The sequence below is a fragment of the Hyperoodon ampullatus genome (genome assembly GCF_949752795.1).
Source record: "Hyperoodon ampullatus genome assembly, chromosome: 2".
In the NCBI taxonomy this organism is placed as follows: domain Eukaryota; kingdom Metazoa; phylum Chordata; class Mammalia; order Artiodactyla; family Ziphiidae; genus Hyperoodon; species Hyperoodon ampullatus.
Genome location: NC_136915.1, coordinates 153,903,923 through 153,976,011, shown reverse-complemented (window position 1 = coordinate 153,976,011; position 72,089 = coordinate 153,903,923). Strand labels below are relative to the sequence as shown.

General features: G+C 39.5%; 1 protein-coding gene across 1 annotated transcript; it reads right to left on the bottom strand.

The window, feature by feature from the left end:
* Nucleotides 1–14,309: 14,309 nt before the first annotated feature.
* Nucleotides 14,310–71,080, bottom strand: CENPF (centromere protein F; the record flags this gene model as incomplete). Its single annotated transcript, XM_079697392.1, has 19 exons — nt 14,310–14,513; nt 19,400–19,578; nt 21,016–21,492; nt 22,696–22,858; nt 25,157–25,318; nt 25,663–25,839; nt 29,201–29,353; nt 30,585–33,323; nt 34,615–37,994; nt 39,947–40,082; nt 45,906–46,028; nt 50,011–50,139; nt 51,088–51,213; nt 59,507–59,709; nt 60,834–61,125; nt 63,136–63,227; nt 63,647–63,768; nt 69,731–69,927; nt 70,919–71,080. 19 exons carry the CDS (start codon nt 71,078–71,080, stop codon nt 14,310–14,312), a joined length of 9,216 nt encoding a protein of 3,071 aa, XP_079553518.1.
* Nucleotides 71,081–72,089: the final 1,009 nt, after the last annotated feature.

Below are 72,089 nucleotides of genomic sequence, written 5' to 3'. Positions count from 1 at the left end.
ACTCCCTGAGGATCCTTCAGATCTCCCCAAGATCCAGGAAATAAAGGAGAAAGGCCAGCTGTCACAAGGAACCTACTGCACCCTGCTCCACCTCTGTGGCCAATGTCTGTCCTGATTGGTAAATGTTGGTACTGTATCAGTGAAACGTTATTAATAGCATCCCTACATGTAGGTCACCTGCCTACCCCCTGCAGACATTCGTTTGCCACCTCTCTCCAACCTTAGTCACCTCTCCGTCTCATCAACAGGTGCTCATTTGAAGTTCCTGTCTTTCTTCTGCTGCCGAATATATCTTAATATATCCGGCTTGTTGACATCCTTATGTAACCTTTAGAACATGGCTTTTTTAATAGCCTCATTCCCATGGAAAGCCCTAAATAACTTCTATGCTCAACCTCTCAGCTTAATCACTCTTCTAATCCTCTGCATTGCTCGTTGTCAATTTCTATGATATCTTCCCAGAAAACTCTGCCTTTATTCCTTTCTCTGGGGCTCCACCCACCCCATGGTTGCTGTTTATTACTGGATTTGAATACTAAATGTTTGGGTACTCTTTGTTTACCTAAAATATAGACAAAATAAAACAAGAAGAGGAAGCTTTTATTACAGAAAACTATTCCATAGATTAAAAAGTTACTGTCACTATCCTAATGAAACTCGAATAATCAGCAGCTAAGAGAGAAAATCAGAAACATAACTTTTCAGTCCAATTTTCTAAGTGTTTCTGCATAAGTCAAGAAAATATCTAAAGTACTAGGAGCTCCATCTTAACACTGGACTCCTGTGGTGGCCAGAATTTGGCTGCATTTCAAAATAATAAGCATTTGGTTCAGAAAGCTGTTTAAAGGAAATAAAAAGGCATAAAATCTCAATCATCCAATATGGTTTGTATTAGAATAAATTGATTACCCAAAACCTAACGTGGTTAGCGCTTTGCCAAGTGGCTGGCAAGCAACCACTGTTGACATAGTCCAAATTCTAATCAGTTACTTGTAACAAGTGATTATTTAATAACCATTCACATTCATCTTTGCTCCTTCAGCCAAATGGAGGAGGAGAAGAAAGAGAAGAACCCTCAGAGGGAATAAAAAGTGTTCCAAGCTTTTTTTTTTCTCTCTCTTTGTAAGTACAAGAAAATGTATCCATATGCAAGGAAAAATTCAGTGTTGTCAGTCAGACCCCGCACAGTGACAAATCAAGTCACTCTTTCCATCCCTTTAAGTCTTAAAGAGAAGTTGACTTACTCAGTGGTCCTTTGAGTGGAAATATTGGATGAGGAGATTTGGTGTCATGACGCTTCTCCTAAAGAGAAAACTTTTTTTCTCTTGTAACATGTATAAAAGTATAAAATTACAAACCAAAAATTCAGTTAAAAAATGTTCCATTCTTTCTTAGTTGTACTTTATTGAGTGATGAATCCATTTCATCAAGCTTCTGAAATTCCAAAGATGTACTTTTAATCAAGTATTCTGAATAATGATAAGCATGGCAAATTTAAAGAGAAAATTCGGAACATGTTTAAGACAGTAATGGTTTACTAATAGACAATAAACTTTAAAAAAGGTTTTTGTTAACCACAGAGCAGCAGTTTTTACTCTGAGGTATCATGATAAAGAATATCTCTCCTCATTTTTTCCTTGACCAGTTTTGGTAAAAACATTTGAAGTTAGTTTTTGACTTTCTAATCTTTTATATACTTCGCAAGACACCCATCAACTATCCAAGTTACTATCCTGACATCCTATAGGAAAACAGTGTCTTTTGTAACTGCCTAAAAATGTGATAGAATTGTCAAAGGCATTTGGAATTCGTTATATAAATCTTGAAAGTCAGTATTATTTGTTCTCTGATAGCATATGTTTTCAGCCAAAAAGTTAATACAAACAAAGAAAAGTTATAAATGCCATTTGATGGAGAGACCAGACACAACCATGCCCGTTTACAGGCACAAGCACCAGTGAGAGCATCAGTGATATTATTATAGCAGTTCCACAGCCACTTGCTTTTGAATTGAACTGAGTGAGGTATCGAGGCCAACGTTTCCCACCCACCGTACACACTGGAGAGCTCTGAGAGCAGAGTCAGCTACATCTCACCCTTTTTCCACGTTTTCCTGGAAGAGCTGGGCTGGGCTGGGCATCTCCAGCTTGGGCCAAGAGAGATCCTCTGAAAAGGACCCTGAGATTACTTTCTCCAGGTAATCTCTGGTGCTCCCTGAGAAGAGCCCACATCTGAGAAAATTGCTTCCACATCTTAGGTACCTCAGGTTCCTAATCTACCAGTATTTGCTTTTTTATGCAAATAGAAGAAGGCCTTGCTGGGATGTTAAATCCATTCAGCCCCTACCCTCTTAGCCTCTGTTAATTGGCAAGCAAAGGTCACAGTGGCCACTTGTCAAGACTGCTGTCAGGACCTTCTGGTGCACACTCCTGCACTGGCAAGCTTCTCAGCCAAGATATGGAATTTGGAAGGGAGAAGAACTCCTTTTTTTCTTACCTTTTAATTGAGGCTCCCTTCCTTCAAAGTCCTACTGAGAATCATTCTAACCCATGAAGCCTTCTCCTGGCATCTAATTAATTCCCTTGACTCAATTAGTTCATCTTATTTAGAGATTATAGTCTTAAAATGTTGCAACGAAAAGAAAAAAATATCCCTGTAGTCTCAAAGGCCATATCTGCCACTACAGGGGTAAGAAATCTTCTAAAGTTTTGTGCCTCAGTGTTCTCAACTGTAAATGGTTATTTGAGTATATTGTTCTTCATTCATTCGTTTATTCAGCACTTGTTTCATGCTTAGGCACTGAGAATCAATGATGGCTTTTATAAGCTCCTCTTTACTTGAGAAGCTGATAGTTTACTGGGATTACCCCCAGTGTCCCTATTTTTATTCACGCTTTTATTCCTCCTTTCCATTAAATATTTTATGAGTTCATACTATATTCCAAGCATTATTCTAGGCACCACAGGGGAAAAAAGAGGAAGAGGAGAAGGAAGGGAGAGAAGGAGAGAGAATATTCCATAACCTCATGGAACTTACTGGGGAGACGGATAACTTTTTTGAAAAAGAAGAGCTAAAATATTGAGCAGGTAATAGATACTGATAGCATAGATTGTATCAAGAGCTAAAAGAATTGGGGGAGGGGCACGTATGGATATCTGGCAAGATTTTCCCCGGCAGAGAGCATAGCAAATGCCAGTCCTAAAACAAGAGCACCTGGCACTTTAACAGAATAGCAAGGAGGCCAGAGAGGCCAGAACAAAACAAGGGTGTGAGAAGAGATGAGGGCAGGAACATGATGGGATCCCGCTCATGAAGGCCATGGAGAGGACGTTGACTTTTACTCTAAGGTAGAAGGGAGTCCACTGGAGTCTGTGAGCAGAGCAATGACATAATTCCACTTTCTTTTAAAGGAAAGGCAAGACCAGTATCAGAGAATCTAGTTAGAAGGCAACTTAAAAAATCCAGGTGAAAAATAGTAGTGCCTTGGGCCCAAATGGAAACAGTCACGACAGAGGTGGGAAGAAATAGTTGGATGCCTTATATGTTTGTGTTCTGGGAACTCTTAGTACTTCCACTGTATTCTTTACTAAGCTCTACTGTGAATGATTACTTTATCAGGACAGAGCTGCTGGAAGCAGTGGCTTTGTCTTTTCCCTTTGTACCTAAGCAGAATTCTCTTACTTTTATTTGTTAATTGCTTAATAAACATTATCTGAAATTTGAATGAACCTGGATCAGAATAGCAAGCTCAGGATTAGACCCACATGAATATAGTCAACTGATCCTTGAAAAAGGAGCAAAGGTAATTCAATATAGAAGAGATAGTCTTTTCAACAAATGGTGCTGGAACAATGGATGTTCATATGGGGAAAAACCCAAAAGCTAGACACCTTATACCTTTCACAAAAATTAACTCAGAATGATCATAGACTTAAAGATAAAACATAACACTATAAAACTTCTAGAAGAAAGCATAGGAGAAAATTTATGTGCCTTTGGATTTGATGATAAGTTTTTAGACACAACACCAAAACACCCATGAAAGAAAAAATTGTTAAATTAGACTTCGCTGAAGTTAAAAACTTCTGCCCTGCAAAAGATACCGTTCCGTAATGATTAAAAAAAAACCTGATAGAGAAGCAAAAGTAACTAGCAAATGAGTAATGGCACATGAGCACTGCTCTGAGCACAGAAGTTCTCAAGGGAGAAACTTTCCTCTGACCTCAGAATAGCCAACTTCAAGCCAAAGTCTCTGTCCCTAAAACCCATTCGTGCTCATGCTGAGCAATGTTGAAAGGAATATTTAAATCAATTCTGTTGCTCCCACTGGGGCTTCTCCTCCCCTGCCAAGAGCAAGAAAGACCCAGGATCACTGCTTCCTGGGGGAGATGATGACTATAGTGTCCTGTGTTGCCCCCTCCTGTGATTTGGAAGGTGTCACAAGAGGGGGCTGACTTGGATACTCCTGTTCCAAGTCATCCCCTCTTTCTGGGGTGCGGGGGGACAGGGAAACAGAACAATATCAACTCTCACTTGCTGGAAATGGAGATTTGTGGATTTTTTTTTTGTCTTAAAGTATTAGCATCAAGCCTGGTAAACAGATTACTGTTGAAGGAAAAATATGATTTCTAGAACATGTTACTAATTCGGACACATTTGGTGGAAATTTTAAAAGGTAAAAAACGTATATTAAAGAATTTACAATATTTCTATTACCTCCAAATACACAAGAGAATATGTGTGCTCTATATCAGTCACGGTCCAACCAAGACGTAGAAATGACACCAGCTATTTAAACAGTGAATTTAACAAAGAATTGTTAACTACATATTGCAGAACTGAAAAAGCAAACCAAAGAATGCAAAGGATTTACAGAGGTTGCAAGTGCAATCAGCAGTAACCACTCCTAAGACCAAAGGAACAAAGGGAAGAGGTGAAAATTATTAAAATAAAAATACCTGGAGGAAGGGCCTTGCAGGTGCTGGTTCTCTAAGGACGGGCAGTGAGGCTGATGAGCGTTGGGAGCATTGTAAATTGAACCCATTTGGAAAGCCTGTTCTCCCCAGATAATGCAGACAAATAGCAATCTAGAGCATGTAAGACATTTTCACAAATTCCAAATTGATAAGGAATGGATACATCAGGTTCTACCATACCTGCAAAGTGATATAAGGTCATCTCATTAAAAGAAAAAAGATAAAGCAGGTACAAACCTTCCGGGCTTCAGTTTCTTGACCTTTCTGTGATTAGATCCTTGAAAGGATCTAACATCAAAGAAAAGATTGAAATTAGCTATACTGGAGGTAAATAGTTAACAAACTAGTGGGAAGAAAGTGTTTGTCGTGTGCCATTCTCCTAGATAATGGGAATAGTTCTGTGGATTCTGGGACAGAGATTAATCACATCAGAACTTTCAGTAAGATGCTCACCCAATCCATTAGTTGAAACAGATGTCAGCAAAGATTTGATTACGTATTAAGAAGGATTTGGTTGGGCTTCCCTGGTGGCGTAGTGGTTGAGAGTCCGCCTGCCGATGCAGAGGATACGGGTTCATGCCCCGGTCCGGGAGGATCCCACATGCCGCGGAGCGGCTGGGCCCGTGAGCCATGGCCGCTGAGCCTGCGTGTCCAGAGCCTGTGCTCTGCAACGGGAGAGGCCACAGCAGTGAGAGTCCCGCGTACTGCAAAAAAAAAAAAAAAGGATTTGGTCTAGTTATATCAAAAACAAGTGCGAGAAGATGGCTTTCAGTACCAGCCAGGGTTAAGGCTGAGAAATCAGTACATCTCTGTCAGTTTCTCACCCTTCTATGTCCTGATAAAAAAGAGAAGGCAACTGTCATCCAAGCAATAATCATCAATAAGTATTTACAGGCTGGACCCTGTGCTTGAACTGGGAGTATAAAAATGTATATAGGACATTCTACTGTCCCCAAAGAGTCCTGGAATTCAGATGAGGAAATAGGAATATACGTTAAAAATATAGCATATGTAACGGTGTGATGGAAATGCTAACCAAATGAGGTCATGAACTCACTCCCAGCAGGTGATAATAGAGGGTAATAGAGGTACTTCTTTTAAAAGATTAAGTAGGACTAGGGTAGAGGAACACAAACCAGTCCAAGTCAATAGAGGATAGTATCGCTTGTCAGAAATGTGGGGGCGGAAGCTAAAACTATTAGTTAAATCAGAGTTGGAGTTGAAATAACCTGATTTTAGTTCTATACTAGCTTCTTTAAATAAGCAGAGGCTTTTTGACTATGACTGAAAAATTGTGTGTGTGGGGGGGGAGGGGGTGTTTAAACAGCAGATAGAGCATTGAAGTGGCTTCCATGAGTTCGTGGTTGTAAAATAAGGACATTGGCAGGCAATAGCTGTGAGATGGAGTTCCAAGGTCTGCCCAGACCTGGAATTAGCAGTCCTCACAAGACAATCGAACTTCCAATTCTTGAATTGTGACTGTAAAACATCTGATGTTCTCTGGGTTGTTCTGATCCCCAAACTTCATTCCTTTCCCACCCATATCTCTTCCCAGCTGCTCAATGTTCCTCCTTCCCATCTTTTTTCTCTTCCCTTACTGTCCATCTCTCAGCATTTCCTGATCATCACCATCAATAATATATTATCAATTACTGTGAGATGATTATGGTATCTTAGCCAACCAATCTTAAGCCCCAGGGCTCATTTACCTCAATCATTTAAAGAATTATTTTGGAGACTAGAAACCAGTTAAAGTGGACACTTAATGTATGAAACCAGAAAACAAAAGACTTTTAAGTGTTTATCCTTTTGAACTTAAAACATATATAACAATAAACACAGACTTGAGAGGAAACCCTAATGGATAGCTATCTAACTAGGATGAGTGTGGTTAATAACCCTTCTCTGTTGATGTGTCATGAAAAGTTACATGAGAAAAAAATATCTTCTCAATATCTCTATTATTTCTGATAAAAATAATTTTTGAGTTAGGGTGAGTTTATAGATGGTATTTCCTTCTATTCTTGAAATTCTCTTTTACTAATACATTGACTTAAAAGACATTTTGCTTTTGCAGTGACCACTGCAGATTCTTCATCGGTATTCCTCCTACTTGATCTTTGGTGGGTGTGACCCTCTAACAAACCTCACTATTAAATTTCTCTCTAAAACTCAGTCTTTCTGTCAAGTGGTTAATTTTCCCCAAAGCAACATGGTAGGGCTCCCATCCACTGTCATTTAAAGGGAATGCTTGGGAATTATTTGGAAAGTATAATATTCATACTCTGATTTTGTTCTGGTTTTCATAAATTGAATCAAATATGGATGTAGTTTGTACATATGAAGAGAAGGAGTATGGGAGAAGGAGAAGGTCTTAAAATTCTGACAGGTTCTATCCAAGGATTTTTTTTTAAATGTAAAGCCCTAATTGTGTGAAAGGTACCCACAGCCATGTTTGGGAGCTACTAAGAGAGAAGTCCTAGAGCACACAGAAGCAGCTCGAGTGTGGGTGTTGGCTTGGGGGAAAAGCCTGGTGAGGAAAGTAGAGAGCTTCTGTGAGCCTGTCACCAGAAACACTGAGTTCATGCTCTGTGTGTCTGTCCCCATAACTATTCCATTAACATGTACACACGTATATCTCTCTGCAGCTGGCACCCTAATCATGGCTTCCCTACTGGGTTTTCCTAGTGAAATCCCCTGGTCTTTAAGGCTGGGACAGAATGAAGGGATATTTGACCCTCGTAGAACTCAAGATCCGATTTTCTTGATGTGGTTCAAACTTGCTATTCCTTCCAGTGCTGTGAATGATCATTTCTAGAAAAAAAAAAAAAAAGTGTAAATATTATTCACATTGGCCACATGCTCTATTTTTTAGAAGCACCAGTCTGAGTAGCTGGAATGTAGATTTTAGGACAAAGTGTGGGATGCAGAGAAAACTATTGCTTATTCAGGATCTCAATTTCTTCATCTTCAAAATGGTAAAGAAAACCTAGATAATTAAACCATATTATTATAATAGAAGTTATGGATGGCCCAAAAGTCATTTTATTTTTGGACTTGTAGCTATTTAAATTACCTGATGTTAAGAAAAATCACAATAGGCAGAATAATGAATGACTTTCAAGGTGGGCATTAATAGGCATTAGGACATTATGTACTTTCTTCACATCCTCCCCTGTGTAATTTAGGTTTCAGACAGGTGCCCTGTGCCAATCCAAGCAGAATTGCTTTTCATGACAGACCTGGAGAAAGTAAGATTGTTAAGCATATGGGTTTCAAAGAGCTCTCTTGCTCAGGTAGCAGGCCAGACTCAAAGAAATGATAAAGAGCATAGGGATGGACTAACAAAAAATCAGAACACGGGCTTTGCAATTATATCAGGAAGCTTGTGGGTGAAGTAAAAGAATTTCCTACTGGAAGTTGCTTTAAAAAATAATAGCTTAGGGCTTCCCTGGTGGCGCAGTGGTTGAGAGTCTGCCTGCCGATGCAGGGGACACGGGTTCATGCCCCAGTCCAGGAGGATCCCACATGCCGCGGAGCGGCTGGGCCCGTGAGCCATGGCCGCTGAGCCTGCGCGTCCGGAGCCTGGACGGGACTCCAGGCTCATTTACCTCATTTACCAACGGGAGAGGCCACAACAGTGAGAGGCCTGCTTACCGCAAAAAATAAAAAAGAAAAAAAAAAGTATAATAATAGCTTATTTTTGACAAGAAACCCAAGGTTTGTTCAGAGGCTTAACGCAGTTATCAGTGACCCACCTTTCTGACCTGGCATCTGTGTTTTGGAAATGTTTTATTTCTGGTCTCAGAATTGGTTACTGCAGGGTGGTCATCATAACCAATCACTGGCAAAAGAGAATGGAATGACCCAAACTGGCTTATCCTAATTTCATTCCTTCCTTGTGGGCGGGGCCACATTTCCTGAGCAAATGCTGCCCAGCATCTGAACAAAAGCTAGTTCTACTGGCAGGAAAGAAAGTGGCAGTGACAGTTGAGTAGACATCTTTTCTGTCTGGGGATAATTTTATTTTTAACTGGCTGAATTTGGTTTAAAAAATAATTCTTCATTGACTACAACGCATGCCACATTTGGAAGATCAGTGTGAGACTCTTTGCAAACCAATATATTCTTTTCTTCAATGAGTTTATGACAACCTCATGGAGGAAAAAATTCTAAAAATTCTAATTTTGTTATACATGTTGGAATGAGATTTAGGATGCTAATTTGGGCTTCTGGTTTTTATAACAGCATATTGGTAAGTGGAATCTGCAGTAAATCTTCTCAGTGAGAACTTGTTTTAACTTCTGGGAATGATGGGTATCTTCCATTCATTAGCTCTGCCATTAAAATCTGTTACATGCAAGTCCATGAACGTCTGGTATTTCAACTTGTCTCATAAGCTAAATACCCAAACCTCTGAAAGAACCTAACTGGGCAGAGCCAAGATGTAACTCACTTAACCTGCTCCAAGTCGTGGCTATTTTCAAAGGAAAATAGTCACCTGTTTACAAATCAGCAGTAGCACTTCTTTCCTTCCCCACATGGCTATGATTTGGAGGAAAATGACCAGCAGCCTGCTGTGAAGGCATAAGCTATGGGCTGACCATAAATAGCATAGGGGAGACAAAGCATTGTGGGCTGACACAGGGCGCCCTCATGACCCTCTGCTGGCCCACGTCCAAGAAGATGACCATTAAAACAACAGGCAGATGGCATCCAGGACAAGTTAAGCCCTCATGTGGACTGCCCAAGGTCTAGCAGGAAGGAGTGTGCTCTCAGCCAGCACACGTTCTGTTAGATAACACAGCTGTGATTTCAACACCCAGAGGATCGGCTCACATTTAAAACTCAGAAATATCTCAATGTTTCCCTAAAAAGTCTGTAACTGTGGAAAGCTGCCATTTTCCTGCCTCCTTGAGGAAGGAAGCAGCATTGGGGAAAAATTTGAAGCGGGAAGAAGTGAAATTCCCTATGATTACAACATGTAACTTTTGCTGGAAACCATCTCTAACTAAGGGTTAAATAAAGCACATTTTCCTTAGGTGCGGAGTTGTCCTAAGCCCTAAAAAAAGGAAACTCCCCCCACTGGGTTCAGAATAGGAACCTAAAAAGAACTTATCAGGCTGGTAGTTAGCTTCTTGGCCTCTTTCCTCTGTACTAGGGGGCATAAGGTAATATATGAGGAGCCTTGGACTAGAGATCAAGTCTAGAACCTCAGTTTTGTTTTGCCACAAACTTATAATAACCTTTTTGGGTGTCTTCTTGAGTGGCAAAATAGGACCCACTTCACAAGATTATTAAATATCAAATAAAATAAAGCATTTGAAACTGCAAGGATTCGGCTTGACAAATCTGGTGTTTTTATGCATGTAAACATTACCCTGTGATCATCCTCAAGGCGTCCTAGAGGAGAGGAACAACAAAGAACTGTCATCTTATTCACCTCCCACATTCTTTACTTTGAGGGGATATGGGCTGGTGGGATTTTTGTGCTGGAACTCAATCTGCAAGTCAACAAAAATGTATGAACTTTGGGGATATGCATGTTTCCTCGTGATTTTCTAAAACATCAATAGAACATACCACTTACATTTACACACATAAATACATCAGCATTACACAGGACAGACCTTACCTGCAGCATCAGAACCAACATAAAAGCCGTCCCTTTCCCTTTCATACCGGGACAGGCTGCTGCTAGAAATGTGGCAGACAGGAGTCTGCGCACCTATTACTCTCCAGAAACCACTAGAGAATTCCTGTCCAACACCACAGGATGGGAAGGGTGGAACACACTAGAAAAAATGGTTGAGGGGTAGAAAAATGAGTTTCTGGTAACTCAATGCTTAAAATATATTTTTCCAGTAAAACAATGCTATAAGTGGAGGTTCTGATAGTTGAAACAAAAGTAATTCCCATTTTTAATATATTATGTGTGAACTCAGTTAAATTCCTAAGCTTGAATTAGGCACAATTTGCAATGTTGTTTCTATAAAGAAATGTATTTTGAGTTCCAAATGGTCAGTTTATATGAACTTCAGCAACACAACTCATTTGTAATTAAAATTGCAGCAATTGTTTTCCTTGGGTATTTTTAATGAGCCAACCAAAGAAAAACCAAAACCAGTGGACAGTACATTTGCAAGATCAGTAATTGAATGATATGAGCAAATCTACAGTGATTAAACTCATTTGCAAAATAAGCATTAGTGGTTTTGAGAATGGTGAGAATTTTGTAGGACAGCAGTTCATCTGAAATTAATGTGTCGTGTTGGATGAAGATTTATCTAACAATTGTAAACTGCAGTTTAAAAAATTATCTACTTCTCTGTATACAGAATAACCAACATTTTGAGTGCAAAATCCTATGTATTGTTAAACAGTAACCGATTAATTTAATTATCATGACAACGTCAGGAGTATTATTATTATTCCCAATTCTACCAGAAGAAACTGGGGCATAGTGAAGGTCAAACTTGGCCCAAGGTCACTTGGGGAGCCCAGGCATTCTGACACCTGACTTTTAATGTCTACATTATACTAAACTTGCATATTCAAAGCCTTACAAATTTTTAGATTTTTCAAGTTTTCCAAAACAGACTCTTTAAAAAGATTTGCTTTTATTTAAATAAATAGTGCTTATGCACTGAGTTAGTAGTTACATTTTTAGAAGTTGAAATTTATAGCCCGTCTCATTTTATGGTTTTGAAAATTCAATAGAAGGTAACACAAGTCAGATGCCATCATCCTAGACTGAAGGACATCTCCATTGCACAGAAAGGAAAAGCTACTTCTATCACAGGAATATTTGTGCTATCAGAATTATTCTGGAACAGACTGCTCCTAGAGAGGAACAACATAAACAAGAAATAGAGTGGGCTCTATGTTCACGAACACCATGGTTGAAATACTTGAACTCTCTGAGCCTACATCATCTTTTATCCAATAAGGATAATCCCCGTTTTGCAAGCTTGTTTTGAGACACATTGTTATTATTAACAAGCTGTCTCCAGACATGAGTCAGAAGCTCCGTGTCTCTTACTTAATCTTAGCCTATGAAATGGAGATCCTAATGTCTACCTCACAAAGGTGTAAGGTTTGAGCAAACATGTGAAATGACTATAATTTTCCACTGTGTTTTAAGTAGCTGAGCCATAGCTCAAGTGAATAGTGCCATTAGATACATAGCTCTAGCTGGAGGTAGGATGCTAGTTTCAGGTCCTCAGTCTTTTCTAATTAGAACGAACGGCCTGGTTCTTCTGAAGCTACCCAAGTTCTATTCCCTCAGTGTTCTCTCTAGTCAGTGAACTTCGCGTAAAGCCCCTTCCTCTAAAGGGAAGGCAGCTTATGTGAGCAGAAGTGGGAGGAGAGCATAGTCCCTTTGGACTCCTGATAACCCCCAGTAACACAAAGGGCCATCTCAGTTCCTACAGAGTATTCAAGAGGGAAAAATCATCTCAACCAAGCCCCTCTTTGAACAGATGAGAATCAAATCCCTAGATCTCTGGACTTGGTTATTTCCCCATATGATTTGTCAGCGGGATCTTATTTGTGACTCACCTGGCTTATTAGGTACTTCAGAGTTGGGACTGTAGTGTATTTAGTTTTCATCCTATATGCAGCTCAGCTCCTAGTGTAACAAGTATTATTAGCTCAAGTAAAAGAATATTTAATGTCCTTGCTGTCCATTTATAAGACTGTGAACAAATTCTCTACAATTATGAAAATGGAAGGCATGCTGAGTACTTCCTATAACAAGGAACAGCAACTACAGTCCACCTAGGAAAAGATGAAGATGCTTTCAAGGACCCACCAAACCACCCAGCCAGACCTATTAAGTGGAATCTTCCAAAAACTGGAGACAGCCAATAAAGCTGATGGCCTGATCCCAGCAATGTCTACTCTGGGCCATGCCCTTGAGCACATGGCAGCCTTGGGATGATTTATGATAAGGATATTGCACCAGACCACAACCTCGAGCAACAGAAAAAACAGGAGGAAAGTCAGGATACCACTTTCAGTGGATGAATACTAAGTAGCTTAATACTATTGAAGCATTATCCAACAATAGAGGCCATCTGGCAAAGGACAATTTTAAAATATAAATGATAGTATTTGTCAAGGTTTACATATCAATCTGAACTGAAAGTCAAGAGCAAATTATCTTTTACTAGCTCATGTCCTGGAAAACATCTTTACCCTGATTCAAGGACACAAGACTTGTTCCAAAGTTTTTAGAATTGATATGGCTCATAATGCCTGCATATTTTCAAAACCCTGTCATCCGTAAATGAGCTGGAAAATACCACATACTTGTATCCTTGCTGATGGGATTTAATGGGTACACACAATGTGCTAAGCGCTGGCTGGACATACTATATGCCTACATAATCTTCATGACCCATATTCCAAATCACGTCTTTTAATATAACTGAATACGTTCACTAAATATAGTAGTATCATTTGTTAAAACATTTTTACTTTTATAAGAGGCTGGCGAAGTTAGCAAGAAATGGTACCAATGTTCATAGTACATTTATATTTAGGAATTATTTTTACAGAAAACAAAGGTGAATTTTTTAATAGAAAAAATGCCATATTTTAATAGAAGATCACCATTTATCAGAATGCATACCAAAATACTGCAACAAATTGGCCTTCAACAGAAACAGCACAATGACAGAAAACTCGATATGCTACACCTCTGAGGAGTCTGCAACCAGGCTAATTAGAAATCAACACACAATTCCCACTACCCCACACACAGATATGTGCAGGTTATATAAGCCAAGATTTAGAAAACACATTGGAAGAGGAGGGACACACCCACATGTGTATTTGTGTGCATGTTTTCCTTGAACACATATAACATTGTTTTCTTTTGTTTTACTCAACTCAAAGAAAATCTTGATCTAAAATTATTTCACGCTTAACACTATACAAAGGAAATACCATAAAGCAAGTTTACATTTTCCTGGGAGCTGTTTGTTGCAAGTAAAAAATATTTTGCATTTTTTAGTGTAAAAATCCGCATAAAAACAGGAGTTGTTATATGGTGCTTGCCATTTGTGTTAACATTACCAAAAAGCTTTATACAGGACTATTACACATTACAGAAGAGGAATATCAATGAAGAGGTAATCAGTGAGTGCTTCCAAACTTTTCTAACTGTTATACAGGGGAGATCTAACGGGTCCAACATATTTAGATTTATAAGGAATTGTTTTCTTCCCTCTGATAATGTGCTCCCTGAATAAAGAAAAACCCCACAGACACACTGCCTTCTATTCAACTACAGCCACCTTCCAGGGGTGCTGACACACAAGGGCTCTTCTACTGGACCCTACAGTTCTCACTGCCCTTGGACTCGGGGCCAGCTTCTGGGCTGGGAGCCAGCCGGCCTTTCTTGGCCCTCAGGCCCTCCCTGGGGCTGTCAGCTGAACTTCTCTCAGGAAGGTTACTGATGGAGAGAGATCTGGTGGTGGGTTCTCGGAGGGCAGTGCCTGAATCCACTGGGCTCTGTTGAGTAACCTTGACCTGCAACACAAGCGTCATTGTTAGAGGTTTAAATCACATTCACATTTCTACAACATGAAAAATCAAGCACTTAGATCACCAAAAATGAAGTTAAATTCTTCTTCTAGGAGTTGTACAGTTTTACCATTTCTTCTTCCCTGAAAACAGGCCCCCATCTAACAGAGAAGCTAGTGAAAAGAGTCGGACACAACCTCTGACCAGCCAGCCGCCTCGCAAGCTTCCCTTGACACCTCTGACGGCCGCAAACTCACTCCCAAGGCCAGTGTGACACTCTCAGGTCAGAAGGTACGCTCTTTGAGGGCAAAGACTATGTCCTCTTTACCTTTGCACGCATAGTGCCCAGAATATGCCTACCTGGCAAACATTCAATATTTGCCTAAATAAGAACCCAAAGCAGCTTCCGTTTATCTTAACTGAGCCCCTGCTGTCATTCAAATGAACGTATTCCAAATGAGTAATACCACCTTCATAGAGTGGAAGCTTTACTTACAACATTTAAAAGACCTAGAACCTCCTCCTCACATACCAGCATTTTAATCATTCCCCTTACATTGTTGTTTTATTCCCGTATCTGGTTTATGGCAGAAGGGCAGCTATTTAATAATAAAGTCCAGAAAAAAGTAGATTCCCTTTCTGACGTCCTGCCTTTTAAGAGAAAGAGGGAATCTCAAAAATGCGAGACTTTAAGAAGTAGATGAAAGGGCAGGGTAGCTGGTAAAGTCGAGATTTTTTTGAGGTTTCCATGGTAGCGAAAAATGATATGGGGTCGGGAAAGAAAAAGAAGAGCAAGACAGAGGAAGCACAGAAACACGTCACTTAACCAAAGTGAAAGGCAAGAGCAGACAATTCAGGTAGGAAGGTTTGTAAAAGAGAGCGAGGAAGGACTCTTAACAAGGGTGCTCAGTACCAAGCCTGAGAAGCAGCTATGGGACACATCACTCCCTGCCGGTGGACTGCCGGTGACCTCCTTCTGAAGCAGTAAGAAGAAAGAATGGAAATTATTTCCCCGTTTATATTCTTTCCATAGGAAGTACGTGGTCTTAAAAGGCAGCTAAATACTCTTCATTACAGAAAACATAGTAAATCTGGCCGACAGATCAGATCCCTGGAAGGCTTGCCTCTACCTCAGAGGATGTGCAGGACGTTTAAAAAGGGAAGCCTTGAAGGATCAGGACTTAATGGAAAATTACTGTCCATGGAAAGTTGAAGGAAAAAAAAACAGAGTTTTACTGGCATTCCTTTTTCTTTTCTTTCCTCTCTTTTTTTTAAAAGTAGAAAGTGATACAAAAACAGACTTCCCTTGAACCCAACAGATGCAGGAGAATCAAACCTTTAGATTCACCATTAAAAGCAGGGGGAAGAGGAAGTGAGGGATGGAGAGATCACGCTGGGGAAAGAGAATTTAAGCTACTCAATTCCTGAAACCCAATTAAATAGCCAAAGCCCACCCTTTGGCCTCCCCCTCTAGACTCAATTTCTTTGATTCTGAATTGAGGAGAAACTATAGCCGGTGATCAGAGTTTACACTCTGGATTTGATCCTCATGTTGGTTAGTTAGCCTCAGACTTATCCATAACTAGGTGAGGTTGGACTTACCAGGTACTTAAGCTATTAAGTGCACCCATACCCTGACTGTCTTACAAACTGTGTCTGCAGCCACAGTGGGGAGAGGGCAGGTATGCAAATGGCTCATTGGAAATGAACCTCATTAGTAGGAAAAATGGCTAAGACCCCACGAAACTGCTGACCGACTCTGTGGTGACGGCCTCACCATCATCTTCTATAATTAGTGGACGGTCCTCTGGAGCTGACTACCAACCCCAGATTCAGATCAAGTCTACACACAATCACGACTCCCTTGTTTCCAGCAAACTGGGAGCTCTGGGCTTATTCATCCCAGAGACATAACAGAGAATGGTCCTCACCTAATCCGCATTTTACCCATGTTCCCCTTTGAACCTGTCGGATGTCACTAAAGGTTCCGTTAAACGATCTAGGAAATCTCTCAACACTCAGCCAGTGACTTCAGGCGAAGGTTCATAATCCCAAGTTTCTAAGCAACTGCTTTAGGAAACGACACCTTGCTCTCTCTTTTTTCAAACTGAATGATGAAATATGCTCAAACAGATGAGGCAAGCATTTTATAAGGTGATTCAGAAAATGCTGAATTAAATTAAAAATCAATAGGCTGGGGCTTCTCTGGTGGCGCAGTGGTTGAGAATCCGCCTGCCAACGCCAGGGGCACGGGTTCGATCCCTGGTCCAGGAAGATCCCACACGCCACAGAGCAACGAAGCCTGTGCACCACAACTACTGAGCCTGTGCTCTAGAGCCCGTGAGCCACAACTACTGAGCCCGCGTGCCGCAACTACTGAAGCCCATGCGCCTAGAGCCCGTGCTCCACAGCAAGAGAAGCCACCGCAATGAGAAGCCTGCGCACCGCAACGAAGAGTAGCCCCCACTCGCCGCAACTAGAGAAAACCCGCGCGCAGCAACGAAGACCCAACACAGCCAAAAATAAATAAATTTATATATATATAAAAAAATCAATAGGCCGGGTTTCAAAGGCTTGCATCTAATCATGAAGTCCCCTATAACCTTCTTTCAAGAGGAACCACCCTCCATTCATGTGCACAAGTGCACAAAATTGCTTAGCAGTTCATAACCACTGTTGCCTACTGCAGCCTGTAGCTAAGGCAAACACACAAGTCTGCAGGCAACCAGGTTATTGCTCTGTCCTCAGCAGATGCGACAGCAGCGTGGAGAGCAGGCCCCCTAGCGTGCAAAGCTCTCTTTCTTAGTAAGTCTAAACTCCACATGGAAACTGCTTTAACATCAATTCCTCATAAAAGAAGGGAAAAATGACCCATGATGATTTCATGAGGTGATTTCCTAACACACCTTTAAACATCTATTATTGCAATCACTTCAGGACATTCACAGCTGCATTCATTCAACAAATATCTGTATTAGACATGAGGACACAGGTAAACTGTAAACATAACCAGGAACATCACAGAAGTCATACTGGAACTCAGAAGGCAGATATTTAGGTGAGTAATTACAGTAAAGTGAGCTGCCGTGAAATAGCAGGAGGTACAGGGTACTACCTATGTCATGATTTCCTGTTTTAAAAGAGCCAAATACTTCATTTCAGGAATTAGCTTGTGGTTAATAGCTTTAGTCAAACCTGGAAGCTTCACTCTTTAAAGGTGCTAGTTGCTTTATGGAAAAGAAGCTGTTCTTATGGTCCCTTGGAAAGTCAGGACCTACTCCAGTGTACTCTTCAGTGTTCTATTGCTACCAGCATCCAAGAGTTAAATCCAAATGTGAGTGAGTGAGTGAGGAAAAAAAAAAAAAGAGAGAGAGAAAGGTAGGTGGAGGGGTGAGGATGGGGAAGAAATTTGCACAAAATAGTAGAATATTTCTAATATAAGTCATGAATGGGCCCATTTTAATAAGTGAAAGAAAACCTCAGACCCCTCTTCCTCACTCCTGAGTTAATCAAATTTTTATTATAATGTAAGTTATGAGCAAACTTAATAGTAGGCATAAATTCCTTAATCCTTAAAGCCCTTATACATCCACATAGCAAACATGTGCATATATGTTCTTGCTTTGATGCAACTAGTCACCAGTGTCTTTGGTATCTAAAATCCTACTGAGGAGCATGCCTGCCCACTTAAGAATTACTACATTACACAAATAGGGTTACTACACTTTCAAAGCTTTGTTGGCTGGTTCAAGGTAATCATATTGAATACTTAAACTCTGACAAGTAAGCAATCAAAGTAAAATCACGACATTTAAAAAAAAAAATCTGTGAGCCATTCTAGAAACTTCCAACAAGATTCCTGCAATCCCTAGTTTGAGAAACAATGGGAAAAGAGCAAGACTGGAGCTGAGAGAGAGTAGGTGTTAAGTCTGGGCAGGTTCAATCTTTGTAAGTCTTACTTTCTTCCTCCTTTTATAATACTACTTACTAGGAGAGTACAATAAAATAAGAAAATAAAACTTGAGTTCCATAAAATACATATACTTTGCATACATAATTGGTAGATGCTGGTATGGATTATTGTAATGGGACAAAGATCTGTGAAGCAAATATCCTCTATGCTTTTTTTTTTTTTTTTTTTTGTGGTATGTGGGCCTCTCACTGTTGTGGCCTTTCCCGTTGCGGAGCACAGGCTCCGGACGCGCAGGCTCAGCGGCCATAGCTCACGGGCCCAGCCGCTCCGCGGCACGTGGGATCCTCCCAGACCGGGGCACGAACCCGCGTCCCCTGCATCGGCAGGCGGACTCTCAACCTCTGCGCCACCAGGGAAGCCCTCCTCTATGCTTTAAATAACGTGACTGGGCTGTTTGCAAGGTGCAGAGAGGTCCCTAAGATCCCAGCCCTCCCTACCCTCAACAATCAAAATAGAGACATCCATAAACAGAGCTACTTTCTCCAGACATCTACTGAAATATGTGCTTTTTGTAGAAAGTAAAGGAATAATAAAACACAAAGAGTCAGCAGCTGGGGGGCAGACAGGTGAGAGGGAAAATTGTGAAGCAAGCAATGACCAGTACCCGTGCCAAATCTTTCGATGGTACTGCCCGAAACTTTCTTACAGACCCTTTGAGTTCTAATCTAACAACGCCAATTCCGTCAAACGATTTATAAGTGGCCTGCTGGGTCAAGGACAGGATTGTGCGGCAGGGTAATGTGATGTTTATCCTCGCATCTGCTCGTTACTTTCCTCACTACTGACTTCTTTATACCCCAGGGAGAAGGTCAGACTTTAAAGAGCTCTTGAGTCAGACAGCGCAGTGTCAAACCCTCGCCCAGATAATGCTGTCATTTCCTGGATTTCGAACGGTAGATACATGTTCACAGTAGTTTACCTTTTGTGATCTGCTGCCACCAGCTGTTGGTTTGGAGGTCTCAGCGAGATTTTCTTTGTTGAGACTTAGGGGGGATGGTGCTAACTTCTGCGCAGCAAGGCGGGGGCTGGTCCTTGTCAACATGGTTGTTCTCCGCAGGATGTATGGGCTAGTCTTTCCTGTTGGGATGTCGGCAAACCCTAAAGGCAAAAAGCTGACTGTCAACACTGCTGGCTCCAATTCTATCTACGGTGGGAGTACTATTCACTAGGTGAAGTTTGAACAAGGATAAGGGTGACTCCGAAAACACTTTCTCCTAGCTACAGTGGACAATGGACACACTTTATTCATAGTTACCCTGGAGTCATCAAATTGAATACATCACTAACAGGTTTTTTTCTTATTAGAAACATAAGAAACCACATGGGGAAAATAACATTAAACAGAAAAAATTTTTCCTGCTTCTTTTATGTGGATATCTTAACTCACACTTCTCTAAGAAGAACACACCAGCAGGCCTTCCTGTAAGATCTGGATCAGAGGAGGAAAACATGGGTGAAATGGAAAGGAAAGAGATAAAAGAAAAGGTCTGCTCTTGTTGAAAGGGGGAAAATGTGAAATGGTAGCAGCTACTTGAGGTAACTACTCTCAGGTAGAAAAACTAGGTGGGAGGAGAGATTTGACCTTGCCCTACACTCATCATCTCCTTCCAAAGAGAGAACTGACAGGACCTGTGATGACCAAGAGGAGAAGGGCAATGCCAAGGATACTTAAAAAAAGCATGTTACACACAGCATTAAAGTAACTACAGTAACTACAGCAGCATGTGGTTTTGCTTTGTTTTTAACCCTTTAACTACAAATAAAAAACAGAAACGAGAAAGAGATAGCTAACTATTTAGGGGTTAGATTTCCTAAGGGCTAGAGTTACTCAGAGCAGAGCTTCTCAAACTATCTATGGCAAAAAATCGGTTTTGATATTTTGCAGGGGAGGGGTGGGAAGTAATTTCCCATCTGCTGTGGCATGATACTTTTGTATAGTACAATAAGAATGAATCTAATAGAGAACTGATTATGTGCTTGAATGTTGCAACAATAGCAAAGGGCTATGAAAATTTCAAACTCTTACTCTTGATTTCTATACATTGTTTTGATCATGGAGCAGTAACAAACATTCCTAGACTGGCCCCAATCTCTGGGCCGCACTTGGAGTACCAGTGGGTTTCAAAGAAAAAAATTGGTAAGTGGCTTCAGCCAGGGGTCCAGCCTCATCAGGCCCATCCTCTAGCTCACCCACTACCTGGGTCACACACGACTAAAGGTGGGAAAGCTCGAAGGGTGTCTTTGATTTGGGGATTTTTCAACACAGAAATACCAATTTCTAAACAGGTTTTTGACAGCCATTTTTCAAATCTCCTAGTACTTTTGGTACTGTGACATGAGTAACTAGATCTTAGCCATTCTCTCATGACAGAAAAGAAAGTATATATCTTACCAATTTAACAGTGGACTATTGCTTCTGAAGGTCAATGAGTACTGTTACACAATAACCTAAAAAATAAATGCTTCTGTCTTTTTGTATGTGAATTTTTATGAGCACTTTCAAAAGAACACAAATACTTTTTGAATTATGAGTACCTTTCTTTACAACTTCTGGAAGTCCCTCTGGCTCAAGCTCAGCATCTTCTGCATCCTCTGCAGGGTGAATACCACTTTTGACTGCTTTCCTGCTTTTTTTAGAAAATTTCTCTGGTGTAGAAGATGTGGTTTCTCCCCCATCCTCCCGAATCCCACCAGACCTTTGCCTCTTGCCTGAAGCTTTATTCTGGCCAGATGATAACTTATTTTCAGTAGCAGAAGGGACTGGGGATGGTCCTGGAACAACTGAATTCAGCGAAGGAGAACTTCGAAGATTAAGTTTAGATTGTTGTGAACTCAGACGGGCAACCTGTGTTTCTAACATCTCTTTGGCTTTCTCTAATTTCTCATGGTTTATAAGCAGGGAACAGTATTTATCCAGGTATTCGTCTGCCTCCTTGGTTTTTTCTTCAAGGGTTTCTTTCAGTTCTTTCATCTCGGTCATTAATTCATCAACATTAGCATCCACAACAGTACCTGTCAAAAATAAAGCGACACATCATTTGTAACTTGACGCTTCTCTGATTAACACTGGCCATCAGCAAGCAGATAACCTTAGACTTGCTTCTTGATTTTTATTTTTGGGAAGAGTGGCGGAAGGTCTATCTATATATGTTCTTATAGTTCCTGTTTGGGAGGGATGATATCAACATACATATTCTAGTGAGTTACATACTTATTGGGATAGCTTAAACATAACCCACCAAAATCTCAAACTCATATTTCAGCTAATCCATCAAACCTTCTTGTAGTTATCATATGACATCAAATGAATTAATTTATTACATCCCCGATTTCCCCCTGTCCATCCTTTCTATTGTAAGGGAATGAACAGTAAAAGTCGACAGAGAATATAAAGTCACTGCTGTAATGGCTTTGGGAGATAGGAAGGGGCCAGTGATAAGACAAGGCCAAAGTTCTGAAAACCATTTGGAGGCAATGGAGGATCTGATGGACAAGGGCTTGAGGGATACTATAAGGGAAGAGGTCTCAGTAACTTATAGCTGCCTGGTTGGCACTGATTCCATTAGAGACACTCCCTGGAGCCCCAATCCATTCTGAGTACTCTCCTCAGCAGGCAAGACTGTTGACCTCCCACCCGTGCCAATTTATGTATGGTCCAGAGAGCCACTTATACTATGCTTGCCATCATCTATCCACACAGAAAAAGCATTCCACTCTGCGGGCATACGTGGAGAAAAGTGACAGGAAGAGTTGTCCTTTCTTTTTTATTTCACCTCCACACCCAAAAATATAGCCGCCAACCCTTCCATTTAGTTGACCCACCAGGATGGGCCAAGGACAAGCAGCTGTTTATAAATTACCAATGCCAGCTCAGATGCCGGTCTTCCTTTACATTAGAACTACATCATGGACATCCACATGAAAAACTCTTCTTGGAAAGGCTCATTAGCAGAAAGGGCTACCAGTTTTTTGTATGTTTTATAGAACAGAAGATGCAATAATTCTATTTTTAAAATGCAGGCTTCATTCTGAATCCTATTAATGACCCCAAGCTAAGCACAAAATTCTGAAATTGGAAAACGGCTAACGGCTGACAATCAGCGTGCAGCCACAGAATAGAGCACTAGCGACACTTCCCACGCAGGCACACCGTCAGTGTGTGATCCACTGGTGGAAAACAGTTTGGGCTCACTGACGGACCCAGTAAACACCGACCTGCTTTCTGCTTCTCTTGTGCAGCTTCAAGATGAGACACCTCTTTCTGCAACATCTCCTTTTCTTCTTCCAGCTGTTTACAGGATTTGATCAACAACTTTATTTTCCCCCGGGCACGATCGTTTTCCTTCTTCAACTTATCTGCATATTTTAGATTTTCCGTCTACAAAACAGAAGTAATTCCACTTAAAACCTTGAATTGCTTTTCATAAGCATATGGAAAAATAATACGATATAATTAAGAATCATATGCTGTAAATTTAAGAGCTATTATCTTCAAAACAATTCATCTTCTCTGCTCAGTGTCCTAAGTCCCCCCAGTAGACACTGTGGTTTTGTCACTCCCTTTCTTAGTATCAGCAAGCATCAGTCACAGTTCTTAATATAATGTCCTATTAAGTAGCCCACTATGTCTGTGTTTATTCAATAGGAATCACACCGGGAGGTAGGGGCCAAGGGTCCATGCACATATTCTTGGTAGGCCAAACACTCTAGATGACAGAATTGTTCCCTTTTGTGACCTGTACTGTTGAACAATTTCAATACCTAAGGTGGCATTTGTTTAGTCACACCAAGTGATACTATGGCTCACAACACAAATTTAAGACCAAATGATATTATGGTTTACAATACAGATTTAAATTTTATAGCAGCTCAAACAAAAAGTGAATAGAATGGTGGCAGAATTATGTCATCAAGCACTTTTCAGTAGCACATGTTCACAGTTCCTTAAGCACAATTGCAAAATCAAAAAAAAAGCTCTGAAAATGATTTCTAGGCAAAACTTGACTTGAACAGATATGAAGGAATTTATTCCTTTATTTATCCCACCTTGTAAAAATATTCATACATTTTGCTGTAGAAATATGAATTTGATTATGAAGTATTACCCCAAGATTCTGATGGGACATTATGTAATATGTGGCATATGCATTGCATTATGCAATATCTAAGAAATGCAGAATTGTAAAACAATCTAGCTCTAAGAGTTTTTGATAAGAGACCATGAACATATAAAGGCAGACCAAACTATTAAAAAAAAAAAAAAAAAAGAACCTGAGCATCGCATTCATGTTACAAGTAGATTTCATTCTTCGCACATTTCACCTTGAAATAATTTATTAGCAATGTTGCAGTAAATCTGCACTTTCAGAACTTTCTATTTCTGATTCCAACAGTAATTGGATTAGAGATAGATTTAATTCAATTTCAACAATGCTGGGACTTCCCTGTGGTCCAGTGGGTAGCCCTCCACACTCCCAATGCAGGGGGCCTGGGTTCGATCCCTGGTCAGGGAACTAGATTCCACATGCATGCCTCAACTAAGAAGCCCACATGCCGCAACTAAGAAGTCCACATGCCGCAACTAAAGATCTTGCATGCTGCCACAAAGATCCCACACGCCATAACTAAGACCCAGTGCAGCCAAAATAAATAAATAAATAAATAAATAAGTAAAACAATGCTTATCAACTTCTACTTCATTAAAATTATATAAGATTTGCATAGACTCAACTAACAATGTACCATTTTGTACACGGCATATATATAAATAGACATTCCCCACAGTACAACTGTCGAAGATTAAAAAAAACGAGAAAGTGAGTAAATTAAAACTTAGACCTGAAGCTACTTCTGTCTTGTTATTAAACCTAACATCTCTGATTTTGTAGCAACAGAACATTATTGATCATTAATGTTATTTTGCACTTAGTTTGTATTTTACTGGTATATTTCCTTCACCTTGATAATTGTATAAGAGCCATAAACATAAGAAATCTATACCTAGTTTTCTGACCTTTACTGAAAAATATTTATTTTCCACGTTCATATTTTACATTCTGGATGGTATTCATTTTATGAAAAGAATTTTGTGGGTATCAAAACAGCCTCCCTTTCCAGGTAGAATTGCTGTAGCACCTTCTACAGTCTAACAATCCTGAGATTAGGGCTCACCTCCTTTTTTTTATAAAGAAAAAAGTTTTATGGTCTTTGCATGGAAAAGAAAAGGAGAACATACACATACGTGTACCTGACCAAGTGCTTGGCTCACCCTGATCTCCCCATAAGCCATGGTAAAGTGGGTTTGGTGACAGCAGTGAACCTGAAGACCAGTCATGCAAGACTTTCACCACCAAATTATTATTATCCACACCTGGAGGGGCCTGCCCTGATCTGTTATTGGCTTGATCTTCATATCCATCGCAAGAAGTCTCTGACATCCTCTACTTTGAGAGGATTCACTGAGCAATGAATGAAGTTTATTCAAGCTATGGAACTGCAGGCTATCCTCTAATTTTTAAAAACAACTCAGCAGACAACTGATGAATGATATTATTTATGATTACAAAAAAAATTTTTTCATGAAAATTAAAATGAAAGCACTTAATTTCATACTGTTAAAACCACTGTTAGATGTATGAACCATTCTAAGTTATGAAGTAATGATAAGTGAACATACCTTGGTTTTCTTCAATTCTTCTAAAATCTCAGTGGTCGCTTTCAAAGAATTATTGAGTTCTTCTTTACTGGACTTTAAGAGGTCTATCTCCACCTTCTGGGAGCTGAGACATTCTTCCATAGAAGTCAATTTCTCTCGATATGTCTGGATTTCCATTTCATACTAGGGCAGAAAAATGTTACTTAACCAGGAGGCTCAGGTGAAAATATTGTAAAGAAAACAAACAAAAAAAGGAAACTGCTGTTCCGGGGACCATTACAAATGGTCTTTGCAACTCTCTTACTATTCTACTCCAAGATGGAAATGTATTTTTTAAAAAATCAAGTTATAAAATAAGACGTGCAAGTAACTGGTGGAAAGATAGGGAACTTAATAGGATGGGATGTTCACAGGATTATACATCATAATAATAATGCAGAACACTGACCTTCTTGGAAAAAATGCCTCATCACCATGGTCAACACACTCTCTCCAGTTCCCCCAGTCACCAGACCACACATTTTTACCTGTTTGTTTATATCCAGAAGCAAAGCCTGGTGTTTATTTTCAGCTTCCTGAAGCCGTAGCTGATATTCAGCTATTTCTTCTCTCATCTTCCCTTGCTTTTCCATCTGGTCTTTGTGTACACAATCCAAACTCTTCTTCAGTTCACTGTTTTCTAGCATGAGCTCCTTCAGTTGACCCTAATGAGAAAAATAATAAAATCATGGGAAGATAATTAAGAACCTGGATATATATATCAACATCTAGAAAATACTGAATACTGAGTACTGGATATATATATCAATATCTAGAAAATACTGAGTACTGAGTACTGTCTTGCCTGTAATAGTTTACAGGCAAGACAATCTATATAGAGTTAGTGCTATGATCCTTAGCAATGTACAGTTGACTCTCTGTTTCCCCAGATTTCACATTCACTGATTCAACCAACTACAGAACAAAAATATTCCAAAACACAAATTCCAGAAATTTCCAAAAAGCCAAACTTGAATTTGCTGTGTACCAGCAACTTTTTACACAGCATTAACATTGTATTTACAACTATTTAGGTAGTATTAGGTATTTTAAGTAATGTAGAAATGACTTAAAGTATACATGAGGATGTGTGCAGGTGATATGCAAACACTATGCCATTTTATATAAGGGACTTGAGCATCTGCGGATTTTGGAATCTGGGGAGGGCCTAGAACCAATGCCCCGTGGATACCAAGGGATGACTGTATTCACTTTAAATGGCGATTTCACCTCCAGTGGCAATTTCCTTTGCTCCAGCCCAAGGTTACATCCACGGGCAACACAGAATCTCTGAAACCTCGATTTCGCTACTAAAACACTCTGGACCAAACCCTCCTAGGCTCCCAGGCTCACTTATTTTTTTGTTTGTTTGTTTGTTTGTTGGCGGTACGTGGGCCTCTCACTGTTGTGGCTTCTCCCATTGCGGAGCACAGGCTCCGGACGCACAGGCTCAGCGGCCATGGCTCACGGCCCCAGCCGCTCCACGGCATGTGGGATCTTCCTCGCATGTTCCTGCATCGGCAGGCGGACTCTCAACCACAGCGCCACCCGGGAAGCCCCAGGCTCACTTATTTAAGTACTTCTAGTGCAGTAATTTCTTGACCTCATTAGCAGCATCACCACCACCTTCATTCACACTCAAGCCCCTCTAGACTTACGTCTTCTTCCTTGGCCAGCTTAGATTCCATCTTCTATCAGTTTAAGAATTTCCTTCCAAAGGCCCCCCACTCTTCTGCCCTTCTCTCCCTTCACTGTGCAGGACTATCAAAACTGCAGCCCTATGGCTTCCCTGGTGGCGCAGTGGTTGAGAGTCCCCCTGCCGATGCAGGAGACACGGGTTCGTGCCCCGGTCCAGGAAGATCCCACATGCCACGGAGCGGCTGGGCCCATGAGCCATGGCCGCTGAGCCCGCGCGTCTGGAGCCTGTGCTCCGTGACGGGAGAGGCCACAACAGTGAGAGGCCCACGTACCGCAAAAAAAAAAACCAAAACCCTGCAGCCCTAGAGGTATCTGGCTTCTCCGTGCCTGACCCCAAATAGCTGTTTCTATATGTGTTTATATACATGCTGTGTCCACTTCCTCATCAACCGTTCACTCCTCAACCCACTCCAACCTGCTTTCATCCCAGCTCCTCCTGAAATGGCTTTTCACGGCCTCGTTAAGCTCCATGTTGGAAATCCCAGGAGCACTCTTCAGCCCTCATCTCATTCGACCTCCAGGTAGAATCTGCTGCCGCTGACCACTCCTTCAGTCTTGAGACAGCCTCCATGCGTGGCTTCTAGAACATGACACTCTCCTGGCTGGCCTCATCTTGTCTTCTCAGTTTCTTCACTGGTTCTTCTTTCCCCCATCTCACCCTACATGCTGGAGGGCATCTGGGCTAGGCCCTGAGCCATCTTCGCTTCTCCATCTATGTTTTCTACCATTCCCATAATTGTTTAAACACTACCTATATTCTGAACTAGCCAAGTTCATGCATCCACCCTAAACGTTCCCTTCAATCTCCAGCCTCATGTGTCTGGTGTCACTTTAGATTCTACTCTAGTTCTTTACCATGCCTTCCTACTGCTCCAACCTTCTTTCCTAGTATTTTCCATCTGACTCCAGACACAATGGCTTCCTTTCCATTTCTAAAATGTACAAAGATCTTTCTAATTTCAGAGATTCTACCACTCCGCTCTCTAGACCTAGAAGGCTCCTTCGTCTGCCCTGTTGTTCACGTGGCTGACTCCTTGCCCTGCACGTGACATTCTCTGGCCACCCCATCTAAATTAGTTTCTTCCTTACCCCACACTCCACTTCCCAAATATTCTGCAGTGAAGAATCTTGTTTCCTTTATAGCACTTAACAGTTTACGATTATTTGATATATTTCCTATTTAATGATTTATTGTATGTCAAGATGGTAAGTTCTGTGAGTGCAGGAAGAACCACAGGACAGCTATCGCCCACCATTCTATCCTCTGACCTTAGCCATGTTTATAGAATGAATAAAGCCATTGCAGACGAACACGCTCATATGTATGGCCTTGAGGCTGAACACCTAGCTTTCCTTTTTAGTAGAGCCTATAAATGAAGACAAATAACAATATACTTGGGATACTCCCAGGCTGCTCAGTACCAAAGGAGATTTTAGCAGATGCAGGACTCAAATATCATCCACAGGAACTCCTTCCACACAGCATTGCCAGAAAATTCCATGAGCCAATTGCTGAGATTAAATGCCAAAACTTTTCAATTTTCATTACATTAAATACCACATTTAAAGAAAAACACTAACTTCCCCAACTCCTTATACAGGCCATTACAAATATCGTTTCAACTTTTTGTGATTACTCTGGGTCATAATCACAATTATATTTTGCTGTCCTTTTCTGAGAATTACTTAGGGATGAAGTTGCACAAGGACTACATGAATATAGGAGTGTTTACCATTTGCATGCATGGTAGCTGCTACCTAAGACTTGGTGTTAAAGAGATTCAGGAGAAAGCGCGTGAATCAGCAATGTCTATTAGGGGACCAGCAGTGGGAGTGGCAGCCCAAATGCTATAGTTCTGCCACAACCTGCCCTAAAATAGCACCCCAAGACTGCTCCAACTTTACATCTTACTATGACTTTCTTTCTGTTACTTTGTAAGTTCTTTGCAAGTTCAGTGCATTTGTCTCTAGCAACGTTCTGGCTTGTAATCTGTGGCAGGCTAGGACAACGCCTACTGAAAGCGGCATGAAATCCATTTCTGGTATGCGTTAATGTAGTTACAAGGGTCATCTTCTATGAAAAAAATAGTTGGGCTCCATGACAGGTATTTTCTTGTGTTCAGGGGCCTCGCCTGACTCCTTCCGGGCTCATGACAGTGCTGGATGGCGAAAATTACTGCAGGTCTGATCATGACATAAGCTTGGGTTACTCTATTCAAAAGCTAAAAATAAAGTCTGGTACATTACAGAAGGTCTTAACAAAAACAAACAAGGAGAGAGTGCACAAGAATTATCAGAGTGTAATGAATCTGTCACAGAGAAACTTACTTTTCTGCTCTTTATTTCTTCTGACACTAATTTTAAATCTTCAGTTAGCCTGTTTTTCTCCCTACTAAATTCTTCTTTCAGCTCCGTCGTTTTCTGTACCATGGCATGCATTTCCTTCTGCAGCTCAGTTTCCTTCACAGTCATTGTGTTTACCTGAAATTTCATCTTCATTAGGATCTGCTTATGGTTGTCTGTTTGATCAAATTAATCACTCTTATACAGCATATTCACAACATTCGCTTTAGCCTCCAATAATAAAATAAAACCCAGCTAATCCTCCCTTTACTAATCCACTCAACTAATATTCTCAAAACCTACTGGTAAGCTTACCTTTTCTTCTCTGCAAGATTTAATAAGACAACAATAAGGAAAGGAATGACAAAGAAAGATAATACTACCAAGTCTTAAAATCCTTCATAGAAGTAATGATTTGAATTAAACTTAAATATCAGAGAACATTGTACAAGGCAGTGACTTAATCTGTCAGCTCTTGGATCTCTTACTAATTCTCCAATGCCATGCTAAAATGCAAGAAACATGACTATGATTCATTAAAACCAGTTAAAGCAGCATTTTTTACAATCATCCCTATATCAGATTGAAACAGCCTGGTATAGTTTGTCTAACTGTCTCCACCCATAACTGCCATACAAAAACTTGAAATTCTTGGAAAATACAGAGGTATGATTGATTGTATTTTCTGGACAGTCTCTTAATATTTGTCCAGTAAAAACTTAATTTGAAGGAATCACTTTCCTAGGTCAGTAAGTATAGGGCAAAAACTTAATTTTTCTTTAATAATTAAGCTTCCAGATGGCAGATTTTCCCTTTAAACACCAGCTAACAGAACAGGAGACTGCCTGAAGAGAAGGTACAAAAGAGGGAGCTGAAAGCACAATATCCCCAGGACATGCCCTGGGAGCCATGAGGGTTCTATCAGTTACAATTGTATCAGTATCTTTAATAGTTCTTTCTCCTAAAGGCAAAAAAAGGCAGGGCAGCAGCAAAGGGGATCCCTACTGATTCTAACTGATATCTGCTATACTCTCTACAGCAGTGGTTCTCAACTGGGTATGGGTATGGGGGCTACTATTCTGATGTACTGTGAGAAAGGAACCATGCACAACCCAAAAACTTCTGCCCTGTCCAGGTGCCACAGTGAAAACCATGCCAATCCATAGAAGTGCCCCACGGAAGTGTGTGCCAAAGCAAAGGGTCACCACTGCTGGAGCCAACTCAATGTCCCCACAGTTCAAGACCCCAAAAGCCTTTACAAAGTTTGGTCCAATACTGCAAACGCTATCCAGAAGGAAACAGAATTCACACAGTGGTTGACCCTCCCGCGTGACAACACATTCAAATGTACAGAGATAAAGCCACTTACTTTTTCAACAAAGGACAGTTTTTCCATTTTTGTCAATTCAAGCTCTTTCTCCAGATCCTTGGAAGAATTCTGCAGAGCTTCTACGGTGTCCTGCAAAGTGTCGTGTTTGGATTGCAGCACCTGGGTCTTCTGCTCCAATTCCACCATCTGATTTTCCAGTTTTGTTCTTTGCTCCTCCCAAAGTTGCTGTTCTCCTTCCATCTGGGACAGTTTAGAGACCAGCTGCTCTTGGTCTTGAATATGATTTTTTAGTATCCTGATTTCTTCATCCTTTTTCTCTAGTTTCTGTTTGCCATCTTCTACTTCTTGAATGAGGCCATTCACAGAAGACTGCAAAAGCATGTAATTACTTTTGGCCTCGTCAAGGCCCTGTAGCAGTTGAGCCTTCTCATGTTCAAGGGAATCTACTTGACTACTCAGGCTCTGTTCTTCCGCCTTCCAGGTCTCCTGGCCATCACACAAGGCTGCTACTTCCTCACTTATCTCTTTCAATTGTGTTTGCAGTATCTCCACCACAGCTTTAGATTCTTCTTTCATCTGTTCTTTTTCTTGCTCTTTTTCTTGCAATAGATTTTCAAATGAAGAGTTTAACGTTTCTAATTCAGACACTCGACCTTGTTCTTTTTGTAATTCTTTTGTCAGATCTTCTTTTTCTGACCTTGTGTCGACGAGATCTAACTCCAAAGCTCTCAGATTTTGGGCCATCTCCTCTATTTTTGCTTTCAGGGTCTCTACCTCTGCTTTGGACTTCTCAGCCTCAAGAATCACATGCTCTTGGTTTTTTCCTGATACCTCTAGTTCTCTTTCAAGGTTCTCAACTGTATCCTTAAGCAAAGCTGCCTGATGCTCACTTTCCTTCAGTTTTTCTAAGATATGGAGCTGCTTCCTTTCATTAGTATCTAGGTGGACTTTCAGCTTTCCAATGTTATTTCTCAGCTGATGTACTTCCTGCACTGGGGAGTCCAGACTCTGTTCTTCCGCCTTCCAGGTCTCCTGGTCATCAAACAAGGCTGCTACTTCCTCACTTAGCTCTTTCAATTGTGTTTGCAGTATCTCCACCACAGCTTTAGATTCTTCTTTCATCTGTATTTTCTCTCGCTCCTTTTCTTCTAATACATTTTTCAATGAAGAGAGTAACGTGTGTAATTCAGACATCTGACCTTGTTTTTCTTGTAGTTGTTTCACCAGATTTTCTTTTTCGGACCGTATGGTGACAAGGTCTAAATCTAAAGTTTTCAGGCTTTCAGTCATCAATTCCATTTGTGTTTTTAGGGTCTCCACCTCTGCTTTGGAATTCTCAGCATCAAGAATCACCAGCTCTTGGTTTTCTTCTGTCATGTGCAATTCCCTTTCAAGGGTCTCAACTTTATCCTGAAGCGAGTCGTTCCTACGCTCGCTTTCTTTCAGTTTCTCTGAGATGTGGAGCTGCTTCTTTTCATCGGCCTCAATGCGGACCCTAAGTTTCTCAATGCCTCTTCTCAGCTGGTGCACTTCCTCCTGCGTTGAGCTCAGCCTCACCGCGACCTCGCCTTTCTCCATCAGTGCAGCCTCCAAGGCCTTGGCGGCGGTCAGCTTTTCATGCTCCAATTCACTCAGTTTGGTCTGCAGGCTCTCGGATTCCCTTATGAGTGATTCTGTCTCTTTATTCAGTTGTCTGACTTGGTTTTCCAGCTCGCTTCTTACCAAAGACAGTGCCTGAGAGTCCTTTTCCAAACTCTGCAGCTGCTCTTGGAGATGTAGACACTCATCTTGATGAGATTCGAGCTCTCGTATTTTCTCCTTCATCTTTTCAGACATCTGATCCAGCTCTTGATTTTCTTTTGACAAAGTATCTAACTCTCCACGAAGCTGGTCTCTCTCACTTGTGACCACCAAGAGTTCTTCCTCAAGACAGGTTATAACTTTCTGCTTATTTTCATTGTCTTTTTCTAAAAACAGCTTCTCTGTTTGAACTACCTCTAAGTTGGCTTCCGCAGAGAGGGCGTGATGCTCTGTGCTACCTCTCTCAGCTTTCATCCTCTGCAGCTCATTTTCCACATTGAGACATCTCTCTCTCCAGTTGTCGGTCACCTTGGCTACCTCATCTTCAATACCTTCATGTGACAATTTATCTGTGCCCATTTCTAAGTTAGAAGTGAGGCCTCTTGAACTTTCTACTCTCTGGTTATCACGAGAAAAGGATTCCAATTTTTCACTGAAATCTGATTTTTCTTTAAGTTCCTCAACTATTTTTTCCAATTCTATACATGCTGCAATCTTGGTAGTTAGTTGTACTTCCTGTAAATTGAGTTTTGAGTCTAACTCTTTGATTTCATTTAGCAAGCTTTCAACTTTTTGGTCACGTTCCTTTATGCCATGAAGTAATCTCAAGTTCTCATTTGATGTCTCTTTTACCTGCAGTTGGAGATTCTGAATGGTTACCTGATTCTCCAGAAAATCCATAGGTACCGAAGCATCAGGACCAGAAAGTGACAATTCGGAAATGCATTCTGAACAGCCCTGGGCTGTGTCTTCCACTGGGGTCCCGTGACTGGTTTCTGGGGGCTGCTCCCCGGACCACTCTCCTATAGGTTTGACTGTACTCGTCTTAGTTATTTTCTCCATCTCTAGACTGAGGTCCTGCTGAACATCTTTTTCACAAATCTGATGAATCTCATGCTTTGGTGTCCTCTCTTTAGTTTCTGAAGTATATTCTTCCGATTCTCTTATGTCACAGCTATCGTTTGCACCTAGAATAGCCTGTAGTTGTAAGATATAATGAGAAGGCACTTTATTTTTCAAGAAGAATCAAAATAGAACAAATAGGCTGAATTATAGTATTCTTTTTGAGAAACTGGCTACTTGCTTCTTCTAAACACATCTCTTCAAAGGGCATTCTTCCCACCAAATTCACCTCTCTCCATCCAAATATTCAACACAATTAAACATTCAGCAAGTGTTCTCTATGGGCAAGATACTGGGTATTTATCATGAAGACAAACCCTTCAGGGTCAGTTACTTGATCATCTAAATTGTGATGTAGTTACATTTCAAATTTTTTTTCTTGCTAGCAATATGCTAGGTAACCTAAATATAAATTTTCTTTGGGATTATCAAATAAGAGGCTAACAAATTCCACATAAAATGGTCGGCTTCCATCTTCAGCATTTATGATATTCTTCGATAAGAGAAGGCAGTAGGGTTTCATGACCAGATTCCCAGCCCAAGGACTTAATCACAGATCCAGCACCTACTATATTCTTGGATAAATCACATGTTTGAACCTCACTTTCTCTTCTCTGTAAAATAGGGATCTGCTACTTTGACAACAACTGCTGTCACGTCTCACCTGCCCTCCCTACCTTACAGAGGTAGAGGGAGGGAATTAAGTGAGTCTCATTGTCTGTATGCCATTACCAGTTTAGCTGGTAGACTAGAAAAGAAAAAGGTATAAGTAACTGAACAATTTCATATTCTGTAAAGAAAGAAATATCTCTTTGAATGACTGATATCAAATCAGACTGATATCAAATTTGATATCCAAATTTGTACCAAGCAAATTGTCAGAAAAGTATCCAGAAATACATAATAAACTCCAATATTTAGGTTCATGACTATAACTCTAACATTAAAAACAGTCTGAAAAAGGCAAGAGAGGTTAAAATTCATATCACCTTACCATTCCTAAGTTCCAATTTGATATTTAATGTGCTTTATTAACTCACAAAGAGTGAAAACACGTCCTGAAGAACATGTTCTGACTCTCTAACATGATTTTCTCCAGGAGTCTTTAAAAAACATCTTTAGTAATGTCCAATATAATAGTGTTTAAAGATAATCATGATAGAAATTTACTCCCCAAATAAAGCTGACTCACTTTCCTAAAGTTCTGGTCTATTTTTTCAAAACTTTGGTATATTTTGTTCTTATGTCCTTGAACCCTAAAAATATTTTAGTTTAGATTTAATTTCGATTTCAATTCAACAAACATTGATTGCGTGCCTACTAGGCACTTGATTCGAGAAATAGCATGTCAGTCCCACATACTTACATCTTCTATGTCGGTGCCAAGCAGAGACCGAGAGCTTAAGTCCAGACCTTGAAGCTGGAGTCGCGCTACTTCAAGCTCAAGTGTGAGGTGTTCCGTGTGTTTCTTTTCTGCCGCCAACTTGGACTCCATCTCTGCTGTCACACTTGTCAGCTTCTGCTGCCACTGTTCATTTTCTGACAAATACTGCTTCCTGAGACAGTCAAGCTCTTCCCTTGAAGAACTTAGTAGCCGTTCAAGTTCTTCGATTTCCTTATTTTTCGTAATCCCTTGACTTTCAATTTTCTCTTCTAGCTTCTTGAAGGACTGCAGGTACATCTGACAGACAGTCTCAAGTTCTTCAACGCTCCTCACCGGGGCAGAGGGGATTTCTTTCTCGGTCAGATTCTCCTCCTCCAGACTACTGCAAGAGACCTCCTCTACACTGGAGTGGTTTGCCAAAACAGTCCTGTCTAAATTATTCAAAAGGGATGTTTCTCCCATATGCTCTAAAAGATCTTTGTAAAAAGAGGATTCTATTGCATTACCAGGGCTGTCAGTCACACCAGAGAGTGACAAGGACAGAAAATGCTTCTCCCCAGGTCCTGGCATCACCTCCTTTACCAAGTCACCTTGAGAGTTTCTCAGACTCGTGGACAAGACTGAATTTTCAGCCTTTAATGTGTCAATGTAGGACTGTAGCTCTGACATCTTAGAGCTCATCTGACTGTGCTGATCATGTAAAATTTTGTGTTCACTCTGTAAAGATGAGAATTTCTCCTGTAATTCAGCAAAGTGCATGTGAACTTCTTTGTTTGACACTGTCAAGTGCTCATAGGAATTACTGTCATCCAAAGGATTTAAGGACACAGACGTCTGCTCATCTTGCTGTTCACCAAATTCACTTTCTGGCGTTTCTTTCACGAACTCACCTTGGAGAAGTCCATTTTCGTCATTTAATATTTTAACTTCATTTACTAGTTTCCCTACCTCTTCTGCCATTTTGCTAGTTGCTGTGACACATTCTGATCTTGAGTCGTTTAGCTCAGACATGAGTTCAAGCTTTTCCACCTGCAATGCCTCACACATCTTCTCTAACTCGTCCAGCTTGTTCATTGCTGTCTGTAGAGAGCACTGCAGGTGGGCATTGTCCTGCTGAATTGTTGACAACTCGTGAAGCACCGAAATATATTTTTCCTCTGGATCTATTTCAAAGTTTCCAAGGCCGCTAATATCTTGTGACTGAGTGCCTTGTTGCACATCTCCAGTTTCTAATTCTCCTCTAATTTGTAATCCGTGCTGTAGGTACTCCTCCTTCTCACTCTCCTGAAGTTTTAATTCCATGTTTCTCACTTTAGTTTCTACTTGCGCCAGTTGCGCATTATAACTGTCTAGAGAAGCATCTTTAACTTCAAGGTCCATCGGAAGTTGAACATGACATGTATTTATCTTCCTCTCTGCTACTTTCACAGAGTCTTGAATTGGTTCCAATTCTAGATGCTGATGCTCATGTTTCATCTTCATTAATTCCATCAGGTGCTCCTTCTCTTGTAATAAGGCATTAACTTCCTGTTGCATCTTACTTTGTTCTTCCTTTAAAGTCATGATTTCTTGCTTTAAACTGTCAGCCTCCCTCTTGGAATTGCTTTGGATATCTGTAATCTCAGATCTCAGGGCCTGCTGCACTGTCTCCAACTCTAGTATTAAACTCTGGTTTCTTTCTTCAGCTAATGCTAATTGTGATACAAATGTTTGGTGTTCCCTTGCAAATGTTTCCTTTAGCTGTCCCAATTCATTTTTTCTCTCTTCACAAACACTCGTGCATTCATTCAGCAAGCATTCTAATTTAGAGTTCTTTTCCTGCTCTGCTTTATATTTTTCACTAAGATCCCGAAATGCATTTCCTGTTTCTTCGCATCTTTGGAGTAAAGTAAGTCTTTCTTGTTTGTACTGGTCAGATAACTCTGAAATGCTTTTGTCTCTTTCATCTATACAGTTTGAAAAACTCTCAGTTTTTTGGAGCAAGTTCATCTTCTCTTGGGTTAAGGTTGCATTAATTTCCTTGAGAGTACCATTCTCTTGGGTCAGCTCTTCAATGTCCTTTTTATCAAGAGAAATGATGGAACTCATTTCCTTTTTCTCCAAGCTCAGAGTTTCAGACAAAAGTTGTAGCTCCTTTAGAGATTCCTGAAGTAAATCGTTACTCTTTTTTAATTCTTGAATCTCTGCCTGCTCAGTTTCTAACTTTTCATTCAAAAGTTGTAACTCTCTTTCCTTGCTCTCCAAGGCAACTAAAGTTTCAGCAACAACATTCTGATGAACAGAAGTGTCTTCTTGTAACTTACTAATTCGTTGACTTGTTTCAGCCACAAAACTTTGATGCATCTGTTCTGCTTTCATGAGATTTTCTTCAATTTCTCCTTTGATTTGCACCAATTCTTCACACTGCTTTTGCAGATCTGAGTTCATCTGCTTTTGAGACTCTAATGAAAATTCAAGAGAAACGACTCTGTTTTGTAACATGGATGAGCTTTTTGGACTTTGGTCTGTTTCTAAATGGCATTCGCTCCTTTCTTGTTCTTCAATTATATTTGCAAAGGAATTATTCACTGCAGACTGCTGTTCAAATGCCAAAAGACTTCTCTGATGAGGCTCATTTGTCACCACAGAGGAATCTCTGGATTTTAGCAGATCCCTGAGGCTCTCAGATTCAGCATGCAAGTCTTGGTAACGCTGGTCTTTGTCCATTATTTCACTTGACAGTGACTGAAGCTTATCTTCTAGATCTTCAACTTGCCCGGTAAGCTGAGAAATTTTCAAACACATATTTTCTATTTCCTTCTCATGTTTCTGATCTGAGAACTCGGCTTTCTGTTGTAGTTCTCCATAAGCTTGCTTCTGTGTCTCTGCCTCTGCAGTCTTGCTGTCTATCACATTGTGAAGGTTCCTGATCTCGACATTTAGATTTTCTCTTTCCATCTCCAATGTTCTTACCCTCTCATTGTATTCGTGACTTTTTATTTGTTGTGTCTTAAGACAGGTTTCCAAGTGATTAATTTTACTCTGCAAGCTTTCCTTTTCTGATTCCATCTGATTTAAAAGTTGTTCATTTTCACTTTTCCAGCGAGAAAACAGAGTTTTCTCTTCTTTCAATTCTTCATATTCTTTCTTCTTTAATTCCAAAGCACTCAATAAAGCTTCGGACTCTCTCTCTGTTTTGCTTAACTTTTCATTCAGTTGTTCAATGTGATGTTCCCTTTTCTTCAAAAGGTCTTGAGAACAATCTCGCTGCTTTTCCAGATCAGCCAAGGCAAGCTTCAGTTTCTCTAAAGTCAAGGAATTCTCTTGCTGATTTATTTTTTCTTGAAGATCTCTTAACATGGTTTCCTGAGACGTATTCTTAGCTATTAAAAAAAATATTTTTTTAAGTTGTCATGGTTTTAATAAATATTTATTCTACAAGAATTCTAAACTCTAAAAAAAAAAAAAAATCCAAACAAACTAACAGCTTCTCAAGTCCTGTACAAACTGGCATTATTGCCTGCATACCTCCTTGAAAGTAGATCACCTGATAATTATCTAAGCTTATATAAAGACAATGAGAAAATGGTCCTTTTCAGGATGGCAATACATTTGTTTATCTCCTTTCTCAGCAGCTTAAGAAAGTGTTGTTGTATAAAATACCAAGGGATTATTTTCCTAAGCACATGAAACTTTCTTTTATTCTTTTTCCTTGTATGTGTTTATGTATATGCATATTTTTGCCCTTTGGAAATACTTATTCAAGGAGAGAAAAGTGTGACAAGAGCAGCACTAAAATGGAAATATCTCAGGAATACTATGGAGTATTCCAGTTTTCTCAGAAAAGTAAATAACTTCTTCGCCATTTTAGCCAAAAAATACGTAGGATCAGGCATAAGTACTAGAGTATAAAGTGCTACAGGGAATTATACTCAATATTTTGTAATAATTTATAAGGGGAAAAAATCTGAAAAAGGATATATGTGTGTGTGTGCATGTGTGTGTGTATATATATAAAACAATCACTGTGCTGTACACCTGAAACTGACATGTAAATCAACTATACTTCAACTAATATATATATATCTTAATAGTATATGGTGCTATATATTAGTAACTCTTGAGACCTACGTGTGAGTATCACTGAGAAGCAATATCTCCCCACATCCTGGCCCCTCACAGTGAGGGTGGTGCCTGTGAAGATGAGAATCATCAGGAAGATGTCACAAACTCCATTACCACCTGTCCTCTGCCTAAAAACTCCCCTCTGCCCACTGGCCTCTCCTAGTTGAGAATAACCACACTGCTTTCATTCAACAATGATGGGAAGGCTTCCCAAGTATGTTGAGGAAGAATAAAAGTTGAGAATCTCAATAGCAGATGAAAAAGGTAGCATGTATTATAAACTCAGATGTAACTAGAAATCATTCCTATTTTTAGCCCCCTAATCTCAGTCTACATACTGAGAGTGGAAGGCTGGTGGAGATATCGCCACAGGGGATATCAGTCCACTTTGCGTGTGAGGACCTCAAACAATGATACTGGTGACCAACATTAAAAAACGCCCTAACCCTTTCTTTTCCTATAGTTTTCTTTCCAAAAAGCTGAAGATTGACATTTCTACCTCCTGTCATGGAAAAATTGAAAGCTGTCTTAGGGAGACTGGAATTTAACAAAGAAAACAGTCACAGAGAAGTGTGACACCCATTCCACAAGTCAGGTTAAAAGAAATCCAAGATGTGCAAATACCTCAGGGAGAACATAAGTAAGTAAAGACTCAAGGCACATATACATAAATGTGAAACGAACAGTGGATTCATTTGGTGTATACAGCATCATTCTATGGCTATACAGAGAATAAGGAAATAAAATCATTCAGTCAAGTAAGCCATCCCAAAACAATGGTCACTAAGGGCTGGGAAAACATGCATTTAACATAGGATTTTCCATTATAAGGGAAATGGCGATGGGTGAGAAGATGCGCCGTCTGGATGTAACTAACAAACACATTTGAGACACAAAATAGCACTCTGGGCGAGAGACAGTGCCGACAATTTACTTTTGTGTGGAAAATATTTACCCTTCTGGTTTCAAAGTGCTGAAAACCAGGCATCTGGGGACTCAGTGTGTTCCAATTAAAAAAAAAAAAAAAAAAGTCCAGCTATCACTCTGGAAACGAAAAAGTGGAAAAGCAAAAACTTTTTCCACATCAACTGCAGGCATCTCTCTCTGGGAGAAGATATGGAAAAATTCAAAGAAGCTTCTAATGATATCCATCCTCCCTCATGGGAACATTAGCCTAGAGAAAGAACTCAAAAACGCTACATTTACTCACCCCTCATTTCTTCTGCAAAGTTCTGGCTCTGACTCAAACGCTGCTTGGCCTTCTTCAGTTCTTCCTCCAGGTGGCAAACTTCTCTGGCCCTTTGCTCAGACTGACTCTTAAGGAGGCTGTTTTCCCTCTTCATTTCCTAAAGCACAGGTTTAGTTAGTTACCACCCAAGCAGATGCTCAAGCAACTTAGGACTTCTGCCTTGGTTAGGGTCCCTAATGGGACTGTGTGTGTATCTCACTAGGGGAGGAATCACACTTTCCCTTTGAGCAATGAAGTTACATAGTTTTACTTCAATAAAATGATTTTATAAATAGAAGTCAAAAGCACAAAACCCAAAACAGATGATAATCTTTTTACTTTGAGAAATATATATTTTTTGAACTTTCTGGATGTCCCTACGGTTGTGAAAGTGTTTGTTCATAAGGAAAACCCTATTTACAAGCTCCCCAAAGACACAAATGCTCCAAGTCCCCATCACACCTGAATGATCAAATATATCTTTGCAAAGTTCTAAGGTGCTATCGAACCAAAAAATTCACGTGACAAATTTTGATGTTTTGTTATAAAACCATCTTAAGTTTCACTGTTATGGGAATGTCTTTATGAGTAAAATTACCTTTATTAAATGTTTATTAAGAAAGTCTGCAATGTAAAGATGTTGGAATGGGCATTATGAAAGATGCAGCTACAAATTAAGAGAGTCTCTGCCCCCAGGACCAGGTACCCGCCAGTGGGGGAAGATGTAATACCAATCACTTAATACACACCAAGATGCACTAAATCCTCAAGAGAGATGAAGTGTCCTATGGGAAGTCAGAGGGCTGGAGCATGGAAGAATTAATTCTGGGTGGAGGAATCTGAGATTTCACAGTGAAAAAAGGTCCTTTGGGTACCTGATTAAATGAAGGACCCATGCATCTATGTGCCATAGAGTAGCAGAGACACATATGCAGCCCCATACTATTTTCTAGGGAGACCTGTCTATTTTTCTGAGTCTTAAAATGAAGTAATATTTGCATGCTGAATAAAAATGCTTCTTATTAACCACATGACTTGCATAATAAATATTATAAATCCTCTATCCATATTCCTCAACCTGCTGTTCAACCTTCAATGACATTACAGCTGATAAGTATTTCAACCTATATTATATGACACCCTCTGGACCACTGGGAATTGGCGTATATCATTACAAACTGACAGAATCAAGCAACTCCCATCCTCGGGGTGGGGGGGGATTCACAAGCCTGACTTTAAAACACACACACACACACACACGCACACACACACACACACACTTAAAAAATATCCCTCTGAAAAGCTGAAAAGTAGGGGAAATTTTTGAATCTTAAAGAAACAATTAAGACCCATCCTCCAAACCCTACTGCACTGTTGGAAAACAGATGGCCCTGGCAATTCAGTGCTGGAAGCCTGCCTTCAATTATCAGTCTGGTTACTACCAGCAGATGGGTACCAACGTAGCAAAGCCAAATTCAAGAAGAGGGAGAATCTGGCTGGTAGAAAGTACTTGAAAACTTGCTGGCAGCTGCTGTGTTCATGTATATATGTTCATTTCGTCATCAAAATAAGACAGAGTCCGTTGTAGTTATATTTCTGTCTCCTTTGTCCTGATCCTACCTCCCTTCCATGAGCTCAACTGACAAGCTATCAAATTAAGAGATCAACCAGAACTAAAAGCCCGCTCCAACTCATCTCAAGACTGACGTTCACACCAGTCATTGTGAAATTCTGCAAAGAATGATCACTAAAGTGCAATGATGTTACTGACTTAAACTAGCATCATTCAACTAGAGAATCTATAATCGCTTGTTTGCTCTTCAGGCTCCAAGATAATCACCACTCAAATGAGATCACAGATGTGAAAGGAAAAATACCTTAACGTACTTTAACAAGGGTAATGGAGCATTGTCAGTAGTGTTTCTTCCTAAAATTTAACAGCAGCTCGATGTGTGTGATCAATGCTAAGATCAGCTAAATGAGCTCAACATAAGAGAGTAACTAGAATGCAACCATCTGAGTTGACTTAGCATTTTTATTTTGCAACTTATATTTTTTACCCTAAAAAAAATCATCAAATCAAATGGCACCTACATCTAGAGGCGTGACAAGAAAGCTGACAAGACACTGTATGCAAAGCTGGGTGCATCCCAGTAGGAGGAAGGAAGGTGAAAAGGAGGAGAAGAGGTGGGGAGGGAACCCAGGAGGGAGGGTGCAACTTATGTTTATGTGTCTGTTCGTCTCTATCCATGTCTGTGTATAACAGGAGACATTTAAATGAATACTAAGCTCAGTGAAAAGATTAACAAGTCTTTGTCTATTCTGGCAGTAGTTCCATAAATACTTGTTTCAAATGAAGAAATGTTCAGCCAATCCTGGGACCCAGCAGGCTTATCATGCTATGGCTATGGCCAACCCAAGAATTTTAAAAAGCCAGAATTTAGAAAATGAACATCTGAAAATGGAGCTGTAGGCTGCCACCCATCAGCAATTAGTTTTCTGCACAGCTTACAGCCACTTAAGACTTGACTGCGTGGCTCATTGCCAACGATGCATTAAGCATACAAGGATATATTCTCCTAGGCAGCTCCTGCAACCTCACATGATTTGCAGAGTTGGGCACTAGTCTGGAAAAACACAACAAAAAACCCTATAACCACAAGTCAGCCTTAGAGCTTAGTGAGCAATTCCAGCCAGATAAACTTTGGTTTAGGAGCAGCCAGGGAAGCATCATTTCCTAGGACCAGACAAAACAAATTTCAGTTACTGTGTGGCATTTCGTGATCCCATCCATGAATGAAGTTTAATATGTCCCCTGCTGGGCGAAGTCTATATGGTGAACCAGGGATGGATGCAAAGGATGTGTTTTTCCCCTTCCACCTCATCATTCTTGCCTGCCAGACCAGGCCCCTTAGCGGACCCCGTCGTAATACAGGTCCCCACGCTAGGGAAGGTACCCAAGCAAGTGTTCCCTCATCTTGGCTATCAAATGATGGTATATGATTGCCTAACCCCAATGCTATGGGGTTGGCACTGGATGCTGGATGAGCAGCTTATCTAAGCCTTCCATTCACTTTGATACTAAATGCTAACTTTACCCTTGATTGGGCCATTAAATCACATTTCCACTACTGATAATTTCTCACTGTGAGCAGCATATTAGTTTGCTAAACATGGACAAGGAAAATTTCAGTACAACTGTCTCATTTTTTTCAGCATCCAAAACCTATAAGCGTGCTAAACTTGTTTGTACTTATAATTAGACACAGAAAGATACCCGGCGCGATAAGACTAGAATAGGCTGTAATTTTATATGTGAAAAATCTCAGATGCCCTTTCCTTTGCCCATCCTTTCTCTGCCTATGGGTGACAGCAAACAGTGGTAGCATCAAAAAGTTACAACAGCTGTGAAGACCAAAGAGCCCTTATGTGCTGGGCATGGGTCTAAACATTTGACATACAATATTTAAGTTAATCATTAATGCAGCTCTGAAAAGGGAGGGTTAGTATTAGTCCCCATATGCAGATGAGGAAAGTCAGACTCAGAAATGGTAATCATTGTCCCAAGGTCACACAGCAGGGAGGTGGCAGAAAAGTGATGCAATTTCAGATCTCGCTCACTTTAAAGCCACCAAAATTTTACCTCGAAGTTATACCACCAGTCTAACTGGCTAAATTGCTTTTCTGATTCCAATCCCAATTCAAACTGCATAGAGCCAGCTAAACCCTTTGAATTCTTGATATCATCCTCAAAAGGCACACACACAAAAACATACATTAAAGACAAATACTAAATGAATTCCCTGGCCCTGAACTACGCATCTCCAATGACTGCCCTCACTGGACACAGAAATCAATGAAATATTAAGTGCAACATGATGGGCATTTAGCTAGAGCTCATGGTGGACAGCTCCACAGCTGACAAACCAGGCCCTGCAGGGATGCATGAGTCTTCAGAAACACCTGCAAGAAATGTCCAGCCCACTATGGAGCCTTGGCCAAGCAAACCGTTTGCAAAGTGTTTGGACCCTCTTAACCAGTCGATCGATTTTACAAAATGTTTCCACCAGGCAGCCAGTGGAGTCGCGGGAGAGTTCCTGGCTGAAAGGGAAGCTCACAGAGGGAAGAGCTTGGTGCCAGTCTGCCTGTGGAAATGTTAGCAGAAGCATCTGTTGGTTGGTCCCCACTGGCCAAAAGGCAAACATTTGTTTTGCTGAAACAAACGCTTTCATTTAAAAACGTTTGCTGATGAAACCATCATCTGATATGAAGTTTTCTTCCACTCGGGTTTCTGGGGCTGTGGCCTCCTCTCTCCAGCAGTATTACCCCTATGAGGCTATAGCTGCTTTAACAACCTCTTCTTTGCTACTGACAGACGTTCTGATTTTATAACCATAATACACTCCTTGAAGCTGAGGGGATAAATATATTTAGACTTGCCTCACCTGGATAAATCACTGTTCTTTACAGAGAACTTACAAAACAAACAAACAAACAAAAAACCGTACAATCTAAAAAGTAACTGCAAAATAGCTAAAAGATTAGTGAAAACAAATTCTTTCCTGTAACATTTGTTGGAAAAGAAACCTCTACTGTTCTGCTGTGCTTTTTCATAAAACTACAATGCAGATTTATGACTCTATTCATATTGTTTCAGTCTATTAACTGTCCCTAAATGGTTCTTAATTAAGCCCTTTAAAATAAACTCCAAGCAACTAAATATATTCAGAGAGAAGCAAATTAAAGTAAGTACAGACACCTCCCTGTTGGCGCAGTGGTTGAGAATCTGCCTGCCAATGCAGGGGACACGGGTTCGAGCCCTGGTCCGGGAAGATCCCACATGCTGCGTAACGACTAAGCCCGTGTGCCACAACTCCTGAGCCTGCGCTCTAAAGCCCACGAGCCACAACTACTGAACCCGTGTGCCACAACTACCAAAGCCCGTGTGCCTAGAGTCCATGCTCCGCAACAAAAGAAGCCACCACAATGAGAAGCCCGAGCAACGCGACGAAGAGTAGCCCCCGCTCACCACAGCTAGAGAAGGCCTGTGCGCAGCAACAAAGACCCAACACAGCCAAAAATAAATAAATAAATAAAGTAAGTAAGTACAGATAAAATCCTATCGGTAGAAGCAACATCAGGGTACGCCCTGTACTCCATGCCATCGGGAAACCTCATCCACCATTTTGTATCGTTACCATGACTCTCCAAAGACACCGTCACGGGAATTCCCTGGTGATCAAGTGGTTAAGACTCCATGCTTCCACTGCAGGAGGCGGAGGTTTGATCCCTGGTGGGGGAACTAAGATCCCGTATACCGTGCGGTGTGGCCAAAAAAAACCCAGCAAAGACACCATCACCTATGCCTGCACACACTCAACATGAAAGTTGTTGACTGCTGAAGCCAGAGTAATACAATTTACAATTGCTTGATGTTTTTATAACAATATTAAATCTAGAAACTCTTTATCTGTAAAAAATTTTATATTTAAGTCTATCACTTTGCACAAGGTTTTTAATATTTGATGACGCAAAAGCCAACCCTTGGAAAAGGGATTTAAATTATACCTCCCATCACCAGTTTTGTTTCTTTCCATTTAGAAAATCCCTTGCTTTCTTCCATCCTTCCACCTCACAGATGGTCTAAAACAATCTTAAAAAAAAAACAAAAGAGTAGTACATGGTCTTAATATAAGTCATGCTTTCCTATAATTGCTAGATGCATATTAGTAAGTTATATCAGAATAGAAAGTGAAAAAAAAAAACCACATGTTCTATGTCATAGATTATATACAAAACACTTTGTAATATATACTTCTGGCAAATTAAAAACAAAAATGTAGCTATAATAAACTACTAGAAAATGGTACAGAAATTCTTTAACGCTCCCACTTCCTCCTGTACAGAAGTTGACAAATACTCTTCTCTACCCCTCACTTACCTCACTGCTTCTCCTCAGCTCATTTTCCTTGGTCTCACTCGCCTGTAAGGTCTGTTCAGTTCTACTGAACTTTTCCTTAAACTCTTCCAATTTTTTTTCCAGCTGGTGCTTTACAGATGTGACCTACAAATAGAAAACAAAGCAAAGCTTCATTTTTCTTTACTTTTTAAATAACTATTTATTCTTAAAGAAGAATAAAAAGGTCATGGAATATAAGAATTGATGCCATCTATTTTGGTTGAGACACACTATACGTCACAGCTTAATAAGGCCCTAGAAGTTGAACTTAAAATACCATCATGTCAACCTGTGACATTACTTGGCAGCACCATATGTTGATGAAAAAGGCTGGGTTTGAGGAGGAAGCCATAAGGAAAACAATTAACCACAAAAAAATAAAACAACTAAATAGTAATAAACTAAATTTTAAAAAATAAGATAAGAAATAACAAAAGTTGAGAAAACAAACTGGGAGAACACATTTGCAATAAATACAACAGAATAAAAATGATATTTCCAAAATACAACACATAAAGCATATCTATGATTCAATATACAAAGAGGCAAGCCCATTAAAAAAAAGAGCAAAGGACAGAAACAGAAATGTTATACAAAAGATACAAATGGCAAATCACCTTCTGAAAGAACTAACCTCAATGGTAATCAAGAAAGTGTGAATTGGGACTTCCCTGGTGGTCCAGTGGTAAAGAATCCGCCTTACAATGCAGAGGATGCGGGTTCGATCCCAGGTCAGGGAACTAAGATCCCACATGCTGTGGGGCAACTAAGCCCATGTGCTGCAACTACTGAGCTCGTGCCTCTCAACTAGAGCCCACGTGCCACAAACCACAGAGCCTCTGTGCTCTGGAGCCCACATGCCACAACTAGAGAAGAGAAAACCCACACTCCACAACTAGAGAGAAGCCCGTGCGCCACAACCAAGAGCCCTCACGCTGCAATAAAGACCTGAGGCAGCCAAATAAATAAATATATATTTTTTAAAAGTGTGAATTAAAACAATGATAAGATAACATTTTTCACTCCTTAGTTGGCAAAATTTTTTAAACCTGGACTATCTCCTATTAGGAGGATGGGAGGAAACAGGCCTCTTACAGCTGGTGTCAAGTGAACTGCTACGACTTTTCTGGAGGGCAATTTGGAAGTACCTATCACACGTGAGAACACATATGCCCTCGAGGCCATCCATGTCACATGTAGGAAGCTGTTCTACAGAAGCACCAGCAACACACACCTTTACCTGCCCAATGATACTACCAATGGTGCTACATGAACCTAAATACCCATCAGTAGGGGAATGACTAAATAAACTACAAAACATCCAATAAAAACAAGGCTCAGACACTACCAACAGAATGTTCCCTTTTAAACAAAAGTTAAAACCAAAAAAACAATTATACATTTGCAAATGTATATTTTTAAAAGTCTTGGAGGACATCCAATAAATAGTGCATAACAATTTATCCTGGCACACGAAGATTTTTTTTCTTTTTTCCAAACTTGGACAGATGGATAGATAAAGGAATGAATCTATCAGAACTTCAGATGATCCCTTGTATGTAAGAGATGTCAATAAATGTTGGCTGTCCGCATTTCGCCTGCATTCCCCCATCCCCAGCTCCTCTGCTACTAGAAATCAACATGTCCTAGGCTGCTATATCTTACATTTGGGAATTAACCTGTATTTTTCATATAATGAGACAACCTAATTGGTAAATCCTCACTTTTAGAAAATAAAGAAACAAACACTAAGAAAATAAGTATAACTCTGACAACAGGTGAATACCTGACATATTCAGCATAAAACTCTAAAATGTGTCACCCTCTCAGGGAAAATGGGTGAAGTCAAGAAAAGAATGAATTGGGAATTCCCTGGCGGTCCAGCAGTTAGGACTCTGCGCTTTCACTGCTGAGGGCCCATGTTCAATCCCTGGTTGGGGAACTAAAATCCCACAAGCCTCAGGGCGCGGCCAAAAAAAAAAAAAAGGGAGAATGAATGACCACATTGCTTCTTCTTACAGTAAAGCTCTGGATATTTAGTGCTTCCGCATTGCAGATAGAGCAGGAAACTAAACAGACGAGACCCTGTCCTCATGGAAAGATCTGAGTGATGGAAGGAAGATAATATCTTTTTTAATTAATTAATTTATTTATTTTTGGTTGCATTGGGTCTTCGTTGCTGCGCGCGGGCTTTCTTTTTAGTTGCGGTGAGCGGGGGCTACTCTTTGTCGCAGTGCATGGGCTTCTCATTGCGGTGGCTTCTCTTGTTGCGGAGCATGGGCTCTAGGCGTACAGGATTCAGTAGTTGTAGCATGTGGACTCAGTAGTTGTGGCTCGCGGGCTCTAGAGCGCAGGCTCAGTAGTTGTGGCGCACGGGCTTAGTTGCTCCGCGGCATGTGGGATCTTCCCCGGACCAGGGCTCGAACCCGTGTCCCCTGTATTGGCAGGCGGATTCTTAACCACTGCACCACCAGGGAAGCCCCAGAAGATAATATTTAAATAAACAAATAACTCTATTATATGTCAGGTGATAGACCTTATGGAGAAAAGTAAAGCAAGGTAAAGAAACAGAAAGTATTTGAGGGCAAGGGTCTATGTAGTGACCACGGGAAGATGTCATTCATAAGGTGACACTGGAGCAGCAAGGCTTCACAGAGTGAAGGCTCACACCCTACAGATCTGTCTGGGGACAGAGCACCCCAAGAGCAAACCCCAAAGCTGCCACTTGCTGGGTGTGTCCCCCCATGGCAAGGAGGCCACGTGGACAGGTAAGCAAGGGGAGAGTGGGAGATGGGGTGAGCGGGTAAGGTGGTAGGAAGGCCACCTAGGCTCCTGCACACATTTGGAAGGACCTGACTCTTACTCTGAGAAATGGGGAGTAACTGCAGACTTCTGAGCAGAGGAGTGACATGATCTGACCTACACTTGAAAAGACTCACTCTGGCTGCTGACTGAAAACACACTGTGAGGAGGAAGGGTGGAAGCAGGGAGACCAGTTAGGATGCTGGTACAGAAACCCAGGTGAGAGATGATGTGTGTTAGACCACATATAGAGCTGGAGATGGTGAACACAGTCAGATCCAGTATAAAACATAAAGACAGACAGAGAAGTCAGGTTTATTCTTAGCATGGAGGTATGTGGCACATGAAAGGTTTCTGGGGTAGCCAACAAGACTCTATCCTCTGACATATATAATGGTCACAAGAGAGGCATGCCTTATAGTAATTTATTGTTGTACATTTGTTCTATATAGATTTTGTGTTCTAACACACAAAAGTTTATACTATTCATATAATATACACATGCATGCAAATATACATATGCACAGATATACACAAATACACATGCACACACACACGTGTGTGTGTGTGTGTGTGTGTGTGTGTGAATAAATAAAGGTAGAGCCAGCAGAATTTTAATGGATTACTTTGAGGTGTTGAGAGGAAAAGAGGAGTTGAAGATGACATTGAGGTTTTAGCCTGAGCGATGTGAAGAATGGAATTGCTATTCACTGGGACAAGGAAGACTCGGCAAAGAACAAGTCTGAAAAAAGTTGGAGTTCCATTAATAACATGTTTCAAGTGTGAGATGCCTATTACATGTGTGACTGGAAATATCAGATGCACACCCTCAAGTCTGAAATTCAGACCAGACGTCTAGGCTGGAGATATAAACATGGGTGTCATCATCACATGGATGACACAGAAAGCCATAAAAGCAGATGAGATCATTTGTGCAGGGAGTGTTAAATAATTATAATTTTCAGTGCTTTGACTATTTGGAAGCATAAATACTTGGGATAGCTCCCAGCTGGTGGCATGACCAAGAACCACTGGAATATCAGAGACGCCCGCAGACCTTCAGATCTGAGATCCTCACTCACTGCCCTCCTTCTCTAAATAAGAAAACCCAGACCCAGAAAGGTTCAGTTTGCTCTCCACTTTGATAAGTAAGGAAAGTGAGGATAGAGCTTTTTTTTTTTTCTTTCTTTAAAGGTATCATATGTCTGCTGTGGTATAGAAATGACATGTATTAAAAAGGGGGTGGGGAGGTTAAGGATGGGGGAGAAATCAGTTAGCACCCTACTTTATCCAGTTCAGCCTGGAGGATGTTGTGCACGTTCTTGGCTTGCTGTAGCTCCTGGGTGAGCTTGGCTTTCATCTGAGTGAACTCTTGATCCAGGGTTTGGAAGGAACGCTGTTGACGGGAGAGCTCCTAAAAAGCAAAAGACAAATGCATCAGACTGATGTTGGTTAACAAGGGAGATCCTAGGGCGAGACCCAGTCTTCCTCCAGGCAATGCTCTTCTGTAAGAGCAGAAGATTATGGGAGCCTGTCTGCGACTACCTGATGATTGATATAGGCAGCCTTAGCACGGGTCCCAGGCATCAGATCCGGGTCTCTGAGCGGAAGAGGAAGGAGTCTGCCAGGAGAACACATGGAAACTGGCCTGTTCCCGCCTCATCCCTGACTTAAATGAATCACCTCTGTTCTGAAGTATCCAGGGGCAAAAGAGTAGAGCCGAGCTGTAGCCAGTCACAACTCGGCTGAGAAATCAACACACTCAACAATGGAGTTTAAAATGTCAAATAGCTTATGCCACTGACCATTGAGAATGACAGGAAGGAAATGCCACCAATTAACTTGGATAATCACACAGGGACACAAGGTTAACATTTCCAGTCACTCTCATTGAAAGACTATAGACCCATTTCAAGGCTAACTCACCTGAAACTGATACCAAGCCTTATGCAAGGGCATCTTCAGCCCTAATTTGTCTGCCAACTTCTTTCCCCTCCCCATCAATTACCTTTCTAATGTATTTGCCAACTCACAGCCTTTAAAAACACCTGGTGAATGTAATACAATTTCCTTTACAACACAGAGTGTTTGAAATAGGAAATACAATCCTTTCCTACTTGGTGTCAAATTTCAAACAAATCAGAAAATGTGGATAAAAAAGAACATTCTAAGTCCCTTCTCCAGTCAAAAACTAAAAGATGGAAAAGTGTGAAGGAAAATATAGTGCCTTTTCCACACAAAGCATTTCCCCTCTAGTGGAACATCCCAAATAACAACAGACACTCCTCTTTTCAAATGATCAAACTAGGAAATGCCAACAAGAGCCTTCTGGAAAAACTCCTCATGAATCCATTTACCTTACCTCTTGGAACTCTTTTTCTTTTTCCTTGATTTTCTGTTCCAGAGAACATCTGGCACTTTCTGCATTTTGACGCTGACAACTCAAATCTTCAGTCAATTTTTTCAGTTTTTGTTCCAAAGCAATACACTAACAACAAATTAAGACACTCAGTACAAAACAAAATTATTCTTGGAAAGAAGCAAACATTTTGAATTTTAGAAAAATTAGTCCCATGATCTGGTTCAAGTTTAACATAGTGTTTTGACATTTTTATTCCATAAAAAGTTGGGTTTAAAACAATTAGTCAAGTACCAAAACCACTACAATTATTTTAGCACACATAAAATTTATATTTGGGAAATATTAGCAAGGATGTAAAGCATTAGACCATTTAAATAAATACTTCGTAACTTGCACCATGAAAAAAGAAATCAGTATGTCTGAATAATGATTCACCTAATTTTTGGGGGGTTTTTTTTGTTCTTTTTTAGAAGATGTTGGGGGTAGGAGTTTATTAATTAATTTATTTATTTTTGCTATGTTGGGTCTTTGTTTCTCTGCGAGGGCTTTCTCTAGCTGTGGCAAGCGGGGGCCACTCTTCATCGCAGTGCGCGGGCCTCTCACTATCGCGGCCTCTCTTGTTGCGGAGCACAGGCTCCAGACGCGCAGGCTCAGTACTTGTGGCTCACAGGCCTAGTTGCTCCGCGGCATGTGGGATCCTCCCAGACCAGGGCTCGAACCCGTGTCCCCTGCATTAGCAGGCAGATTCTCAACCACTGCGCCACCAGGGAAGCCCTCACCTAATGTTTTGTTGCACGGGAATGAGAGGTTAAAATGCAGTGATGTTGACCTGTGTAATTTAGAGGCTATAAAATAACCAGAGGGTACCCATTATCCTCATATGATAGTGTTTTTCAAGCACAACAGATTTTGTGGGAAACTTAAATATTAATATGCATCTTTCCACAATGCTCCCAATATGCCATTTTAAATGTCTGGAGGTTCACAGCACTCCAAAGAATATCACAATGGGTTTTAACCAAGCTGCCAAAGGCAACACGAAGAACATGCATTTGCCTTTTTACATAGCCAGTTATCTTTTTTTTTAATTGAAGTATAGTTGATTTACAATGTTGTGTTAGTTTCAGGTGTACAGCAAAGTGATTCAGTTACACACACATACATATATGTTCTTTTTCAGATTCTTTTCCATTATAGGTTATTACAAGATATTGAATATAGTTCCCTGTGCCTTAGTAGATCCTTACTGTTTACCTATTTTATATATAGTAGTGTATATCTGTTAATCCCAAATTCCCAATTTATCCCTCCTCCCACTCTCCCCTTTAGTAACCATAAATTTGTTTTCTATGTCTGTGAGTCTGTTTCTGTTTTGTAAGCAGGTTCATTTGTATCATTTTTTAGATTCCACATATAAGTGATATCAGGTGATATTTGTCTTTCACTGTCTGACTTACTTCACTTAGTATGATAAGCTCTAGGTCCATCTATGTGGCTGCAAATGGCATTATTTCATTCTTTTTTATGCATAGCCAGTTATCTCTAAAATAATTTTTAAAACATGAACTACATCAAAATTTAGGATGCTCTTCTAAAATTAAATCTTCAAGTGTTAAAACCCATTCCTCTGATGCTTCCCTGTGGTGTTCAAATCCTTGAACTGCCCTACAAAGCAACTCTAACTTCCCAGGAAAGAATAAGAACAACTCACATTAGTGGGGGAGAATTCCTGTTCCAAAAGAAATGTGCCCCAATTTGGCAAATCTCTCCACTAATGTATTTCTCTGAGACTCATTATAGTTCCATTTAGAACATAAGAACTATTAGAAATTTAACAGAGAATTCAGAGGAAAAGAAAACATTATGTAAGACTTTCCTGGAAGACCAGACACCAGCTATTAACTAACCAAAAATGAACGGATAAAGCTGGTCTGATTTTGCAAATATCATAACTTTAAAATACCAGATTCAAAAATTAAAATATTGAGCAGTAGTTCAAATTAATCCACTGCTTTGAACATTAAGACACCTTTGTCATTAACCTTATTGTTCTTGAATTTTTAAATCCCTAAGGAAAAGTATGAAAGAAATTATTTCTAATAATAATAAATATGAACTCAACAAATATGTCTAGCACCATGCTAGGCACTGGGGATATAGCAGTAAACAACTCAGACAAAAATCATTGCCTAAATGATGGTCTAAAATTTTGACAGGGACTTCCCCACTAGCACAGTGGTTAAGACTCTGTGCTCCCAATGCAGGGCGCCCAGGTTCAATCCCTGGTCAGGGAACTAAATCCCACATGCATGCCGCAACTAAGAGTTCACATGCCACAACTAAGGAGCCTGCGTGCCACAACTAAGGAGCTGGTGAACCACAACTAAGGAGCCCCTGAGCCGCAACTAAGGAGCCCACCTGCCACAACTAAGACCCATCACAACCAAATAAATAAGTAAATGTAAAAAATAAAATAAAATAAAATTCTGCCAATTTTCAGGGGGGAAAAAACATGCATGGCAGAGTAGATGAATGAACCCTTGGCACCCTCTGCTGGCACTCCCTCAAACTGCAACATATTCCACTATAGGATCTCAGAATCAATCAATTCGTTCTTATTAGAAACAGTAGCTTAAAAAAGAGCCTTTAGGAGTAATTTATATTTTATTTAGATTATTTTTTATGCTGATATTTATGATACACAATCCATGTGCAAGTACCTGGCCACTAGGTGTCATGAATGTTCCATAATACTCTAAAAAAGGGTCCAGAGCTCAAGTCCTTTAAAAATATACAGCATATGACCCTGGAGACTCAGTGCTCTGGGCCAATGAGTTTTTAGCTGTAAAATATGGGTGCTGAAGTCTAGCTTTGCTGCCAGCCCCAGCACTCTGTTTCTACATGAGTTCAAACCTTGCATCCCACACGGTTTGTAAATACTTGGAAAAGAAGCATACGAGAAACAGCGTATGTTCACTAAAGCACGTGGTATTGATTTTGGCCAAATTAGCTCCATTTTATTTAATAGGTAGTTCTAATGGTACATCAGGGAATAGCATAAACAAAGCATAACCTGATTTCAGCAACATATTGGACAAGGTCGTATTATCTTTAGAAACAAGATGGAGAAAGGTGGACTGAATTTTCAGTTAGGTGCGTTTGTAGTTTACAGGAAAAAAATGGAATACAAAAAGCATTGAACGAATGAGTCTTAAGAACCTGGAGGGAAGTCTCCAATAGAAAGAAAGCCAGAACTATATTCTCAGCACTGTCCTAGTCAAAAATTCTAATTCATGATCTGGTAAGAAGAGACTTCATCAAATATGCTAGTCAGTGCAAGGATTTGGTGACCTTGTCACACCAAAACCAACAAGACAAAATGTAAAAGGATAAGTATAATTCTCCTATATGAGAAGGCGTGACTTGGCAGAAATGCAACTGAAAATGAGCTAAACTGACAAGGAACTTTATTGATATAATAATAACAACTATTATTATAAGTTCACCATGTGCCAGGCACTATATGCTAAAACCTTTATAAAAATTATCACAGAGACTTCCCTGGTGGTCCAGTGGTAAAGAATCTGCCTTCCAATGCAGGGGATGCAGGTTCAATCCCTGGTCGGGGAACTAAGATCCCACATGCCGTGGGGCAACTAAGCCCACGTGCCACAACTATTGAGCTTGCGTACCTCAAAGAGAAGCCCACGTGCCGCAAACTAAAGAGCCCACATGCCCTGGAGCCCACACGCCACAACTAGAGAGAGAAAACCCGCACACCACAACTAGAGAGAAGCCTGTGCACCACAACGAGAGAGAAACCCAAGCAGACCACACGCCGTAACGAAAAGAACCCACATGCCTCAACAAAGATCCCGTGTGCTGCAACTAACATCCGATGCAGCCAGAAAAAACAAGGAAAATAAATAAATAAATAAATATTTTAAAAAAATTATCACAAACTTTACAGCAATCCTATGACAAAGGCATTATTATTAACACCATTTTATTGATTAGGACACTGAAGTTCAGAAGTTAATTAAATAGCTCCATAGCAACACAATTGGGATGTAGTAGAGGCAGGGTTTGAATCCAAGTCTTTCTAACTTAGAAAACCAAATTACAAACCCAGATTGCACAAAGAGAATAAATATATGGATCGAGGGAGGTCATGTTCCTTCATACATCTAAGCCATAGTTATCAAGAATTTCTCTGTGCAAAGCACTGCACTAGAAGAATTCTAAAAATGAACCTGGCCTACCACTTCCAGGTAGATGGAAGAGATGAACATTTCCCTATACCTCCCACCAAGGATAATCCAAAACCTTGCACATTACATTAAAACAAACATAAAAAAGCTCTGAAAAAAGAGAAGAAAGAAGATTAACAAGAGACTTTGGGGCCCAAGGAAAAACAAGACAGTGCTGAAAGAAAAAAACTGTTAACCTTTAGAATCCTATACCCTGCAGAAATATCTTCCAAGAATGAAGAGGAAATCAAAACATTCCCAGACTAAAGAAAATTTAGAGGATTTGTAACTACACTAAAAGAATGGTTAAAGGATGTTCTCTAAACAGAAAGGAAATAATGAAAGAAGGAAATATGGAAGGAATCATGAAGGAAGGAACAATAAGTTAATGAACAATAAACATATATACAATAGGCTTTCCACCTCTTCTTCAGTTTTCTAAATTATGTTTGACAAGTAAAGCAAAAATTATAACACTGTCTGATGTGGTTCTAAATGTATGTAGAGAAAACACTGAAGAAAATTATACTATAAATGTGAGAGGGTATAAGGACAAAAAGAGAAGTAAATTTTCGATAATTTATTAGTGTTGATAGAATGATAACACCAATAAACTGTGATAAATTGTATGTATATATACATTATCTAGAACAATCATTATAAAAGCTCTACCAAGAAATACACTCAGAAACACTATCGATAATTCAAAAGGGAATTCTAAAAAATGTTCAAGTAACCTACAGGAAGGCAGGAAAAATGAAACAGAGGAATGAAAAATGAGAGAAATAAAAAACAAAAAATAAGATGGAAGACTTAAGCCATGACATATCAATAATTACATTGAATATCAGTGATCTAAATATACTAATTAAAAGACAGATAGTGTTTCTAAAAGGGAATAGTGTTTTAAAAGAGTGAATTAAAAAATATGACCCAACTATACGCTGTCCACACAAAACTCACATTAGGCCTATTTTTTAATTTATAGTTAGCCCATACTTTTTAATTTAATAGCATAGATAGGCTGAAAGTAAAAAGACAGAAAGAAATACATCATGAAACATAAACCAAAGGAAAGCTAGAGTGGCTATATTACTACCAGATAAAGTAGACTTCGGAATAAAAAAAATTAACAGAGACACTGAGGGATATTGCATAATGATAAGGGTCAATCTGCCAAGAAGACATAGCAATCCTAAATGTGTATGGACCAAACTACAGAACTGCAAAATAAGTGAAGCAGAAACTGATAGAACAGAAAGGAGAAATAGACAAATCAACAATTATGGGAGACTTCAATATCCCTCTCTCAACAATTGCTAGAGCAACTAGACAAGAAATCAGCAAAGATACAGAGGAATTTAACAAAGAACATTAACCAACAGATGCTAGTGACACTTTTAGAACATTCCATCCAACAACAGAATATACATTTTTTTCCAAGTGCCTATGAAACATATACCAAGATAGACCATATACTAGGCCATAAAACAAACCCCCACAAATTTAAAAGACCTGAAATCATAAAGTATATTCTCTGAACACAGTGGAATCAAACTAGAAATCAATAACAAAAAGAGAAAAAGCTCCAAACACTTGGAAACTAAACAAGGTATTTCTGAATAATCAATGAGCCAAAGAGGAAGTTTCAAGGAAAAAAAATTTTTTTAGTACATTAAAGAATAAAAATTAAAATACAATATATCAGGGACTTCCCTGGTGGTGCAGTGGTTAAGAATCCACCTGCCAATGCAGGAGACACGGGTTCAAGCCCTGGTCTGGGAAGATCCCACATGCCGCGGAACAACTAAGCCCACGCACCACAACTACTAAGCTTGTGCTCTAGAACCCATGAGCCACAACTACTGAGCCCATGTGCCACAACTACTGAATCCCATGCGCCTAGAGCCTGTGCTCCGCAACAAGAGAAGCCACCACAATGAGAAGCCCACGCACTACAACGAAGAGTAGCCCCTGCTCCCTGCAACTAGAGAAAGCCTGTGCACAGCAACGAAGACCCAACGCAGCCAAAAATAAATAATTTTTTTAAAAAATTATTAAAAAAAATACAATATATCAAAATTTTCAGAGCACAGTTACAGCAGTACTGAGAGGGAAATTTATAGCATTAAATGTCTGCATTAGAAAAGAAGAAGTCTCAAGTCAGTAACCTAAGCTCCCCACCTCAACAACCTAGAAAAAGAAGAGCAAAATAAACCTAAAGCAAGCAGAAGGAAATAACAGAGAGGAAAAAAAAAAAATCAGTGAAATTGAAAACAGGAAATAGAGAAAAATCAATGAATTAAAGAGCTGACTCTTTGGTAAGATCAATAAAAGAGCAACAAAACTGTCAAATTCCTAGCAATACTGACAAAGAGAAAAATAGAGAAGACACAAATATGAGAAACGAACAGGGAATAAACCTGACCTACAGACATCAAAAGAATAAGGAAATACTCTGAACTCCACATGCACAAATTTGACAATTTAGATGAAATTTCCTCTAAAATCACAAACTAATCCAACTCATCCAATGAGAAATAAATAATTTTAATAGCTGCGTAAGTATTTTTAAAATTGAATTTATAATTTTAAATCTCCCAAAAAAGAAATCTCCAGGCCCAGATAGTTTCATGGAGAATTCTACCAAATGTATAAAGATGAAATAACACCAATTCTGCACAATCTCTTCCGAGAAGAGAAGGGAATGCTTCCCAATGCATTTTATGAAGCTAGTATTACCTCTGATACAAATACCAGACAAAGACAGTACAAAAAGAGAAAACAGCTGAACAACATCCCTCACAAATATAGACACGAGAATCCTTAACAAATTATTAGCAAATAAAATTCAGAAATATATAAAATGAATTATACACCATGACCAAGTATGGTCTATTCCAAGGATGAAAGACATTCAAATATCTGAAAAGCAATCATTGTAACCCATCATATTAACAAGCTATTATTTTATACAACTACATGAATCTATAATTATCTTAAAATAAAAAGGATTAATTTGAAAAAAAAGAAAGACAGAAAGAGCCTGTTCCCAGGAAGCAAATAGAAGATACAGGTCTACCTACTACAGTGGTTTTTAATTAGAGATTTTATTAAAGGTAAATTCCATAGGCCCACTTCAGACGTGAGTCTAAGAAGATTAATTCTGCAGAGTTCTCAGTGATTCTGACAATTAGCCAAGTGTGGGAACTACAAGAGCTAGAACATAAATAACGACAATAAAAGGGTCATAATGGGGATGGAGGAAAGACCTCACCACACTAAGAAATGAGAGAAGGAGCTCACGGGATGAGGAGCACGTCAAAAGTATTCCAAGAGGCGGGTACGCCAAGCAGAAAGGCAAACGTGGGCAGAACACTGACCCAGACAAAGATTAGGTTCAAGAAACACCAAATAACTGCAGTTGGTCCTAGAAGATAATTCATCTTGCTCTACACTTTTCTCCATATAGCACACTATCTACGTGACTGGTACATCTACGTTACGTCCCCCATTATGATGAAGCTCCACAAGGGCCATTCTTTTTGTCTATTTACTCACTGCTGCATCCCCAGGTCTAGAACAGTGGCTGACATACAGTAGATGGTCAATAAATATTTGTCAAATGAGCCAGTGAATGAATGAATAATAGAAAAAAGAGAAGAAAAGACTAGAGAGGTAGGTTGGGGGCAAAGCAACAACAACAACAAAGACAACCCCCAAATAACAGGCTGCGAAGCTTGGCCTTAATTAGAGCCTTAGAGTAAATGGTAGGAGTGTATACACTGGATCCCAGGAGTAGGTCTATTCAATTCTATCATATGTCCTAAACCTCTTTTAAAGCTCCATGACTTTAAGTGCCTCTTTTATATATTAGGCACCTGCCAGGCGCTGTACATACATAATCTTTATTCTTCACCACCCTCTGAGATATAAAAGAGATCAGTGACTTGCCCAGGTCCCTTGGCTGGGAAAATATACAGTCCGGATTTGACCCCAGATCTACCCAACTCTAAAAGATCTTACTGTTCAACTGCATCAATACTGCCTAGTATATAATAAGGTTCATTACTAATATTTATTTCACAAGTCTAAGTGCAGAGTACTCTTTCCAAAGAATTATATGAAAAAAATGGAGATTTATCAATAACTCATGAAAAGTCAAGTACCTTGGTTGATGCCTGGTCATACTGTGCAGTTGTTCTCACCAGTTCATCCCTGCTTTTGTTCAAAACTTTCTCTTTTTCGTTTAATTCCGCTTTTGCTTTATCCACTTGGAGTTGGAGTTCTTGAAGCTTATTCACTTGGCCTTTCATTTCTCTTTCTTGTCCTTGCAGACGTAGTTCCAACTCACTAATCTTGCTCCTTAGCTCTTAAATCACAAACAAAACCCACACTTCAATTAACATATATTTTTCACAAAGACATTTACAACTAAACTCAGAATGTATCAATGTTACTCTGTTCTGAAATCTTTGGTGAGTCAAACATAAATCAATTCACACTAAACAAAGAAGCTACTTTATTTGGATTTAATTTCAATGTTTAGTCTTTATTGTTATTTGTATTCAAAAACCCTACAGAAAGCAGGAGAAACAAATTTTCGTAAGTTTTCACAGAGAAACTTGGGGGGTCGGAAATGTTTTTCTAAAATCGTGAATAGTATCTTATCGAGACTGCAAAAAGGGTACCACATATAACACCCTGCACTAAAATTACCACTTGGTTTTATACACCCACGAACTAATTTTTTTTGTGCCCATATCAATGCAAATGAGTGCTAAGCAGTGAAAAATTCACCCTCCCATATTCTCTAGTAGCTTGTCCTCCAGTAAAGAGCAACAGTGTGAACCTCCTCTATTGCCAAAATTAACAACAATGTTTTTTTCATTTTTTTCCCCACATATACACAATATTGGTTCCAATGGCACTGGCCATGTGACAGGTCTCACCAGTGCACACAGATGGTGATTTTCAATCTATCATAGCACTGGAAATTATCATAGCCTGCAGACTAGATTCCAAAACACCACCTGGCACCCTTGGCTGTCAGCAGCAGTGTGGTGCAGCAGCCAAGGTTACAGGTTTCTCCCATACACACAACCTGGCAGCACACAGCAAAGCTGTCCTACAGACACATGCCACACTTCTGGCCAAAACTGGCTTGTTTCATGGGCCACAAAAGGAGCCAGGGGAGAGCCGTGGGGAGTGTCAACTGTAACCCACCTACTTGCCCCGCTCTGGAAAGTCAAAGCCACTCACCCTACTTTTCAAGTCTTCATGGCATCAGCTTTATAGTACAAATAAAGGTGCCTTTCCAAATGGTGATATCTTTTCTCATTATCCCAGAGACAGTATTTCAAATCACCAGGCTGGGATGTTGATCACTGATGGGTCTAACAAAACACATCAGCACTTTCTAGGGCTAAAAATGTCTAGAAATTTCTAGACTTCTGAAATTATCTCAGGAAAATTTAATTTAGCTCAAGAAGTTACCTTGATTCTGGGCTTTTAATTGATCCAAAAGATGAGAATTGCTAGAATTATCACAGAAACTGCTATTAGCATCTCTATTCCCTGTTTGCAAAGTTGATCTACTCAGAGTCACTTCTTGTTCCCCAGAAAAATTAGATGCAGAGAAATCTCTCCTAATCGGAGTTTTTAGAGCATTAGATGAAAGACGACTTGGGGTCTTTTCTTGTTGCCATGAGAACACAGATGATGAAGCCTGATGTCGGGCAATGTCCCGGTGATTCATGGTGCTTTGGGGAGTAGCCTGGCTCGCTTTCTGTAAAAACAGAAACTCTTTAGAGCCCTTTAGAAGTCAAAATATTTAAGACTATGTACTAGACTCACAGACATAAAAAAGCAAACTTATGGTTACCAAAGGGGAAAGCAGTGGGGGTGGGAGGGCGGGTAAATGAGGAGTTTGGGATTAGCAGATACAAACTACTACATATAATATAGATAAACAACAAGGTCTTACACACAGGGGACTATATTCAATGTCTTGTAATAACTTATAATGGAAAAGAATATGAAAAAATATATATGTATATATAATACGTATATAACTGAATCACCTTGCTATATACACCTGAAACTAGTACAACATTGGAAATCAGCGATACTGCAATAAAAAAAAAAAAAAGACTACGTACTTATTTTCAAATAGAACATAAAGCCATGCCAAGAAGGTAGCACTTCCACTGTGTACCAAGAAAGAACATTCATCAAGTCAAGGGAACCACTGAGTCCCAATAACCAGTGAGGAAATGTTCTAATGGTCAGACTTAGCACTGAAGGGTGAAACCAGTACCATCTGAGGCTCAATCTATTTTAAATAGGCTCAGTTTTTGTATTTATTCTGCATCCCTCATATACTTCATAAAAACACATGTGAGTTTGCCCATCCTTGGTCACCTTTGCCTTCCTTTGCCTGTCCTTGGTCACCCCCCTCTGTAGCTTTGCACACAGGGACTCAAAGTTCAATACTAACCTAAAGAACTCTTTCAAGAATCTCACGTTCCGCCATAACACTCTCCCCCCAAAAATGTCGTATGAGGTATTTTGTATTATATAATACACATTTGTGGATTTTCTGCTGTTTTGAATTCTTTTTGTTCTTCTCTCTGCCTGCATTCTGACAACTATCAAGGTGTGGCTACAGAAGCTGAGTTAAATTTTTGATAGCAAGGGCTTTTCTTGCCACAGGGAAAGGTTTAATGCTTCTGGAGACTCACAGTCCTCCACAAAATAACTCTGGGAACAGATGTCAGGGCCAGAATTGATACCAATGACTGAACTGGATAACAAAGCACATATTTCCAAGTCAGACCAGAGAATTATTGTTTAATTTTATTCATCTTGTAAGTAATGCCTTTGCTACATATCAAAACCCTGGTGATATCAAAACAAGGGTTAAAGGCGTAAAAAGAATTAAAACTGTTAAAGCTCTAACAGGTATTTTTTTGATCCTCAGTATTTAAGGCATCTACGTATAAATTCAGCCTTAAACTGTTTGCTAAGTTGTGCCATCTCACCAAGTTCATATGTTTAGTGGAATTGTGCCATTAAGTGCCAAACTGGAATTTTTAAAAAAATAAATAACATCATGTGCACAGAAATGGGAAAGGTATATTCTATAGACGCCAGGTATTTTCAGGGTCAGTCCTGAAACTAAAAGCTGGGGTTTCCAAAATACGCATTTTGTTTATTTTATTGATGTTAAACAAATCTTTTCACCCACCTCTCTCTGCCTTTTTTACCCCATCAAAATGTAATTTAAAACACTTGCCAGCAACTTATTTAAAAGAACTGGGGAGATTATGTTGATAACATTCTCACCTGAAATAAACAGTTCATTAATAATGACCTCCAAACCTCATGTCCCTGCTAGCAATCACCACATTCCATCAGAAGGCCTGAACAGGAAGCAATCGCCTCCAGGTTCCAAAGCTAGTGAGTGTCAGTTATGACTCTGGTCCCACCCTCTTCAAACTTGTTCTTTATCATTAGATCTTAACAGAGAAATAATTACATTACCACAGTTTCCATGGAATTCGGTGAACATTTAATATTTAGGGTTAAAGTCATCTCCCCAATCTTATTTTACTCCACTCTTACCTATTTTTAAATTTAAAAATACCATAACCAATGAGCCAGGAACTTAATTTTCTCAGTGTAAGAAAAATGTGTCAGCCCTATGTAAAGCAGATTTTTCTCTATCCTTGTTGCATTCTATATCAAAGTACTTCTTCAACTGCATACTCTATTAAAAGGCCCATAATTAATTTACCTTTGCCTTCAAGGTTTTCACCTCTGCCTCTAATCTTTTCCGTTCTTCAACTTCTTTATTATATTTTTCTTTTAGATCTTCATATTTGGAACCTAAACAAAGACATTGAGATACAGTTTTACTTCGATCACTGATTCTGCAAAGAATCATTATGATAGATCGTCTAGAAATGAGTATCTTAGTACATCAGATAGAAAGAACATTTTGGTTAAGGCAACGGATACTGATCAAATTACTCAAATATCAAAATACATGGAAACATAGGCATTTTAAATATTCCAAAACTGAATTATGTTTGAAAATACCATAGAAGGATAAAGTGAAAAGTTTAAAGGCTTACTGATGGCTCAACATAGTTCAACAGATACACAAATGTATATGTAACTAATGGCTGCTTTTTTTTTTTAATGCTAAAATTAGAAGTTGAATTCAAAGTTGAATGAATTCATTTCTTTGGCAGAATTAAAGTCTCAATAAAAGAGCTATTTATACAAAGGGAAAAAATCCTTACCACTATAATACTGGCTTGGTGTGAGTGGAGTTGCAAAAATTTTTTGTGGTGTAATGCATGGACTCATAGAGACATCTGCAGACTGTGCAGCTTGTTGGCTTCTTTCAAGTTCAGATTTACACCTGTGAGAAAATGACCCGAGAGGACGGCAAATCAGAGCAACAGCTGTAGAATACCAACACCATACATTCTCAGAAAGCGATAAACTTACAAAAAACCAACCCTCTAAGAATTCTTACCACTTCATTTATTCAACAGATGTTTAATAAGAACTAATTTATGAGACAGTCCTTTGTCTTCAAAGGAACTCAGTCTAGTTAGGAAAACAGAAATACAGACCAGTAATTACAATGTGATAAAGATGATAATGAAGATCTGTAATAACCACCACAGTAGCAAAGAAGAGTTGGGAGGGTTGGGACACATTCCAATCAAATTTTATATTCTAGGCCAAAGAAAGACACAGTGCTACAAAAAACCAGAATTTCAGAAACACAGGAGGAAACTGGAGCATGGGCTCAAATCATAAAACCGGATGGCATTACTTATAATATTGTCATTATAAAAACAGAGATTTGATATACATATCATGTCTTTTGTGATATTTTTAAAATACATATTAAAAAATCAAGTTAACGTAATGCATCTAGAAAAGATACTGGCAGGAAACAGATCCAAAGAACTAGAGAAAGTGAGCTATATATATACAGACGTCCTTGGGATCTGTGGGTTGTTGGTCCCAGGACACATGCAGATAACAAAATCTAGGGATGCTCAAGTCCCTTATATAAAACAGCAGTTGGGAGGGAGATGCAGGAGGGAAGGGATGTGGGAACAGATGTATATGTATGACTGATTCACTTTGTTATAAAGCAGAAACTAATAAAAAAATAAATAAATAAAACAGCAGTTGTACACTCAGCCCTCCATATCTGTGGGTGCAGAACTTGTGGATACGAGGGCCGACTGTATTGTATATGTGTACAGAGTATCCCTACCATTTCAGTTGTAACACCCTTCAGAAGCAAACCTGAGAGGACTCAATTCTTGCAAGTCTTCAGTGTCTCTGATTTTAACTTAACACAAGAAATAAAATGAACACCCTAGTAGAATGGCTAATGATGTGCACCATTCTCTTTGCCAAGGACACAGTACTCAAAGCAGGGAGTGAAGAAAGTAGTGAAGAAAGTGCCTCAGTGCCCTAGCTCTGCCTGCTCCAAATTCAATCCGGGAAGGAAGAAGCAATGTATGAGCTGAAAATGGCTACTCAGCAAATCAAACTGTCACATTCGAATTTACAACAGGTAAGAGCCCTCCAACAGAAATGTTCTATTAGCATGAAAAAAGTAACAAGAAATAAATGAATTTAATCTTAATATTTAACTCAATATTTTCCATATTGTAATTTCAACTTATAATCATTGCAAAAATCATTAATAAGATATTTTACATGTTTTTGTACTAAATCTTCAGAATTTGGACTGGGTTGTGTCCTTCCAGCACACCTCAATTGACACTAGCCACATTTCAAGTGTTCAACAGCCGCATGTAACCAGTGGCTACCATATTGGACACTGCAGGTCTATAGAATTCCAAAGGTGTAAAAAGGTTGGTAGCTCCAGAGATGAATTTTGAAGAACTTTGCAAAACTGATGTTTCTTTGCCCTCTCAAATTCACAACTTTTCAGTTTAAAAAAAAAAAAAAAGTTTATTAATTTTAAATATTAAGTAAAAGTATACCCTATTATTTTTATAAACTTTTGTATCTCCTGTCTCCTAGGGAGAGAAAAAACACAAACCACCACCACCAAAACAAAAAAAAAGCACTAAAGTAAGCTGTTTTCTCCTAGGTTTAATTTAACTATATGAGATTGCTAATATGCACCAGTTTTTATTTGTTTGTTTTTGTTTGTTCATTTTGTTTTGTTTTAAAAAATAATTTGTTGAGGTGAAATTCTCATAACATGAAATTAACCAGATTACATGAACAATGCAGTGGCATTAATTACACTCACAGTGTTGTACAACCACCATCTCTATCTACTTACAAGCCATTTCTATCATTCCATAGTAAAGCTCTTTAACCATTAAGGAATTTCTCCCCAGTGCCATCTTCCCCCAGTCCCTGACAACAACCAGTCTGTGTTCTGTGTCTATTATTCACCAGTTTTTGACCAACATTTCAAATGCTCAACCTAACTCGTTCAAGATGTACCTGAAATCAGTGGCCATTGATGGAAAAAATAAGTTCCTGCCCTGTACCTGAAGGTTACCAGTGAAAATTTTAAAAGTATACTCAGGGCTTCCCTGGTGGTGCAGTGGTTAAGAATCCGCCTGCCAATACAGGGAACACGGCTTCGAGCCCTGGCCTGGGAAGATCACACACGCTGCAGAGCAACTAAGCCTGTGCGCCACAACTACTGAGCCTGTGCTCTAGAGCCTGTGAGCCACAACTACTGAAGTCTGCGTGCCTAGAGCTCGTGCTCTGCAAAAAGAGAAGCCACGATAATGAGAAGCCTGCACACTGCAACAAAGACCCAACACTGCCAAAAATATTAAATTAATTAATTAATTAAAAATATATTCAATAGTTATTGTAATCTATAGGTCTTATACCCTTAACAATTTTTATACTATAGAAGAGTATACTCAATAGTTTTTACAGTCTAAAGTTTATACAGTTTGTAAACTTTTATAAACATCTATATCTATCAACATCATAGATAATAAAAATATTTTTAAACTAAATGTGCTATGAGGGTATCCTAATCCCATGATGATGATGATAATAACTAACAACTGATAATAATGATAATATTAATGCTAACATTTAACTGTTGTTACATGTCAGGTACAACTGTGAACTTTATATCTGCAGGCATTGCTACCAAATGGCACTTTTCAGTGAAATAGGGAAATGTATACAAAAGCATCTTTTCCTCAAATGTTAAAAATACTAACATTTCGGGCTTCCCTGGTGGCGCAGTGGTTGAGAGTCCGCCTGCCGATGCAGGGGACATGGGTTCGTGCCCCGGTCCGGGAGGATCCCACATGCCGCGGAGCGGCTGAGCCGGTGAACCATGGCTGCTGAGCCTGCGCGTCCGGAGCCTGTGCTCCACAACGGGAGAGGCCACAACAGTGAGGGGCCCGCATACCGCAAAAAAACAAACAAACAAAAAAAACTAACATTTCTGTCTAAATTAAATTAAATTATTAAAACCAATTAATAAATTAAATTATTAAAACCAATATTTCTAACATTGGCAGCCAAAATGTTCTTTTCAAAGAAATAATTATTCTAGCATACTGAAGTGAGCTTCCTACTTCCCGAGCACCTGCTTTCCAAAACAAATGCCTCTCTTTCAGTCATTCATTCAACAAATATTTGAGGACCTACAATTGCCAGGTGCTAGGAATACAGTGATGAACAACACAGACCAGGATAGAGTTTAGGAAAACAAAGAACTCAGCAAGACAGAAATTTATTTATCATTCTAACATTGCAAATTATAGATAGCCACCTTCCCACATGGATAGGAAACAAAATTAGAAAAAGATCTCTGTGCACTTAAATTATCAGCTTCACCAAAAGACAAGCATATAGTTGTCCCTTGGTACCTGCAGAAGATTGGTTCTAGGACCCCCTTGAATACTAAAATGTGCAAATGCTCAACTCTCATATAAAATCACATAGGTAGTATTTACATATAACCTATGTATATCCTCCTGTGTACTTTAAATCATCTCTAGGTTACTTATAATACCTAATACAATGTATATGCTATGTAAATAGTTGCCTGCATGCAGCAAACTTAAGTTTTGCTTTTGGAACTCTCTGGAATTTTTTTTCAAATATTTTTTACCCTTGGTTGGTTGAATCTGTGGATGCAGAACTCATGGATATGGAGGGCAAACTGTAATTTTTAAACGTTTTAACTTTCAAAAGTATGTTTCCTTTGTAGGTAGAATTAAGATTATTGCAGCTATGCCAGGAAAAAAAATTCTTGGCATCAAAATATTTATCAATTACAAATAGAAAAATAGTAACTTTATAATGCAGAAACCCAGATAAACACCCTAACAAGCGATTGGTTTAAAAGTCAAATTAAATCATGTACACTCTGATATGATGCATGTCACTACTATACACGTCACTATAAAGGTGTGTCACTACCTCTGTGGTATTCTTACCGAAAATTCATAACCTCAATCTGACCCAGTGATTCTCCATCCAGGATGAATTTGCCCTCCCACAGGACATTTGGCAATGCCTGGCAACATTTTTGACTGTCAAAATTTGGAGGTGGTGTAGGTGCTACTGGCATCTAGTGGGTAGAGGCCAGGAATTTTAAGTATCCTACAATGCACAGGGCAGCCTTCCAAAACAAAGAATAATCCAGTCCACAATGTCAATTCTGCCATTGTTGAAAAACAGCAGACGAACCCAAATTGAGGACTATTCTACAATAAAGGAGACAAGTGCTCTTTAAAAATATCAAGGTCACAAAAGACAAGAAACCATCAGAGCTTAGAAAAAAAAGTAGCTAAGACCCGGCGCAGCCAACTAAATAAATAAATACTAAAAAAAAAAGAAAAAAAGTAAGAAAACATCAACTAAATGCAATGTGGAATCCTGGATCAGATCCTGGAACAGAAAAAGTCCATTACTGGAAAAATGAGTGAAATTCCAATAAAGTCTGTAGTTCAGTTAATAGTATTGAATTATTAATGTTTATTTCTGATTTGGTCATTGTACTCTGGTTATGTAAGACGTTAACAATTGTTTCTGGAAGTCTAAAGTTATTTCAAAACAAAATTTTTTCTTAAAATTTCTGGGTGTATATTCATGGAATTAACAATAGGGCAATTTGCTAAAGTCTTTTTTGCTTTTAGTGTTTATCACTCCTTGTTATTTTGACAAAATTCCACTACTAGAACAAGAAGATTCCATTTATAAGCTAGCAGTACTCAAGTCCCATTAAATTTATTTTGAATAATGCCTCTAGTTGTTTGGGGGATTTTTTTTAATGGAAAAGTAGTAATAAGCACCTTTTTTTATTGCCTAAATATGGAATTGATATTGGTGAATTGATTATGTAATGCTTAAGATGGAAGATGGGTCTCTCGGATGGGGATCTCAGTAAGAAAGTCTTCTAGACTTCACTTCCCTCCTCTCCAGCTGAGATTCCATGGCACCCAACTTCCATCACTCTCTTCCAATATCCTCAATTATTCCACTGTCTTCTATCCCATCACCCTCGCCCAAAAACCCTAAATCGATCCTCCTGTATACCTTCTCAGCATTTATATGCTAAAGAAAGGAAAAAAAAAAAACATTAAATGCTATAGATTGGTCCCACTATAAATTCCTGGCCTCCAATCTCAACTGAGCCCTCAGTGCTCCTCAGTCCTTTTTAAGTTCCCTAGTTCTCTCGTTCTCTACAACAGCTTTTCCACGCAGAGAAAACAGAAGCCATCAATATAAGCCATGCTGGGCTTCCCTGGTGGCACAGTGGTTGAGAGTCCGCCTGCCGATGCAGGGACGTGGGTTTGTGCCCCGGTCCGGGAAGATCCCACATGCCACGGAGTGGCTAGGCCCGTGAGCCATGGCCGTGAGGCTGCGTGTCTGGAGCCTGTGCTCCGCAACGGGAGAGGCCACAACAGTGAGAGGCCCGCGTACCGAAAAAAAAAAAAAATATATATATATATATATATATATATGAGCCATGTTTTAACTTCCCTCCATCTTTTCAGTAACCACTGTTGATAGTTTTGGTATTATTTATAATCGCATACCCTAGTAACAAACACAGTGCCTGGCACATGAAGCAGCTTAATAAACATATACTGAATAAGTAAATGAATAAGCTAGCAACCATTTAATGAATTTGTATAGTACTGAGCCATGCAACAATAGGACTGAAGCATATAAGAAAAGAATTAATCTTCCTCAAATCATTGTTCATTCCACTGGAAAGAAAAAATTGCAATGTGTAATAATTATACCATAAAAGGAAAAGATAGCTGCATCTAATGAATATATACAAAGACATCTATAATAAATACCATTCCCAAAAAAGTTACCTTTTAAGTTCCTGTTCCAGTTTTTCTATTTGCTTTTTGCTTGAGTTCAGTTGTCCTTCTTGGAAATTCACTTGTGACTCCTTGACTTGAAGTTCATGAGAAATCTTCTGCTTAGTCTTCTCCAGATTTTCACATATTTCCATCAAGCTTTGGTTCTCCCTTTTCAGGTTTGCACCCTCAGTTTTTTCATTCTCAACCTAATGCAGATTATTCAAAAGGAACTAGGTCTCGTACTCACGAATTTACCAAATATTATCTGTTAATCTAACACTGATGACTAATTTTCTGAGATATGGTTGTAAAAATCCAGAAGTCAGTGCTTGATGTACACTGAAATTTTAGATGATCTCACTTTGAAGCCTACTGATAGAAAAGTTTTGCAAAGTCATGTATTACAGTCTTTGGTTAGGGCTACACAAACCCATCCTAGAAAGAGAGGCTTTAATATGCTTTCGAGAATTAAAAAATCAAAAATAAATCTTATAAACCCTCCCTTAGCTATTCATTTTCAAGTTCAGCTGCTAAAGCCAGTTACTGTAAGAAACTGAAAAATTCTCCCACTAGCAAAAACATTTTAGGAGCAGTAATTGTATTACTATGGGTTGGCTAATGCAAAGGTACGAAAGAAGTACTATTTAAGTTTCCATTTACTAGTCCTGGAGAGAGGTGGGAATACCAAGGTGAAAAGCTCACTCTCAGAAAGCGATATCTATTTGGACTGCAAAGTGCTCTAATATTGATCCCAGATTTGGAGCCAGAGATTTTCGGCCATGTTGGTGCATAATGCAAAAGCAGTGCCCAATTCTTGGTCCTAAACAGAAGTGAAAATGGAACTCAGCAGCCCTACACCTTAGCAGGTAAGCAGAATTGAAAACAAAGAACGGAGAAAATGAGGTAATTAAAATAAAAATGACTCAGTAGGGGAGGGGACTTCCCCTGTGGTCCAGCGGTTAAGCGCTTGAGCTTCCACTGCAGGGAGCGCGGTCCCATCCCTGGTCGATGAACTAAGATCCCACATGCCACTCGGTGTGGCCAAAAAAAAAAAAAAAAAGGCTCAATAAAGGAGAGGAGGGGGGATTACCACCTGAAGATAGCAAAATCATTTTTCTCTAAATTGAAAAGACCAAGACAAAACCATTCATCCAAATAATGAGAGAACAGTTTTAAATACCAGCATTTCAGTGATACCTTCTGTTTTTGTTTCTGCAACGCAGCCTCCAGGGTTTCAAGTTGAAACTGCCTTTGCTGCCTTTCTTTCTTCAGTTTGTCGAGCTGTCCTTCAAGCTCTTGAATTTTCTGAAGAGCTCTTGTAGGCAGGCCTTCCTTCCATTCTTCCAAAGCCCAGCTCATTTTGCTCTCCTTTATTATTCAAACATTTATAAACAAACTGAAAAGAATAAGCAGCCTGTTGGTCTTACTATAGTAAAAAGAAACTTACAGTCTCAGAGACTAACTAATCTACATAACCACCTCTAAGAATCAAGGTTCAAAACTTCATGTTTCAAAAGATAACAAAGTATAACATCCATCTTCTCCACCCTCTGCAAGGCGACTACCAATAACTGACTGTGAAGTGTCAATAGTACACAATATGCTTGTTTGGCTTCCCCTTGTTTTCTGGTTTTCTTATATCTCATTTTTGACTCTTATATGGCTACCTGCTTTCTACCACTCAGTTTGTTTTCATTGTACAAGACATGAATATTTTGCTATAAGGTTTCTGGTGAAATAGGTCTTACAGGACAAATAAAACGCATGATAAGTTACTTTGCAAATGCTCCTCTTTCCTCTCTTCATGTCATTAATTCCCACTCATACTCTGTCCCTCTTCCTCCAGGAAGCCTTCCCTGAGGACAACCATCATAATCTGGTCATATCTCCCCATCAGCGTCTCTCATGGCACAGGTACCTCCTTTTCCTCCCAAGAGGTTATCATTTGTTGAGTCAAAGCATGCATGAACAAAGGGTGAATGCCATACTAGCACTAGAATCACTGCAAAATGCAGTAAAGTCATTCTCCAGACAGACCCTGACCAGGAATCAGGTATATAGCCTTAGTGATTCAAATCCCTGCTCAGCAACCTACAAGATGTGTGGTGTGACCTTGGGCATGTTATTTAACACCTCTGTGCCTTGGTTTCCTCATTTGTAAAATGTGAATAATAATGGTGGTGTTTCCCTAAAGCTTTAGAACAGTATCTCCTGATAAGCTTTCCATACACATTAGCAATTGTATTAGTCACTGAAAACGCTTTTTCATTTGTATACTGATGCCTATGGCACCAAGACAGAAATGACCTACCTCTTTCTCAGATATATCTTAGAAAATTTAAATCAGCTGGGAGAAAAGTATGGCAAT